Source organism: Arvicanthis niloticus, chromosome 13 (genome assembly GCF_011762505.2).
Source record: "Arvicanthis niloticus isolate mArvNil1 chromosome 13, mArvNil1.pat.X, whole genome shotgun sequence".
NCBI lineage: Eukaryota > Metazoa > Chordata > Mammalia > Rodentia > Muridae > Arvicanthis > Arvicanthis niloticus.
Window position 1 is genome coordinate 67630213 of NC_047670.1, and position 68038 is coordinate 67698250.

The window sequence follows — 68038 nt, forward strand, 5'->3', positions numbered from 1 at the left end:
TTTCAGGAAAGTCTTCCCTTGGACTTAAAAGCTAACTTAGTTTTCATGGTCATATCAGTCTTGGAGAAGGAACAGAAGACTAAAGAACACAATGGGCCACAGGAGGTAGCTCCTGTCAATCAACTGACACAAAGCACTTCCACACACATGGCAACACATCGGATTGTGACATGGGCACTGCACACTCAGAGTCTAGACAGAAAGCTTAAGTGTGTTTGTCAAATTCACATAGCACAGAAGTGGCAGCCATAGATCCTAAATCTAAGGTCTAATTCAAATTCTGTGGATCTAACGCAAAGAGTCACATTATATTCAAGTTAATGTTAAATACAAGTTAAGAGGAAGAGGGAAAGAGAAGGGGGAGGGAAGAGACAGGGTCACGGGCTTCTAAACAGTACCAGCACCATCTCAGAGGCATGCTTCGGTGCAAACACGCCCCTAAACTACCAAACCTTTCAGGGAGGCGGCACGTCCATTCAGCTGGGCTCTGTTCTCAGCTGTTCTCAGAATGGTGGCATCTCACCCATCCAAACAGGAGTGTAAGGCTTACTGACATGCATTTAAGGGCAACACACTCACTAAACACAAAGGGGAACTAGCTCATTTCATGCTCAATGCAAGGAAATGGGTATGTGGTATTGGGGGAAGAGACTTTAGTGAGAGACAATGTCCAGTCCCCACAGGGCACTTTCCTCAGACCTTAATGTGCACACACTGCTGTACACGGCTTAATGTGCCCCCGTCCTCCAGCTCCTCAGGTGGTAAGGCACTTCCATATACCCACATCACCTGATTATGACTGACCACATCTACCTGAGGTAGAAGAGAGCTATCCTCACCCTACTTGTGGAGCAGTCTCAGTCTCTCTCTCTCTCTCTCTCTCTCTCTCTCTCTCTCTCTCTCTCTCACTCTTCTCTCATAGATAGAGAAGAAGGGAATCACAGTGTCCAGTCTCCTTCATATCAGGCCCCCAATCCTAGATTTGCAGGGATGAGCAATGCCTGGACTTGGCTCAGAAGTCGCAGGGCTGCCTTGCCTGCCTCTGAGACACCGACTTGGAAAATGTCAGCATGATCGCCCAAGACAGAGGCTGGACCAGCCTCCCCCACAATAAAGCAATGCTCTCTAACCCCATCCTCCAAGTTCTTACCACCCAAGGGAGACTGATAAGTCTCTTGCTCACTTTTAAAGACCGGTACTCACAGCCACACCTATTTCTCTTGGCTTTACTCAAAATGGATAATTATGAAATCAGCAGATTTATTTTCTGACAGCCAATTTCTTCCCACTCTCTGGATGAGTCGATCTGAAACTGCCAAACATCCAGAAAACCCTTCGAGCTATAAGAAACACACGTGTTTGTGATGAGGCATTATCAGGCAGGTGGGTGGCTAATTTATGGCTCTTCCTTTGCTGTCTCTACAAACCACAGTCACTGAAACTGAGTTTGGGGATCCCCTCCCTTCGCTGACTTACTAGGTTATCTGTAGCACGAGTTCCATCCTCAGACTATGATGTCAAAACAGTTTATGTGGCACGTTAGAAGCCCCTAAAGTACAGGTTGCCAAGGCAATGGTCTGCAAACAGCGTTTTGTGTCCCGATGCCAGCCAGGGTCATCCATCTAAATATAAACTGTGGTTCATTGGAATGGATGAATTCCCTGCCAAACACGGGTCTCCCGATAAACACACCAGCTTACAGGGCCTTCCTGTCTCTGCTGACACAGCCCCTCCTTTGATTACCTTTGATCCAGTACACCTGTGTGGTCAGACGCCCAGGTCAGCTTTCCATGACGCACATACAACCTTGCTAGGTTCAGAGCTGTCTCCACCAAAAGCTCATTCATTGAGGCAACAGGTTCATCTGCTCATGAAACGTTGGTCACTATGAGACACAGAGATCACAGCCGTGAACGGAGCAAAGTAAAGCTTTGCAGAGACCTCACAGTCTAGAGAAGAGACAAACTTGGGCACAATGGGACCTCCATCAAATGCAGAGTGAACAAAGGAAGCAGAGAAGATGGGACTCGTGACTCTGGCAGGAAACCAGGGGGTTGCTTATATGGCCAGGTAACAAGAGTGAGCGGCCAAAACCCACCGGTGACCAGCATGCCAGCGGAACTGACTGGCCTTGGCATTTATAACCAGGACTTGCTTTTTTTGAATAAAACAGATCATAGCCAAATGCGTTCTTATATTTGTCTCCCAGAAGCAGGGGGTTCTTCTACGTCCGCGAAGCTGAATCCATTCTGGCTGGTTTACATCTCTAAGATTCTAGTTGAAAGCATGATCGTACTTAACAGCCATTCTTGCCCCCACCGCAAAAACATGTCTAGTAAATTTCTTTAAAAAGCTGTCTGTGCCTTAACCCACACAAAGCTCTTCATGAAGGGTACCAACACCTGTATGCCCTCAAGAGTGCAATCGGCATGACAGGAGGTAAAAAAAAAAAAAAAAAAACCCTAAACGTACAGAATCGTCTAACGTAACTTGCTCACAAACTTCTAAATTTCCTTTCCTCATCTTCAGCTCTCAGAAGTTGAACGGCCCAGCCTCTTACCAAGGCCCGCAAAAGGGGGGACACAGCGCCGCCTGCTGCCTGTGCGAGGGAAGAGCCGGTCCCTCCGCGGAGCACCACGGGGTTCTCGGGGAATAACTACATTTTCCAAAACAAAAGTCATAAAGGAATATGCAAGATTGACTTGACACTGTATGAATTTTAATACATATTTTCATTTTATTTTTCCTGATAGTTTACGTAAATGTCATCTCATTTCAGGCCAAAGTAAATTTGAAATTTAAGTCCTAGTTTATAATGCTATAATGATTCGTTTCATAGAGCCGTTTTGTCTAATTAGAATTCTCTCCTCTGCATTCCATTCAAGCTCCATAACATTAATACCACTGCCGATGCCGAAACAGTTACAAACATAAAGGAAACTACCAAACGGGGAAAATATGTTCAAGGAATGTTCCAGAAGAAACAGCATCTTAGAACAATTCCAGTAAAAGATAATTTTTTGAAAGTTTATTTTTTCATACAGTACATCCTGATTATGATCCCCCCACACACACACTCCTCCCAGATCCCTTTCCCACTTCAGAAAACACTCAAATCCACCACTGTTCTCTCTCTCTCATTAGGCTATAAGCAGGCATTCACAACAACAATAATAATAAATAAAAACAGAAGGAAAAAAACTAAAGAAAAGACACCATAAACACATATAGACACGGAGACACACACGTTTGCACAACACAGAAATCCCATAAAAACACAAAACCAGAAAACATAATATATAAGCAAAAGGGCCTGGAAGATAATACAAATAAATAAATAAATAAACAAACAAACAAACCCTGACAAAGAATTATGAGACAAAGAACATCCAAAAATGCAACTGAGTTCATTTTGTGTTCGTCATCCATGCCGGGCATGGAGCCTGTCCATAGAAGTGTTTTGTGTACCCACTGAGACTCCCTTGAAGAAACTGACTTTTCACCTGTGAGCAGTTGGCACTTGAAGATAGTTTCTGGGCTAGGGCGTCCACTTCCCCTCTCAGCACTCGGACCCCATCTGGCCCAGACCCGCGCAGTCCCTGTGCATGGTATTTCAGTCTCTGGAGGTCATCTGTGCTGGTCCTGCTGTGTTTAGAAGGCCTTGTTACCCTGCTGTCCTCCATCTCCCCCTGGCTTTACAAGTCTTCCCACCTCCTCTTCTACGGGGTTCCCTGAGCCCTGAGGGGAGGGGTTTGATGCGGACAACCCACTTAGGTCTCTTGCACTTTGCACTTTGCCCAGCTGTGGGGACTGAAAGCAGGCGATGTGTGCGAAGCCTTGCCTTCCTAAACCAGTTTGCCTGTTTGCAGATTTTCCTTCTTAACTAAATCCAATATATTTTAACTCCATTTTAATGAAGTCTGTTCACACAACAAATAGCAAGACGCAAGTACTCTTTGAACTACGAATAAAAAGTACTCTTTAGATTGAACCATCAACCAAAGTGTATACATGGATCGGACCTAGGTCTCCTGCACATATGTAACAGAAGCGCAGCTTGGTCTTCACACGGATCCCAAAAAACCTGGAATGGGGTCTCTCCCTGACTCTGTTGCCTGCTTGTGGATCCTTTTCCCCTAACTGGGCTGCCTTGCCTGGCCTCCATGGGAGAGGATGTGCCTTGTCCTGCAGTGACTTGATGTGCCAGAGTGGGTTGGGACCCGGGGGAAGGCTCCACCTTCTCAGAGGAAAAAGAGAAGAGGTTGCGGGGAGGAATTCTGTGAGACGGACTGGGAGGAGAGGGAGGGACCAGGATGTAAAATAAATAAATAAATAAATAAATAAATAAATAAATAAATAAATAGTGCTCTTTATGTCTATATACTGGGTGTCATCCTGGATGGTGCAGACCTTGTATGTTATGACCAGGGAAAAGGGTAGAAGTCACTTGTCAATGATCGCCCCAGCATGTCTCAGACTGTCTAGGCAACATCGGTCCTCAGATTCGGATCACTATTGTGATAGGGACCTGACCTGTTCAGCAGGTATTTTATTAAATTTTCATTCTTATCATTGGCGATAGGAGAGACAACACGAGGTAATTATGCCTTTTAAAATTACATGTATTTCCAAAATATTCACTGAGAAAAGGATGCTACCAATAAGACCTAAGAAACAGCTACTGCTTAGTTTCTTCCCAAACTGAAACAACTTCATAGATTTCATTCCGATATTTAGGAAACTAAAGGGTAGGTACATTGGTGGGGATGGAGCTAGGGAATGCCTTGTCTTATAAATACAACCTTTAACTGCACAGAAGTGTGTTTATAACGGAGACCATGTTTATGAGTTGTCTTGCTTGTGTTTTGTTGCTGAAAGACACCGAGACCAAGCACATTTATAATAAGAAAGCATTTAATGTGACCTTCAGCATTCCAGAGCCGCAGAGTCCGTGATCATCATGGAGGAACCGCGGCAGCAGGCAGGAAGTCAGGCAAGGCACTAGAGCAGGACCTGAGAGCCTACATACTGACCCACAAGCTACTGGGAGAGCTACTAGGAATGGTGTGGGTTTTTTAAAACCTCAAAGCCCATGCCCAGTGACACAACTCCTCCAACAAGGACAGACATCCTAATCCTTCCTAAGCAGTTTCACCAACTGGGGGCCAAACATTCAAATATATGCAACCTATGGGCACCATTTTGAGAGAGATGGCAAAGGTTCTATTTAGTTAACAAAATGATGGACTGGGTATTAGGTCTATCTTGTACTTTAACAATTACAACATGGTACTACAGTTTGTGTTCGGTTTATATCTGAGAGAAAAGAATCTTTTAATTGGAAAGAAAGGGGGAAACGTTGTGGATAACCCCAGCCTTGTGCTTTGATGGTAGTTCCACTTTCCTGGGAGGGGCTGCGGAGGAGGAGTGAATCTTGCGAACCTTCTGTCCAATTGAATTTGTAAAATAAAGGCTAGAGCCAGTGATTGGGCAGTAGAAAGGGAGGCCGAGAAAAAGGCTTAGGGGAGGAGTCGGAAGGGGAGGAGTCGGAAGAGGGTCAGAAGAGGAGGAGTCGGAAGGGGGGGAGTCGGAAGGGGAGGAGTTGGAAGGGGAGGAGTCGGAAGGGGAGGAGTCGGAAGGGGAGGAGTCGGAAGGGGAAGTTAAAGGGAGAGGGAGGCGACAGAGGAACCGGAGGGGAACGTGGCCTGGAAAAACCGCAAATTGTAAGGGATCTCATAGCTGGGGAATAGAGTAGTGCAATGGTAAATCTGCCCAATCTAGGCTTGCAGTTTATAGCCATAAATATTGAGTCGTGTTTTCCTTGACCGGACTTACTTGGGTCGGAGATTTACCACAACACAACTCCTCCAACAAGGACATACATCCTAATCCTTCCTAAGCGGTTCCACCAACTGGGGGCCAAACATTCAAATATATGCAACCTATGGGCACCATCTTCAGTCAAACGATCACAATGAAGAAGTTTAGTCCAACTTTCATACAGGCTGTGTTTATGAGAACTTCGTTCAGTCTTAGCTGCATGTAATAGAATGCACTGGCCAGGATGATCTTCCACTAGGGGCAGACAGCTCACCGATCTTGCCACTCAGCCCACGTCCCCATCAAAACACCTGAGATCTTCAACTTAGAGGGAGGAGAGGTTAGTCTGGCTTATGGTTTCATAGGTTTCTGTCTAAAGCCACTGGGCCCAACCTTGGTGAGGCCAAGACAGGCAGAACATTCTGGAAGGAGCCCATGGTATATGATGCCTGGTCACTTCGTGGTGATGAGGAGTTGAGATGGAATCACAAAGATAGCCTTCAACAACACACCCCCAAATGACCTATCTTCCTTCCACCTTAGCTCTTAAATTCCCAGAAGCCATCACCTGTCCACAACTCCTCAATCAGCCATGGGGGCTTCGCATTACAAAGCACAGCACCTCAGTCAGTGCAGCCTGTGACAGAGTTCCAAGAAATCTTAATAAAACACCAGCATTATGGGGAGGAAGAGAGAGTTCATATCTTGGTACTAGTAGTAAGTTTACCAACATGGCCCGTGAGAGCTCCCCAGTCATGGGTCTTGATCAGATTCACAGTCCCAGACATGTGCTTCCTTCTGTGTAATGACTTAAATCCTATCAGAAAGCAGTTGGTTGCTCCTCTGGGTATATTTGTCATTAGTATTGCTCACAGAGTTCACAGCTGTGTAGGGCTATTTCTGATCTCCACCTCATCCCAGTGGTCTGCAGACCTTCTAGTGTTCTGAGATCTTGTCAGCTACCTTGTTAGTACAGGCTGGATTTGTGTTGTATGGGTCACATCCATACCAGCTGCAATAAGCAGGCACATAGTCCGCAAAGGCTGGGCGCTAGCTTCGTCAGTACATTCCAATCCAAGAACGTCAACTATAAGTCAAACATGCTCTCTTCAAAACAGCAGTACAGTTAATCAGAATGAAGGGGTTGACTCTGTGAATGAGTCTGTGGATGCTTGCGCGTATCTCCAGAGCCATGACACAGTTTGAGGATGAAGAGACAGACCTAAAGAAAATGTCTCAGGTTGCAGCTCACACTTTAACATCTCCTGGTGAGAGTTAGAGAACACAATGTCAGCAACTGGAAAATAAAACACATGAAAGTGTGTATGGGCCTAGAGAGACGTCTCAAGGATGAGAGCACTAGTTCTTGCTGAAGACCTTAACCAACTCTTAGCACTTACATGGTGGCTCACAACCATCTGTAACTCCAGTTCCCAGGAATCTGATGACCTCTTCTGACCTCTGCAGTCATCGGGCATACACACATGCAGGAAAAACATAAAGTAATAAAATTAAAACCTTTTAACAGAAAATGTGTGTACCGTTGCCGCTAGTCCCATCGGTCCTGTCGTTTGAAGTTGGTACTTATTCTATTTGTACATATCCGTAGGATGCAGTGTGAAATGATACACATTGTACAGTGATCAAATCAAAGCCCTTAATGGTTTCTCTCCTGAAGCACTGTGGGTTTGTTTTGTGTGCGTGTCCTTCTCTGGCCTCCCACAGTACAGTCACACATATGCACTTAGCACCACAAAACACACACACACATATAAATAAAAGCAACCACAAAAGCTTTACCAAAGAAAGAGAAAAGGGAGAGAGAGAGAGAGAGAGAGAGAGAGAGAGAGGAAGGAGAGCATGTGTGTGTGTGTGTGTGTGTGTGTGTGTGAAATTAAAGTGTTTACATCATGAGATTATCAGGAAAAAATTCCACATATAAAACAACAACACAGCAGTCCTGTCTCCTGAGCTGACTTTATCTTTCCCCATAAATAATCAGCTTGGAAGAGGTCCTGAGGGCAATGTCCCATGATGGCATTAGAGCTCATGAATGCTGTGTCAGTGTAGAACACAGCAGGGAGCTAGGGAGGTGCTCCACCAGAAAGGAACTGGCCTACACCTCAATCCTTCCCAGCCTCCACACCTGAAAGAAAAGTAATTTCTGACTGTGAGGCACGCAGCCTTTGACATTTTGTTACAGTCACCTAAACTGTCTTGGTTGGACAGAGCTAGGTTAATCCCACCCCCTAACCGAATTATAAAATCTTCAAGGGACATGTTTTCGTCACTATATTCTCAACCCTTAGCAGCCACTGGACAATCACATATTTGCATTAGCGAGTGAATGAGTGAATGAATGGATGAGTGAATGAATGATTTTCCCAGTCCTTGACTAGAATGTGGCATAGTCTCAGCTAGCCCAGATGCTAGCTGAAAATGATACAGAAACACAGGGATATGTTTGACTTTTCAGCTTCTTTTTAAGATTAAGTAGCTGCACGAATTTAAACTACAAATTGCAAAGTACGAACCACATCTTCTATTATTATCCACAACAGTCACAAAATATAAATATGAACCCCACCTTTCTGCTGCCTCACCCACATGGGCAGATTGCATCTCCCCACCCCGAGCACACCAGCCCTCTCCAAACTGAGGAACCAGCAGTCTCTTGTGCAGACCTCCTGGGTTCCCTTGTGCAGGGCACCTCAGCTCCCAGGAGGGGAACATGCTGGCTTTGGGTAATGATCCAGCTGGTTCTACAAAGAGAGAGCTCAACCCCATTCCTGAAGACTGATGAAAGTATGGGGTTTTTTTTTTCCCCCAAAGCTGTAACTGTAACTATTGCTGACAATGAAGGCTAAATGGGCCAGAGATGAGAAGTAGCTCACAGATCCCGAGTCTGGACTCATCAGAGGCAATTATTCGAACAGAGACCACCTTGGGTCTCTGAGAGAGCCTGCTTCCTTCCAAATAAACACATCGACAGCCCTCCTGTAATTGAGGAGAAGTCTCCTGGATCACAAATCCATCTCGTAATTATCCCAGGATTCCTCTGAGAAAGTGTGGACGTAATTTCCTTCGTATGTGATTTCCAAAAGGACAGGAGTCAGGAGCCAGTGTTCTCTAAATGCTCCCCGTTGATTGTCTCGGTCTACAGTGTGTTGATTTTTCAGCCCAGAGTGTAGAAGGTGAAGGAAACAATAACCAAATATAGAAAATATCGATCTGCAACCATTGATTCAAGGCCTCACGGTGTGAACAGATTAGTTACTTTTAAAAGAAGTACCGAAGGTGACTTTCAACGACTTTTTATTGACTAACACAGACCAGATAAACCTTTCTGTTCAAAGCCAGGCACTCCTCAGAAGCCACTGTGAACATCCATTTCCTCTGTTGAGAGCAACACAGCATTAGGCTTAAAAGTGAATAGTACTTGATTATGTGTCCAACCAACAACCTCGAAGACACTGGGGACGTATTCTCTCTCTGAGCTACACGCACTCTCAGCCCAAAGCCTAGGTAACACAGTATCACGTTCTCAAATATATATAAGCATAATATACATATTATGTTTATATAATATATATATATATTTGATATCATATATATTAAATAATTTGTGGTGTTTTGATTTAATGATACATATATTGCTCATTATGTTCTGGCAAGATACCCAAGGGTGTATTGTGAGTGTGTATGTGTATGTGTGTGTGTGTGTGTGCAGATGCATGTGTCTGTATGTGTGTGTGTAGGTACACATGTACATGCACATATGTATGACCTTAGGTGGCCCTCATTCCTTCCCTGACTCCTGAACATCTTTCAGATATGTATACAGCAAAAGATATCCTGCCTCCCTTCTGAGAATGCTGTCCCATGCCCCTCTGGGGCCTCCCTGTGGTCTGAGGTTACTCAGCAATCAACTGACAATAGTAAATTCAAACCCCACCAAAATCCTATACATGGTGTTAGTATAACCAAAGAGCTTGCTTCAACTCTGCTTTGAGATGTCCAGCCTTTGCTCTGGGTCTGTCTCCCTAGTGCCTCTCTTCCGCCTTGACTCACTTTCATACCTAAGTCTATGTTAAAATGCCTTTATTAAACCTTAACTCTACTTCATAATAATCAGTCCTCAAATTCTTTTCTGCCCTGAAGTCATTAGTCCTGCTTTGACCTCAGTCGAGGTCCCTAAACTCTAGGAGAGCTTTTCAGGTGATTGCCAGTGGCCTCTGCCACCTACAGCTCAGACAAGTCTCCTCATCCACCCTAGAGAGACAGCTTCCTCCTTGTTGCTGGGTTTACTTCCTCAGACCAGACAGAGACTCTGGCAGAACTAGTATTTTTCTCCCAGCCCCATAGAAGAGGTCGAGAATGTGGGGGAACCTCTGGAGCGTTATAAGTCTCTTCTACACATGAATTCCCACAAAGAGAAAGTATTCCTCGCTACAGGTAAATCCACAAGTTTACAAAGTGTTTATGAAAGAATGTCCATGATTGGCCAGTGAGTACTTCTCATGCAGCAACTGAGTATCCCATTTTGACCCCATACTGAGATATTCAGTAGAAGTTTGAGGGTGGTTGGGCATCTAGGAGCATTTAACAGAAGAATGGGGGGAATAGGACCAAAACACACCATATTCGCGTGAGAGTCTCAAAGAATTTTAAAAATACAATATTTAAAAAGCACAAGTTTGCTGATTGAAAGACTAACGGCTCCTAATTCCCTATCAATTAACGGTATCCTTCCTAGAACAATTGCAGCTGCCAGCAAACAAAAGGTAGCTTGCATCTTCTCATCCAGTCTCTTGGCCAGAGTCTCGCCACGCTTTGCTTCTGGTTTGAGGGAAAGCTAATGTTAGAAAGAGGGGCCAGGGGTCAGACGGAACCTCAAGCATCAACCAGACCACGATGCCAGCTTCTGTTTCAAGGCCAATCTGAGCGCCACGAATGGCACCTAGAACACCTCGGCCTCGATCCACATTTGCATTCTGCACAAACATTTTGAATAGGTGAGAGCAAAGCACTCACTGCAGCCCGAGCCCTGGCTAATTAGCAACACCTGCATCGAGGCGCGATTGGCATCTTGTTATTAGGTTACTGTCTGCATTACAGGGTAAGTGATTAGACCTGTCAAGCTATGACAGGACGGGCTTCATAATTTTAGTTTATGTAGAAATTTAAATGTCACCATTTTAATAACCAAAAACATCTTTAGACGTGACAATGGCTATTTTTAAATTTTCGTTACAGACTGCGTGTGTCAGTGACAGGGTTATAGTTCAGTTCCTAAGAAGTGGGATAGTGTATTTCCATGAACAGATAGATAGACCTGTTTCATCTGCACAACAGAGTCCCTTCGTTACTTGGTCTACCTCTCCTCTCAAGGTTCAAGGTTCCAGTGATCAGATACAAATTCTTAAGCTGTTAGCACATGCTGAGTTGTCCTCATACTTCATATGACCCAGCATGCACAGGCGCCCAAGACAGATATGCTGAGCTAACAACATTGACCTTCTGCTCCCACGATGACGATTCTCAAGTCTCCCAGTCGCCGGTCTTCCCCCATTAGCAGCTGAGCTCTTTACTGTTCCAAACACAGGACCCCTCACTTCGAACAATGCTTGTTACATTCCGACTTAGTTATCTAAGTCCGGTACCACACCACAGCTAATATTTTGTGTGATTTTATTTGCCTTCAGATATGTAAAGGACACAAGGGATTGTGTCAAACAGACCCAGCATGAGGAAAGAAGGATGAGTGTGTGTGTGTGTGTGTGTGTGTGTGTGTGTGTGTGTGTGTGTGTGTGCCTGTGTGTCTGTGTATCTGTAAATGTGTGTTTATGTGTGCCAGTGTGTCTTTGTCTGTGTGTGTATGCCTGTATGTCTGTGTGTATGTCTTTGTGTCTGTGTGTCTGTCTGTGTATATGCCTGTGTGTCTGTGTGTATGCCTGTGTGTCTGTGTGTGTATGTCTCTGTGTGTCTGTGTGTATGCCTGTGTGTGTGTGTCTATGTTTCTGTGAATGTGTGTTTATTTGTGCCAGTGTTTATTTGTGTGTGTGTGTGTGGTGTCTGTGGCGTGTGTGTGTCTGCTTGTGTGTATGCCTGTGTGTCTGTCTGTGTGTGTCTGTGTGTATGCCTGTGTGTCTGTATGTGTCTATGTTTCTGTGAATGTGTGTGTGTTTATCTGTGCCATTGTTTATTTGTGTGTGTGTTGTGTGTGTGTGTGTGTGTGTGGTGTCTGTGGTGTGTGTGTGTCTGTGTGTCTGTGTGTGTATATACTTGTGTGTCTGTGTGTGTGTCTATGTTTCTGTGAATGTGTGTGTATTTGTGTCAGTGTGTCTTTGTGTGTGTGTGCCAGTGTGTCTTTGTGTGTGTGTGTCTGTGTGTGTGTGTCTTTGTCTGTGTGTGTGTGTGTGATGTCTGTGGTGTATGTGTGTATGTGTGGTGTGTGTGTATGTGGTGTCTGTGGTGTGTGAGTGCTCTGTGTGGTGTGTGTGTGTGTGTGTGTGTGTGTGTGTGTAGGTCAAAAGACAGTTTGAGGAAGAATTGGTTCTCTTCTCCCACCATCTAGATCCCAGGGATCAAACTCAGGATGTGAGTGTTGGCAGAAAGAGCCTTTACCCACTGAGCCATCTTGCTAGCCCAAGAAGGGAAAAACTTTTAATAGTCTTTGCAACTAGAATGGGAACTCAAAATACACTTCCCAAAATAAATGAATTATCTACTTGTCAGGAACATGACAAAACTTGGCACACAGTGTAATCTATAGGGTTTAGACTTACTACCATGACATGCTGACTCTAAAATTCTTAATTCTGTATAGTCATCTCACAGTATTAAAAGTAAATGTAATTTGAAGTTAATGATGTGAACACTATTAGCATTTAATCAAACCACTTTTACAATGCACCTACTCACCTTGGCTTCTCAGAAACTAATGAAAGAAATGGTGTCCCAAATAATAAGGGATGGACCTTGGTTGCCGACCTGGTCCTTTATCACACATCACTGGTACTTCATAACCTTGGACAAGTCACATCACTTCTCTGCGCCTGGATTTTCAGATGAAGACACGTGCAGTTTTATATACACTGTGTTCATCAATGTAGCAAAAAAATGTATAGAGAGCTTGCTGGAAGTGCAGTTAGTGCTAATTAAATTTAATGGGTCTCTATCTCTCTATCAATCTATCTATCATCTATCTATATACCTCACACACACACAAGCATGTAGACGATAACTAGTTTGGATGAAGGGGGCCAATAATTGTTGGGAGCCGACTTTAGCAGAAAGCGGCTAGATCAACTTTGCAGCCATCTGGAACCATATACCCTGACGAAAGATTTGGTTTTCAATAGCCTACAACAGCTGAAGCACACTCTGATATCCCACATATTTTGTGTTGCTGTTTACTGGCCCCAGCTGCAAGGTGCACGTGGTAGTCACGCCTGCAAGGCATTGCAGTTCACGTGCTGTCCACGTGCTATCTACGCCATACATGCTTATAAGGCGCATGTGCTATCCACGCCTGCAAGGCATTGCGGTGCGCGTGCTGTCCACGCTATAGACGCCTGTAAGGCTTATGTCATATCAACACCTGCAAGGCACGTGGTATCCACACGCCTACAAGGCACGTGGCAAAAGCATATAAATACCTCAGAATTCCCTTCAATAAACAAGACTTGATCAGAATCTCTGTCTTGTCTCCATTCTTCGAGTCTCTTCCCCTTTATCCCCACTCTCTCTCTCTCTCGCTAGACCCTGACCCTCGGACCGGAACGGGCAGTACAGGCTGCAACAAATAAGAAAAGGGGGCCAAAAAAAAAAAGAAATAAGAGAAGGAAACAGGTTGGTAGGAATCAAAATACATTATATGCATGTATGAAATTATGAAAGGATACAATAAATTTCAATTAGAACCAAGATAGTCATAATTCCTGTTCATGAAGTTGAATGTTTGCATATTATGTTGTCTGCTTCACAAAGACCCACAAGGAGGAAAAAGAGAGTTCCATGGGTCCTCTTCAGAGAGGGATCAGTGTTATGGTCCTGATGACAACACAGTAAGATCACAGATACGAAGCACTGGACACAAAAGAGAGTCAGTGAAGCACCCAGCTTATTATTTCATTGTTTCAGAATGAAATGCAGAGGAAACCGTGTGGGAAAGCTAGGTAAGAAAAGAAAGCCAAATGTTTTCCAAATTATTCTATAGGTCCGTAGATAAAAATGAATAAAAAAAAAAAAACAGTAATTCTTCCTAATGCATGGAAAAAGAAAAAGGCACCAACTTCTGTCTTAGTTAGGGTCTGTGTTTTACTGCTGTGAGCAGACACCGTGACCATCACAACTCTTCTAACATTTAATTGGAGCTGGCTTACAGGTTCAGCGGTTCAGTCCATTATCCTCAAGGTGGAAACATGGTGGCATCCAGGCAGGCATGGTGCAGGTAGAGCTGAGAGTTCTACATCTTCATCTGAAGGCTGCAAGCAGAATACTTACAGGATCTTAAAGCCCACACCCACAGTGACAACACTTACTCCAACAAGGCCACACCTACTGCAACAAGGCCACACCTTCTAATAGTGCCACTCCCTGAGTCAAATATATGCAAACCATCACAGAAACATACACCGGCTCCATAGTGAAAAATATGGAAATGATTATACTGGCCATGGAATAGAAACAAACGCATACACACACACACACATCACTGAAAATATAATTTAAACCAAAATAACCTGCAAAGGCAATGGACTTCTGAAATTATTCATTTCTAAACTGGATCTTACAGAATGAGATGCAGGTACTACAAATTTTAGAAATGCTAAGGATTCAAAAGTGAAACTGTTGGAACAGTCTTCTGTAATGAGCTAAAGCATCTTTGCCTTTTAATACAGCAAAACAGGGTGTCCACGGAGCTCTTGGGCCTTCCTTAGAATTACCTGATTAACAATGACACAGTTTTCACCTTACAGTTGCCAGTAAGAATGCCTAGGCATGCACGGGGGCCTAAGGTCTGCTTATGTTTAGACAACATGGCGCCAAGTTGGGTATCCTATAGGAGTCAACTAAATGACCGGCACGGTATCAGGGGACGATGCGTCAGTATGCAATGGTGACATGCAAGGTAAACAGTGATGTAACTCTTATATAGAACCATTCCTAGCCAAATGCCACTTTTATGTGGGTTCTGTATAAATATGGCCTTGGGGCCAGACACCTGAGACTTTGCCATCAGCAGTCTGCTTGTATGTCTGTCTGTAGGTCTGTGTGCTTCCTCTCTGCAACCAGCATGCCAGTTTGCATGTGTGCCTACGCTTGCCTGCGTCTGGTTCTGTGTCCCAGTGTACCTGAGTGCCTGTCCTAGCTACTTTCTCCTGGACTGAGTAAAGAATACCTTATTCACTTCTGGCTCCCCCCAGCCTCCTGTGACCTCCCTTCCCCCACCCCCCTGGCTTGAGAGTATGGACCTCACATACATTCTAGAAAGAGCTTCTGTTACAGAAAAATTAGTGTTAGTCTAATCTCTGTTGTGAACAGCTCAATACCACAGATGAGGCAAGTTGTAAAGAAAAGAGATTAATTTGATTCACAGTTGACTCAGCCTGAGGGAGCCCCATCTGGTAATGGGTATCTTGTTGGCAGAGTCCCAGGCACCGCTGGGGCTCACATGGCAAGTGACAGGGAGTGCAGGAATACGTACACTTGTCTCCTCTCTCAGACCTACTAGGACTCAAGCATATGAGCCTGACTCTTATGTCATTTGACCCCAGTCACCTCCCCAAAATTCCCAGTAAGCATCACCAGTGGATTAGCCAGGTGAAGCTTCTGTTCTCTAGATACAGCACAACAGAGATCAGACTGTAACCTGAGTTTCAGATAGGACAAGCACAGAGAAGGGTACCCTGAGGGAGTCCGTGCTGGCACATGCCAGTCTGTGTAGTATGCCTTTCCTGCATGTGGTGAAGCCTCAGAAAATGCCTGGCTTGCACTGTAACAGCAGCCAGTGAGGTCTGGACCAGGGAACCGGGCAAGAACATGAAGAGGGTAACCTGGAGAATTCCCAGGCAGAAACCTTTGTGCTGAGGATTGCAGAGCCAGGCAGCATGTGCCCTCTGGTGGAGGACTGCATCAGCTTCACTATGGAAAACCAACAAAACCTAAGTCTCACCCAGAGAGGACCAGAGGGCTTGATCTTTTTTTCTCATCTCTTCGGATGTTTGAGAAAGAGGACAGAAGAGAAGCAAGCCCCACTGACACTGAGGAAGAATTTTCATCTGGTATGAGGCTAAAGCTTTTAACTGTCCTAGACTGAACTAATAAGAGAAAATGATGAGACGTGTCCAAGGTATTGTTTGGAGAGCAAGAAATGGGATTTGGAATAGAATTATTAAAAAACAGCTTATGCCAGGCGAGTGGTGGTGGCACACACCTTTAACCCTGGCACTTGGGAGACAGAAGTAGGTGGATTTCTGAGTTCCAGGCCAGTTTGGCCTACAGAGTGAGTTCCAGTACAGCCAGGGCTACATAGAAAAATCCTGTCTCAAAATAAAACAAACACAAAAGCATAAGCAAAAACAAAACGAAGCAACAACAAAAGAAACAAGCTTATGTCCTCAACTTCTTCTGCATCTCTATAATAAAGCTGTGTACTGGTGAACATCAGAACTACAACAAACCCCAGCTTCAACTGGCAGGTTGATTACTAGGTTGGCAATGAAGAACTCTGTTTACAGACTGCAGTGTACAAGCTGCTTCGGAGGTGGAGGAATTCCAGCTGACAGCGGTCATGCACACCACACCACACAGAAAATGAGGAAGTGCAGAGTACACAGCACGGACCATGACTGACCCAGGAAAGCCCTGTGCTGCTGGAAGCTGCTTCCTAGACAACACAAGACCTGCATTCGCTGTGCCCAGATGGATGGACACAGGTACACTGACGGACAGACTGAACTCTGCAAGTGGAAGGGAGAGTGTAAAAAAGGCACAGAGCTGACCACCTGGCATCACGGGGTACCTGGCCAGTGAGGTATTCACGTACAGGAGCAAGGAGCACCTGCTTGTAAGAGTCAAAGGTCAGGCTTCAGAGACTGTGACCTATCAGCCAAAGGAAGCTGGACCACATTGCAGAGGCAATAAGAAAACACTAGGGCTTTTTGCAGTTGCTTTTGAAATGATGGTCAAAGTGAGGCTCAAAGAGAGAAGCATTTAGAAAAGAAATACTCTTTTTCAAGATGTCCTACGTCAAAAGAACCAGCTAAACAAACACATAGAAGGGCCTAAACAGATTACCAACAGATTACCAAGAACCCAGATTACCAAGCTGATGTTCACCTGTCCAGAAAGGAAAGCAGGAGCTTCCTCTCTCCGAGGGAGATGTTCACAAGGGTTGCAGCATACCCTCACAGTGTGGCGATTAGAAGGCAGAACATGGTTTGCAGAAAACAGTTTGAGGTTTACTGCTAGAAGGGCCACCCCAGTCCGAGTGACCTTGTTACTTCTGGTTTCCTCTGGTTGTCATATATGATGTGCTGGGTCATACAGGGGCAGGGTAGGGTGTCTCTTGCTTCTACATGATCAAAACAGGATTGATGCCAATACACTGGACACAAGGGGGTCAGCGTGGGTCAATCGCTCACTCCAAGGCATATCACGCAGCAGCAAGGGTGTCACTCGGAGATGCTATCAGCTCCACCAGCTCTTCTCACAAGCTGAGTTTCTTCTTCTGATAACTGCCAGTTAATTAATTCGACCGTGGGTGTGTTCTGGAGTACAAGACAAATGATACCAGCTTCGTGGCAGGAGCTAGAATTCAATTATTCTTAATTAGACTGTGCTTATCTAGGGAAGGGTACTCCCCCAAGATTCTTGCCACCCCCCTGGGATGCCATTGGCCAAGGGTCTGTCCACGTTCTGAATTCCAAAACATGATGTACTCCTTGTTTACGACTGGGGGGTCTATCCTGGACTTAGAATGTGCAATCGGTACCCCATTATTACATCCTTACTCTGGGCACAGCAAGGAGTGAAGATAGAACTATGCAATGAGGGTCACTCTGCCCCAGCCATCCGAGGCTCCCCGCCATCTCCGCCCTGGCGGCAGCTGCTCCACACTAACAGAAGGAAGCACTTTCAAAACCACGACGGTGTTCGGTCTGTACCCGTTCTTCCACGCTCCTAGAGAATTTCACCTAAGCTGGTTTGATGGCACTTTATTTTTAAAGCACCGTAGGGTGACATGGTGGCAGAAGTGAACCCCCTCCTCCCACTGGATTCTGGGGTGGGAAGTTAAGAGCGAATACACCAAATGTAAATGCTATCATCTCATTCTTTTATTGTCTCTTTTGGCTGTTATGTTGGGCATTTTGAGTCTCACTATACAGTCTACACAGGCTCCATGGTCCCACTGCCCTGCCTTCTAAGGGCTGGAAGGCAGGCATGTGCCACTGTGCTGGGACAGCTGGCTCCATCTTAACCATTGCTAAGTGTAGTTATTAGCCAACACTACCCACACCCATTGGGCAGCTGTTGGGAGCCGACTTTTAGCAGAAAGCGGCTATCAGCTTTGCAGCCATCTTGAGCCATATACCCCGACGTGAGGCTTGTTTTTCAACAGCCTACAACAGCTGAAGCACACTCTGATATCCAACATATTTTGTGTTGCTGTTTACTGCCCCAGCTGCAAGGCGCACGTGGTAGCCACACCTTCAAGGCATGCAGTTCACGTGCTGTCCACGTGCTATCCAGGCCATACATGCCTATAAGGTACACGTGATATCCAAGCCTGTAAGGCTTACGTCATATCAATACCTGCAAGGCGCGTGGTATCCACGTGCCTACAAGGCACATGGCAAAAGCATACAAATACCCCAGATTTCCCTTCAATAAACGAGACTTGAGACTTGATCAGAACCTCTGTCTTGTCTCCATTCTTCGAGTCTCTTCCCCTTTATTCTCTCTCTCTCTCTCTCTCTCTCTCTCTCTCTCTCTCTCTCTCTCTCTCTCTCTCTCTCGCTAGACCCTGACCTGAAGACCGGAACAACAGCTTGGGCCAGGAAACAGTGGCCGCCAAGCGTGGAGTAGAGAGGGCCACAACAGGCAGCACTACCAGCTCTGTCCCCTTCAATGGGCTGGAGAGATGGCTCCGAGGTTATGTACATGCTGCTCTTGCAGAGGACCTGGGTTCAGTTCCTGATGCCCATCATTCTTTTTTCTTTTTTAATATCCACAGTGACCTAACATTCACAATAGAAGCAGCAACCACACACTATGTAGCTCTAGACACACTGTTTTTTATGGCACCTGTGCTGGGTAACTTCCTTGAACCCCTTATCTTGCTATTGTTCAAGTTTCCCAAGGTAAGTGGCTGTGGGTATTCGACAGAAGATGGGGTATCTCTATCACACCCCACACCTAGGCTCATGGAATGCTGCAGAACAGGCAGAGGGGATGTAAGAGCTGGAGTGTAGGGAAGCGTGCTGTGAAATGCCGTCTTCTAAACGTAACATGGATGCTGTGGTCCTGCACAAGACTTCCACAAGATCAAGCCAGTTAAACATTTCCACATGGAGGGGTAAGGGTCCCTAAGGGTCCACCCCTGAGGTGTTGACAGGTGACAGCTGCTGGGGATGACTTGGGCCTAGTAATAACATTACACTCATCAGGGAATTCTAGTAACAGAGGTTTTGACTAAAAAGGAGAGAAACAGAGTAGCTAGAGGAATTGGACTCACTTATCCTAATCACAAATAATCTTCAAAGGGAACAAACAGGCACCATATACACAAAACAAAAGACAGTGTTGGTGTATGCACACTCAAACTCCAAAAGGTTTAGCAGCACCCGACAGACCACTGAGCATTTGACTGATAGCTTAAGAATTCAATGATATAAAACTTCTATCAAATCAGGTAAATATTTCTATTTCTCCTATTAGGTATCTGCTCTTAAAAATCCTTAATAGAGAGGCTGAAGAGGTAGCTTCAGTGGTTAGGAGTGCTTGCAGCTCTGTCGTGAGGGCCAGATCCCAGCACCCACATTGGACAACTCTGCCCAACCCACCTCTGCCCCTCTCTCTCCCTCTTCTTCTTCTCCCTCCCTCCCCACACACGTATTTGTGCATAATTTTATTAGAGATCTGGTTCCTTGAGGCTTTCTCAAACAACCTTGGAGTTGTTTCCTTCTGTCCCACACCCTCCCTTCTCCCAGCAGGAGCTCTCCGTCTTCACTTCACCTGTAATCCTGCTATCCCCTCCCCACCCTCCGGTGCCTTTTTATTTTCCTGGTTTCTGCAGTTCTCCGTGTTATACACTCACACTTGAGGATCTGAAGCTTGGAGCCTCAGATGTGAGAGAACACGTGATGCTTGTCTTTACCCCACTATGATCGTTTCCAGTTCCAGCCATTTACCCACGAATTTCAAGTATTCCACTATGTTGAGGAACACTATCTATCTGCTGACACTTAGGCTGTTTCCTTTCCTGGCTGTGACAAACAGTGAGCATGGCTGAACAAGGATCTAGAGTATGATGTCAAATGCGTGGGCACGTGCTTGGGGGTGGGACAGCCGGGTCACATAGTGACTGGTTCTGAGCTCAGAACTTTGAGGGTTCTCCATGCTGATTTCTCCAGCGGCTGCACACATGTGTATTCTGACCAACAATGGATGAGGGTTCTTCGTCAGGGCCTTGCCAGCATTTGGTGCCTGTTGTTTTGCTAATGTAAGTCATTCTGACTGGGGTGAGATGACATCTCAGTTGTTTTAACTTGCATTTCCTTAATTGCTAAGGATGATGAACACTGTGAGATATTCCTAGGTCCTTTTTATTTGAGAACTGTTTAGATCCTTAGCCCATCTTTTTAAATTGGGTCATTTGTTTTCTCGACTCTTGTTATTTGACTTATTTATATATTCTGGATATTAATCCTATGTCAAACATGCAACTGGCTAAGACCCTCTCTCATTCTGCGGGCTTCACTTGCTTGTTTCCTTAGCTATATGGAGCTTTTTAGTTTTGTGAGGCCCCAGCTGTAAACTGTTGGCCTTAATTCCTGGGCAACTAATGAGGGGCCGGCACGATGGCTCAGGTTATGGCACTTATCACTGTACCTGACAGCCTGAGTTGGAATCCTGAGACCACATGGTAGAAAGAATATGAATTCTTTTTTAAAATTTCAACAGGTATTTTATAGCTTATAAAACAATCAAAATGTGATATTAGTAATATTTTCATCACAAATTGATTTCTAATTTACTTTTTAGATTTTATGTTTGCCTGCATGTCTTGTCTGTGCATCATCACATGAGTGCAATAACCATGAAGGACAGAAGAGAGTGTCAGATCTCAGGAAACCATAGTCACAATCGGTGAGCCCTTGTGTAGGTGCTGGGAATCAAACCCAGGTCCTCTGGAAGAGCAGTCATCTCTCCAGCCCCTTCATTACCAATCTTAAGAAACTTTTAAAGTCTTAACAGAAGCCATCAACTCAGCCTCCCAAGGCTGCTCACACTGTGACACCCCAGAAAAAAAGCTGTATAAAAATATATATAAGGCTGAAAGATTGATTATAATAATAACAGACTCACTAAAACAAAATCAGTCCCTGACACCATCAGGGCACTCTTCTCTAGGCTTGGCATTTAGCATTCCCTTAAAATTATAGCAAATACTCACCAGCCAAATAAAAGATAGTGTATGCCCTCCCCCACCCCCAAACCCCGCAGTTACTCCCCACACCCCAGCCTCCTACTTTAGCAACTTCACCCAGAACTCACATACTGGTTAGTCTGAGTGGCCATTCCTCTTCGAAGGGAAGCCATTTTTAATCTAGGGGCAAACTTCCATGATCTTAAGCCCATCAGTTGTGCTTCACTTTATTCCGTTTTGCAAAGTGTTATTTAAAAAAAAAAAAAAAGATAAAACTTATGGACCAAGTAAAAGCTCCCTCTAATTATCATCTGTCACCTGGAGTCCTGAGAACAAGCCAAGTTCACAAGGCAAGGGAAGGTGCTAAGGTTCGTGATATTTTCAGCTGCTGAATTACCCAATTTGGGACTAACCCTTCAGAGACTTTGTTATCCAACAGCCCAACCTAAAGATTGTTGCTTTCAATTATTTTTCCTTTGGTGCTAGAGACTGGACATCTAGTTTTCTTTATACTATGTGTACATTTGCAAACCAAAAAAAGGTTCATGCCGAGTGCCTTCCTCTGCCACACTACACTGCTTTAAGAGGAGATCTCACTGTGCAGCCCTAGCTGGCTTGAAGTTACATAGACCAGGCTGGCATCAAACTCAGAGAGACCCACTTACCTGTCTCCCGAGTCCTGGAATTAAAGGTGTGCGCCACCACAACCAGGCTTTTAAGACAGTTTCTCTGAACCCAGAGTTCGCCGGCTAGACTAGCTTGCCCACAAGCCCCAAGGTCTAGCTGTAACCCTCAGCAGCACTAGGGTCATGGTGTGCATCGGCATGCCTGGCAGCTCTGACGTGCTAGCATCCATTCAGGGATGGAACGGAGGTTCTCTGCAGGAGCACCAAGTGCTCTTCCCTGCTAAGCCACCTTCACAGCCTATAAATTAGTTTTTCCTGATAAAAAATTAAGACACATGAGGAAATCCAACATTTATTGAGTACATACTTAGTAACAGCAATACAGTTTCTCAAGAAACACCTGAGCTGAACCCTCCAGATCAGAACAAGGCATCTTCCAATACTGGTAAGCTAGACCCCAAGTCTGTATTTTTTTTATACTCTCCATTAGGAATTCTCAAGATACACAAGTAACTTATAGATATTCACATTACTATAAAACCAAAATATTTTAAGGTAAAAGCAGTTTTGAGGCAGTACTGTCTACACAGCATGGTTCCTCATGATGCCTTCCCGCGGCTTCACACAACTGTGCTCCTCAGCACAGTACCAGAGCAGAAGTGAAGACTTGCAGCCTGCTCCAGGTTCTCCTTCCCATCTCACAGACCTTTCCATACAGAGCTCATCAAATTCCTCTGGCTCTCACATATTGGTGGTAATTCATGTAATAAAGGCATGTTCTGATGAACTCAACAGGCACAGTCTAGAACAATGCCACAAGCTATGGATTATTTTATAGCATTTCAGTATTCCCTGAAGAGATTTTATATAAAAGCTGAAAATCACTATTATAGTTTTTTTTTTTTTTTAATTTTTAAAAAGTCCACTTGGAACAGTTCAAACAGAAGTATCCCTATTGTACTACCACAGTGAAACAATTTACTTTTTGAATGGCATATAGGTTGTCAGGATTTCTTAATGAACTTTTAGAAGGAGTGGCCATGGTATGCTGCATGTATAAAGAAGCTCTAATAGTCTGACTGCATATGTAATCTACACAGGTCAAAGGTCCCAACCAGTTCTCAAGTTTGATAGTAAAATATCTGGTGTTCACAGTATTATTGAGTAAATTCCCTACAAAGCTCCTAACTGTTTGAAATTTATAGAATAGGCTAAAATCCCAGGAGATACTTGTAATTATTAGCCAGGATGAGGTGACAAGTTTTTAAAAGTAAACCTGACACTGGTATGTAATCAATTATAGATTGCCCAGGCCAATATGCTATTACACACTATCTCATGATTCTCTAAGTACTACATATTTGGTTAATACACACACACTTTTAGAAGCTTTTCTGGGTTTTTGGGTTTTTGTTTTTTTTGTTTTTTATTTGTTTTTATTTTGCTTTTTTGAGACAAGATCTCAGCAAAGGCCATACTGGCCTTGCATGTACCTCAGTTTCCCAAGTATTGGGTAACAGGTCATGTGCCACCATGCCTAGTTTTGATCTGTCTTAAATCTATATAACTCAGGGTTGGTTTGTTCTTTTTTTTTTAATCTTTATCTTCAATGAATTAAAAAATTACCAAACATTAGAACAAGTTAGGCAGGCTTTAGAAGAAAGAAGGGCTGCTTTGGCAACGTAGAAAAAGATGACGACTGCAAAACCAGTCACCTTGGTCTACCTCCACTGAATACTAAAATGCAGTAAGGCAATTATTACTTTAAGACACTTGAAATTATACTTAATGGATAACTGGCCCCACACCTGACATATTGCACACTCTATTTGTCTTCTCTATTCCAAATAACCAAAAACATTTTTAAAAAGACAGCTCAACCATCTTTCTAAAAAGACATCTCAAAGAGGGTAACGGTGCTTATGCTATCTATTATAGGCAACTGGAAAGGACAGTGTTTTTACTTGTTTTAGGACATATGTCTATGTTGCCTGTGTGTATGTATGTGCACCACACGTGTGTCTGGTGTCCAGAAGTTGGACGAGGGTGTTTGATCCCTTGGAGTTGGAGTTACAGGTAGTTGAGGACCACATGGGTGCTGGAATCAAGTGCTCATAATCACTGAGCCAACTCTCTGTCCTGACAATGAATATTCTTTAAAGTTTTGCTTTTACTGTTTCTACAATCTCCTGCCCTCTGGAGTCCCCTGACAACAGCTCAGTTGATAGTATCCCCACTGAGGAATAAGTAGGTGTAACCACTGTCTCAGCCACCATTCCAGGTAACGCCACAGGCTAAGGATTATTTTATATTTCAGTACTCCCTGAGGTGGTTTTTATACAAAAGTTGGAAATAGCTATTATACTTACAAACAAACAAACAAACAAACAAACGGCCTCTCATTAGCAGCGCTAGGGAAAACTGATAGGAGAGATTTAGACGATACAAAGCAGTTCCCTTCACAGACTTCCCCTAGAGAAGCTAAAGGACATTAAAATGGAGAGTATGTGTGTTTCCACAGGGAAAGAAAAGGACAACTACCACTGAATGACCAACCAGTGAACAAGGTGACCAAGAATTCTACACGCCTGGTATCAATGACTCAAACAAGGCTGGCTCTGCTGTCCCCAGCCATAGGCTCCAGGCAGTGTAAGGCAAGCGCTGACCTAGGCAGGGGACCCCATGTTTCCACCGTTTCCTCCACGTGCACCTATCTCCCCACTATGCTTCCATCTTTCCCTCACTCAGCTTTCCACCATTCTCTTTCCCTCTCTCTTTCCCTCTGTCTTTCCCTCTGTCTTGACTTCATCTGCACCATCCTTTCCTTCTCTACTTTCTGTTCCTTCCACACACCATCAACAAATCTACACTGGAGAAGTCAAAAAGCTCCCAGCCTCAGGAGGCAGCCCATGGCAAAACGACTCCATCAACACTGCTCTGGCTGAGGAGCTACCGGCATTCCTCCAGTCACCCCTTCCAAGCCTCACCTCTCTGGCACTGTGCAGTCAGCACACCTCCAAGCCTTCGAATAAGGGAATCCAGGCCAGGCCCCGTCTGTTCTGGTCATTACACTGACATCTGACATAAGGCAGATGAGAGCCACAAGGAAGCAATGGCTAAGACAAGAGTGGTGTAGGTCATGAGCTCGTCTTCATAAATGAAAACTGCATATTCTTAAAACAGACTTTCTAGAGGTTTTTCAAATTCTTCTCACACAAATGAAGTTTGATGCATTTTAAGATCCTTTCTCTAAACAGCCTCAACCAATCACAGTGGAGCACAGAGGGCTGAGTCTTCAGCTACTGAGAAAACAGCATCTGAAGGAACAAATACGAATACAAATCCCTCTCTTGTCAATAACCCCAACTGCTTCCTCTATCCAAAAATAAAACTTATAATTTAGCAATTGTGCCAATAACTGTGACATCCTAACTTCAACCTTAAAACCAGCATAATAATTTCCAGTGCTTCCTCAACTAGCTGACTTGAAACCTTCTGAAGAATTCATTCAAAGCAGAATCATCGTGTCCCAGGTGTATTTAAGACAAGCAGGGAAATGGGTTTAAGGACTGGTGATGAGATGGAACCCAAGGCCAGCTGCTGCTGTTGCTAGGGATGATGTAGTTGCTGTAGTTACTTGTAAGTACCGAAGCATTCACTGCAGGGACACAGATCGGTGCCTGAGACTTTAGAGTAAAAAAAAAAAATAAATAAATGAAGCAAATGTGGCAAGATCATGACCAGTGACAGACATGACCAGCAGAGCCGCTGCATGAGGCTCTTACCTCCTCCATCTCATCTTCTATTATTTTCTGTACTGCTAGGCCCTGAGCACACGAAGCAAGCACTCTTAATACTGAGGTATAGCCCTACTCTACTTTGATGTAATTTTTAATCTCTTCATTTAAAACCTGTCTTGGTGACTCCTTCCTAGACGCAGTGTATGTAGGACATCTGTTTTTGGCAAGCTCCCTCACATTATCAGCCGAAGGGTAAGGAAAAGGTTCCAGCTCATGTTTCCACCTAGCAAGCTAAACTTGAACACAGCCACAGGAGCTTACTTTATGATGGCATTCTGCCAAGGAATCATGGCTGCTGCTCCCTCAACCTAGCTGAGTACTGAGCTAGTTAACAATTCCTCTCCTGGGCACAGATACTTTTGATGGTATTTCAAACCTTCTCAGTCTGACTCTGGCTGAACTACACAGGTGAACAACTGTACTGATCACCTCTTTAGAATATTCCTACAAAGGATACGGGATCTTTACAACTGATACTGTCCCTTCATAACGTCCCTTTCTCCATGTAAGCAATAAAAATCCAAAAGAAAAGGAAGACAACCCAGGACTCAGGAGCACCTGGTAGGAAGAAACATGTGCCCCAGCATGGCACATGCTACCCACTCAGAATATATTAGGTGTCAAGAAAAGAGAAGCAAGGAACAATGTTTCTCATCTTCCAGATTTTAAAAAGGCAACTGTCTTCAATGGTGTTCAAAATAAGAAATGCACACTTACCCAAATCAAAACAACTTTTTCTACAGCTAGATATAAAAATCTTCTTCCTCCAAACCATCCACCACATCTGTCTAATCTAAAGTAAGGCTCTACATTTGCTTCTTCAAAAGGATCCTGGAAATGCACTTTGAGGTAGAAGGAAAGTCTGAATGGACCACTGTTAATCTCACAGGCTTACGTATTTGGTCCATTGCGTTTTCCACCGTCCTGTTAGTGTTGCGATTAGGTTCTTACTTTATTCTCAGCATAATATATTTTGCTTCCAGAATGCCCAGTAAAGCTGAAATTTTTCACTTAAAGTGATTTTTTAAATGTTCCCAAATATCTTAGCGCTTAGGTTTGGCAAGACAGTTTAATACATACAAAATGAACACGCTTCATTTGTCAACACACACACTCACACACACTCACAAAGAAGCATGTATGTGAGTGTACACACACACACACACACACACACACACACACACACACACACACACACTCACACATACAATCCCTTTAAGTTTTCACCATTTTCTCCTCTCTCATACAGCTAATTTTTAAATGTGCAGCTTCCTTAAAATCTACAAATAATGTCAAACATGATTGTCACCAAGTATTGTAGAGCAGAGATGAAATGTATGCGGGTACAGATTGTCAATGGTTACATTGGTTACATCACATTTTGTAAGAAACAGAACCTTTCTGCTCCTGTAAACTTCTCTCACACTTTAAAGTGAGGTTAGTGCTGACATAAGTTACTGCTACACTCACAGCTTGAATGTCTCCACTATTCGAGGTACATTTTCTCCATCCATCCTCCCAGTCCTTCCTTACGTGATTAAGAGCCAACCCAGCTCCCAGCCCACACTGTCCAATGCTGTCATTAACATTGGAATGACACCAAGTAATGTTACAAAATATCAGAGATCAAACCGTCTTCTTACTGGAGCACAAGAGTGTAACTTATTCTTCATGACATGGATATACTGCTCTTTAGTCTTCCAAAGAGGATTACTCTGGAGACGGGAATGCCTCCCTGAATCCTTCTCCAATCCTATCCTTCACATCTCCTGAGGCGTTGCTGGTCCAGCCATTCACTTCAGTCACGAAGAATCACCTTTCCTTTGGTGGAGTGTCATAACGGTTTCTTATGCTTTTTGTCAACTGCTTGATAAATATTTTGTAAGTTTTCCCACAGTACGTGTGAGCTGTCTTCTGCAATTCCAGTTCTAAAGGTTTTAGTAAGGAACGGATGGAATCATCCTCAAGAGAACACTAGAGAAGAAACATAACAGGCAACAATACATACAAAAGTTTAATTATTTTCCAAATAAGTTCTTCAGTCCATTAAATATTAACAACTTCCATTTGCTATTTCACATGAAGTACACTTACCCAGTGTTATCAGTGAATTAAACATAACTATTAGAGAAGGGGACGATAGCAAATCTCTGAAAACAGGGAGACTTTGGAAAGAAGCAATGCAAGGGTCTCCCAAGCCAAGGGAAGAACACATTCAAGAGCAGAAAAGATGCAGAGAAATGCTGGAGGGAACTGGTGCACGCCTTTAATCCCAACACTCAGGAGGCAGAGGCAGGAGGATCTCTGTGATTCTGAGGACAGCCTGGTCTACATAGAAAGTTTCAAGGCAGCCAGAGCTATACAGAGAAACCCTTTCTCAAACAAACAAACAAACAAACAAATAAGCAAACGGATGCAGAGAAATTGGCATAAAATGGCTAAATCTTGTTACAGGCATCTGGAAGGAACCAGTAAAAGCCAGACTCACTTACAGAAAAGGGCAGGCCGTCTCGCATTCACTCCATCCCATTCCACCCTCTGAATCCATGCAGCAACACTGCTGATGCTGACTTAGACATGAACACCACAGCCAGAGCAGGAAGAGTGAAATGATTCACTTCCCAAAGAAACTCAGAGACATAGTACAGTCTGGCTACGTGCCTCCAGAAGATCCATGTTAGATTGGGCCCTGATCATTCATAGTGATACTGGGAGGTGGTGGTGGATTTAGGAGGGGGAGCTAGTAGAGGAAGTTAAATCACTGGGAACATTCCTTGGAGGGGAAAGGGAACTAGACTACTCCTGTTCCTTCTCCTGCTTCCTCTGCTATCTGTTCTCATCATGATGTAATGTTTTACCATGGGCAATGGGACCAGGTGACTATGGATTAAAATTTCTCAAACTAAGAAAAAGAACAAATCTCCCTACACATAACTGACAAACTCAAGTGTTTAATATAATGGGAAGCTTGTTTCCATACTGCACAAAAGGATCCAAGGATAGACACATATGAAAACTGCTAAGTACTGCAGACTCTTCACAGGGCTGTTATAGCACACGACTGTCTAGAAAGTAAGTAAGCCAGAAAACATCAGTTAAATGCTGATGGTATATTTTTGGCCCCCTTTTATCTATAATGTAAAAACATATAGAAATCTGAGATAAAATGAACTGAGATTATCCCTATGGGTCACAGTACACCAAGAGGAAGAAAAACAAGCTCCAATCAAGTGGGGACTGAACTACAAGCTACCTCCCTGCTGGCTCACTTCAGTGTGGCTGGAAGATGCTATGCAGACTGACAGGAAGAGATCAGTGGGAGCAATTATCAGACTCATAAATGGTTACAGAGCGGAGAAGAAGTGCTGTTGAAGGCTCATCACTAAATGAGGCAGCTCACAGAAAGAGGGTGTGGGACGCCGAGACCCGGACCGCTGTGAACACTGTCCTCCAGCCATGACAGGGCTGCCCCACAGAGTCTCAGCGGCTGATTATCTACATGAGACCAGGCAAGACTGGGCAGAGCACCAGTGTCATGGAGGGATGGATTTAAGAGGTGGCACCCCTCCTTAAGGAGTTAAGAGGCAATTAATGGTGCCTAGATGTAGAAGGTCTCTTTTCTAAAGCTCTACATTTTCCTCAGTAGTGTGCCCACTGGCAAACTGGAAGGAAGAAGGGAGGGAGAGAGGGTGAAATGGTAGGTGGGTGAGATGGAGAGAGAGAAGAGAGGTAAGAGAGAGGAGGAGGAAGGGAGGGAGGGAGGGAAAGGACATGAAGTAGAGAGACTACCTGGGTAGAGGAAGGATCAGAAGGACAACATGAGAGGTGAATGTAGTAAAGTGCATGTGTGGAAATGTCCTCAACCTGTCATGACATATAATATATATATATATCTTATTATACATGTCATATATATGTTCTATATGTGCTAACAAAATACTATGTACAAGAGGTGAGCTAACAGTGACCTGAGCTGAGAAAAGTATGACCAAGACACCTTCTTCTAGTAAGTCATGTAAACAGGAGAAAAAGAAACCAAAGCTCCACCCTCAGACAGTGTAGCAAATCTGAAAAGGAAGGTGTACCTGTGCTTCTAGCTAAATCAGAAACACCTTCAGCATCAACACAACTTGAAGGAAATATAATCATAGAGGGTAAGTACCCCCAAAGTCTATAGTAGTTCTACGTGGGTCCCAGATGTGAACTGTGCGTACAGCATAACAACTCTAAGAGGAAACTACACAACTGTAAGCCAGCAGGAAGCGTTGGTATTTACTAATCAAAGGAGCTTAGAAACACAAAGGAGTCAGATACACCTGAGTTTAATATTGGTCTAACAGTTAATAAATACCATCAGTCTTAATGAAAAAATAATTGCAGTTCTTAGGTATCAAGAAGATAATATATATAATATATATAATTCAGGTTCTTTAAACTATATTTACAAACTCCTCGTGATACTGTAAATTTCAAGTGAAAACTTTGGGGGAGCAAACCTTACATTTCTTAGTGCTTCATACACAGCTCTGAATGCTGGCTGCTTGTCGTCATGGTAAACACCTCTGTTTCCATGAAGAATAAAGACTCCTTCCTCTTCTGCTTCTCGGCAGTTGCTTCCATATATACAATGATCTGGTCGGTAATTCCATTGACACGGAAAAACAAAAAGGCTTTCTACAATGAAGAAAAACCCAACAACAAACAGAAAAGTAATAAAGCACACAATGACTCTACAGAATGTTATCACTTAAAAAAGTATAGATGGTATTTAGATTTCTCCCAACCGAATCAATATTCAGATCTTACTGAAAATATAGACAACCATTAATATAAGCAAAACTCGAACCAACGTGTTTCCTATGGTACAAAGGACTGAACTGAGGACACTGTATCCACTAAGCAAGTACTCGACCACTGAGCCAGCCCAGACCATTGTTTATTGCTTTCTGACTTTTAATCTATGATTGGTTTTACAAATGTAAAGAATTAAAGGGATTTAGATGATTACCTGGATTGTGAAAAAACATGATATTTAACAGATCCTGATCACCCCACGTGATGTTTAGTTTGTATTTTTTAAGCAATGGCATAAGTATGTCTCCCCACTGTAGCCGCGCGGTGGTCATATCGTTCTGTTGATAAAAGCATTGAAAAGTTTTAGCGTTCACGTTCTAGGGGCAGCATGGCAGCTCCCCATTCTTCCCTAAGAACCACTGCAAAGCCCAAAGAGAATGGAAAACCCCCTAGTTACAAAACCATGTGTCCTGTATAGCCCTGCGTGTGAGAGGCTGCTGGTCTAGACGGGAGGCCCCACTGATGGTAAGAAAACCATGTGTCCTGTATAGCCCTGCATGTGAGGAGGCTGCTGGTATAGACAGGAGGCTCCACTGATGGTAAGACAGGACTAAAGCTGATGAAGCAGACAAAAGACCAGCGCAGAGTGGCATGGCAGCTCACCTACATGTCCCTGTTAAGGTAAGAACTACAAAAAGTGGTTTCTTGCTTTGTTTCTTGAGACATGGTTTTACCAGTAGTCTAGGGCTATCCTCAAACTCATGACCTTCCTGTGTCTGTTTCTGGGAAGCAAGATTACAAACTGTACCAGCACAGTCATCTTTGAAAGTTCGTGGCTTGTGGCTTAGTAAGGCTGGGTTGCTTCAGATGGCACTGCAGATGTCCCTGGCCCCCTACCGGGGTAAGCAGAAATTTGTCCACACCATCCCAGGAAAGATCACCGAGCCACCAACCTTCACTCACTGAGACTCCTGTAATGTATTACTCCCAGATTTGGGGGGGGGGGGGCTACGGTACATAAAATTCATCATTTTTTTTATTGTTGTTCCTTATTTCCCACCCTCTACAAACTTATTTTTGTCAAGCTTCTTGCTTTTCTTTTTTCCTTTTTATACACAGTCTTATGTAACCCAGGCTGGCTTTGAACTCGTGGCCTAAGAGCTCTTGCTTCTCTCTGCCTCCCAAACGCTGGGGAAGCATACTGTGTATTAGCATTAAAACTTTAATTGTATGTATTTATTAATTTCCAATAATTTTCTTTAGACTTCCAAAATAACAGTGGTCTTGACAGGAAAAAAGAAAAACAATCACATGCCAGACATTGTTCTGAGCGCTACTGAGCAGTTCAACCCCAACTCTAACACAAACGTGAGTCCATTTGAAGGACACAATCTACATCATAAAATATGTGAGTGAGTGTGTGTGTGTGTGTGTGTGTGTGTGTGTGTGTGCGCGCACGCGCGCACGCGTGCATGTGTGTATGTGTATATATGTGCATGAGTGCACATACATATATGTGCATATATATATAATATATAAAGATGTATATACATACACAAGAATGAGAATCTTAATTCTAATCCCCAGGATCAATGTAAAAAAGCAATGTTCAGGCATGTAACTACAGTGCTGGGCAGGGGCAGCCAACAGGAAGATCACTTAGCTTGCCAGCCAGCCACTGTAGCTAGTTCAGTGAGGGATCCTAACTCAGGGGATAAGGTAGAGAGTGAGCGAGGAGCAGGACCCCTGCTGTCCTAAAGCTGTCCTCTATGCTGGGAGTCTTCCTCTTCCTCAGAGCAGCTATGACTACCTGCATCAGAGCATCAGCCTCCCTCAGAGAAGCAGAAGCAGGGCTTCCCTCTGCTAGCTCCCTCCCCTCTGACCTTTTACATGTAATTCTGTCTTGGCTGCACCCAACCCTGTGGAAGGTTAACTGAAGGTGGAGCTAGGAGGAAGTTGTCACCTATGCTGGAAGGAGGCTTGCTGGTGCTACAACTAATAATAATATAGAAGCCACCCACTCTCTGGTAAAATAAACCCTCTACGCCTATGTTCTATAATCAAGCCGAGTAAGTTCTGGTTCCCCACACTGGACTGGTGGCGCCACTGCTCTACAGATTTCTACGGCTCTGTCATCAGAGTAGATATGCCTCCCCAGAGAAAGTTCCCAAAACAACAAGAGATAAAGCTTGTACCCATTAGGTAGGAAAAAAAACTAATCAAAACACTTTGCACATATTGCACAGTATAGAATACATACAAGAACAGAACTCAGATCCTAATTTAATGTACCTTTTGTTTTTCTAATAAATAAGAAATGTTAAGTAAGCTTTCATAATTTTATAAGAAATAGGAAAGGTCTTAGTATGATCAAGAATACCTGTAATCTCAGTACGTGGGGAGATGAGGCAGGAAGATTAATGGGAGTCTGAAGCCATCCCTGAGCCACATAAGGCCATAAAGAGGCCCTGTCTCAAAAAAGAAAGATGGATGGAGCTGGGTCAGCCATAAAGGTAAGGCTCACAACCAGGACGGAAAAACTGGGAGGTGACTTGGTGAGTAGCATGCTTGCCACACAGTGCAGATGCCAGCCTTTAGGTCCCCAGGAGGCAGGTAAAAGCCAGGCAGGTATGATGGCCTCTTGGAGGCAGAGGACCCCTAGACTGAGCTAGTTGAGCCGTAACTGGTTAAGTCCTTCAATTTATCATGAGACACTACCTCAATAAAGAGTGACTAAGGAAGAAACTCAACATCAACTTTAGGTCTCTGCACGCATGTGCACACAAACATGCAAATATACAATGTGTGTATACCACACACATGTGTACACATGCAAAAAAAAAAAAAAAAACAATGATTCAACATCACAAACATCATCAGGACAGAAAGTACTTGCGTGTATCAACAGTTTAAACAACAGTGCCTGTTTATCAAGCAGTAAGAGACACACAGAACAAAAGAGAACATTCACTGTTTTAGTTTTTTAATGCTACTATAATGTAGCAGATTGGAAATGCACAATCATAACAGCAAGAACAGGGTGTCAGCCATGAAAATAAACAATCATGGTCTTTATTATAAACAGGTTCTCTTTAGGTTTTCATGTAATAACCATGAGGACACATTCGTGGATCTTTAAGGAACAATCTGGAAAGTGACTAGGAGCCAAATGGCTAAAGACCTAAAATTTATAATCTGTGCCCAAAGTTACTGAACAGGGGAAACCAAGGCAATGTTTGCTACAGAGACAGAAAAACTATGAAGAAAAATATACATGAGGAAATGTATTTTAAAAATCAGTAGATGTTACAGAGCCGTCTCAGCAAGCTCTTGTGGAACAATGCTGAAGAATGACATCGTCACAGAGCCACGTCTCCATCTGGCTTAAAACCAGAAAGAAGAAAGGAAAAGCGGGAGGCAGGAACTTCTCAGGAAGCTGAGAATGAACTTCAAGAGCAGTAATGAATTTCAGCTCCGTTGTCCAGTTTTAAAATCAAAGTGTTAGGTTATGTCCACTTTCTTTTGCAATACTACATCCATAATTCTGTGAAGTTCAAATGCAGTCAGTGAGAAGTCAAACCATTCTCAGCAGACAATCTTACAGCACCATCTTCTGGCATGACATCACCAAACACAGTCTAGCAAGCAGAAGAGCAGCCATGTGGATAGGCTGCTTTCACATAAGAAAGCTTTATGGCCCATGAAATGTAACTGCCCAGAATCTAAGAGCAAATGAAACAAAGTCTCCATTGTTCAGCAGGAGCTGATGCCAAGTGTCAACTTGACTTCACCTGGAGTTAACTGACACCCAAAAAAATAACACCTGTGAGGGGGGTTCTTAATTAAGGCGCATGAATTGGGAAGACCCATTCAGTTTGGATCTGGTCACACCTCCTGCTGGCAGCCTATATAAAGGACATGGAAGGAAGCTCTTTGCCCTTTGCCTGCGCGCCCTCATTCTTGATGGCAAGTCCACCTTCACAAGCATTACAGCCAGCCTCTTGAGGATTCCAGCATGAAGACCATCGGACACATCTTCCCGGTGGACTAAACAACTACTGGATTCTTAGACTTTCTGTTGGTTAACTATTGTTAACTATCAGAAGCACATCCTATAAGTCACTGTAATAATTCCTGTATGTATATGTTTATATATGTTCCACATATATTACATATATTTAATGAAACAATTTATTCTATCCATTGTCTTCTTCTAGAGAACACTATAGTACATGAATGATGGAAAGGCTGATATACAGTAGTGACAACAGCAAGCAACACTCTGCCCATACTGAAGACAACACCAGCATAGACAGGGAGGTGCACAGCTTTCACCCCAGCCCTCTGGAGGCAGAGGCAGGCAGCTCTTTGCCTGGTGTGCATAGAAGTTCAGAATAGCCAGGAGCTTTAAAAAACAAACAAACCAACCACAGGGAAGAAAAGAAAGGAAAAAAGAAAACATTCTACATGACATAAAGATATGAAGATTTAAACTGATATATAGAAGGGACAAATAACAACATATACACATATACACATACACACACACACATACACACATACACACACACATATGGGATGGGGGAGGGACAGTGAGATAACATCTCATCTGTGTAGCTCTGGCTGGTAAAGAGATACTGCTCTGCTTCCTGAGCAAGGGGATTAAAGATGTGTACCACCACATCTCAGATATACACACGTGCACACAGAACATATTTATTTTTCTCTTGTTTTGCTTACAAGTAAGTGTACTTAACCTGAGTCCCTGGTGCTCTTTGAGACCAGAAAAGCCATAAGATCCCCTGAAATTGGAGTTACAGTCGTGAGCTGCCTGCCATAGATGCTGGAGACTGAATTTAGGTCCTCTGTGAGAGTAGTGGGTACACTTAGCGACTGAGCCATCTCTCCAGCCCCCTATCTATGTGTGATTTAAAGAACTGCTTCATTTTTATTTATGTGTATGTGTGTTTGTGCCTACAGAAGCCAGACGAGGACCTCAGATCCCCTGGAATAGAAGAACAGGCAGTAGTCAGCTGCCTAATGTGCCAAGAACACAGCACTGTTCACAGTATAAGTTCTTAACCACTGAACATTTCTCCAGCCCCTAGTGTAATTTAGGTTTTAGGAAATCCAACACGTTCAGAAGAAAGGGAACCTCAGTACAGCGCCTGCGCTGTGCACTACCTACCTTGAAGTACTTCCTCCTCATCCGGGTCATGTTCATCAGCATCACTCCAGAGTTCACGCCCGTCCTCCCGTAGTACGGGTGCCGGGCAAAGCGATTATACCATCCGATTCTAGGCTCCTCGTGCTCTGGTGCCATCGCAGCGATTTGTGTGGAATTAAATTTCTTTAGTAATGACCAAATATCATCGACAGGTCGTAAGAAAAGGACATCAGTGTCGACATACAGCAGTGAGTCAACTTCTTTCAGTATTAACTATGAGGACAGATTTGAATAATTAGTTACAGATATATTTAATAAAAGGAGAGTAACAGAAATTACACCTAGGTGATAGCCAATTTAAAATCTTTTAAGGTAACTTTTCTGAAATTTGTCATTTTTAAAGAAATCATACTTTGCTATTTTTTTCATCAATTTTTAGAAATGACAGAAAAACAAGCCCTAATAAAAACCACAACACTTCCAGTGAGAATTTATCACAGGTCAGGAGAAAACTGTCTCCTTGTTAACACTACACTAACTTCTGGTGGGCTCACATGTGGAGCCTTAACACAGAGGCAAGTACAGGCAACAGAAATGAAGGTCTCTCAAACCCATCCCCTCCACTCCCTACTTCAGTGCCCACTATTAAGTGCAAGACATCTTTCCAATGGATTGCTATGTAACTAGCACTTTAGCTGACTGAGAAAAAAGACCCATGCCTCACATTAAATAGCTGTGGCACTACAATAATTCAATGTAAGGCTCATATTAAGCCTGGCATCATGCCTTCAATCCCAGAACTCAGAGGCAAGGTCAAGTAGCTCTCTAAGTTCAAGACTAGCCAGGTCAACATACTGTGCTCCAGATCAACTAGGACTACGAAATGAGACCTTGCCTAAAAAAATTAGGTTTGTATTAAAAAGCTTACAAAGTCCTCATGTGTGTGTCTTAGCACCAGAAAGGAAATTTGACAAAGATCCTAGGATCCAAATTTTTTAAGCATAGCCTCCAAGATCACTGTGAAGCCAACTTGACCATCAGACTCAGAATGTGAAAGCTGGCCTTGTGGCCCAGCACACAGGAGGCTGAGGCAGGATCACCTCAAGTTTGAGGCCAGCCTAAGCTACAGGAGACCCTATCTATCTAAAAACAAACAAAAGACTCAAACAACAGGGCTGGAGATGGCACAATGGTTAAGCACACTTCCTGCTCTCCCAGAGGACCCAGCATCTAGCGCCTATGCATCCACATCTGGCAACTTACACCACTCCAGCTCCAGAGAGTCCCAGATCCTCTCTGAGCTCCAAAGGTTCCCACATGTACATGTATTCATATACATGGGTACACATAATTAAAAACAATGAATGTTAAGGAAATACTCAAACTCTATTCTTAGTTTACTCAGTGCTTTGGCCCTCTTAGGCAGCAACTGAAGATTCTTCCCTATAATTCATATATTTTCCAGGAATTGCGCCTTTGTTTTGTTTGGTGTTTGGTGTTTGTTGAGAGAAGGTCTCTGTTATGTAGCTCTGGCTGTTCTGTATCTCTCTATGTAGACCAGGCTGGCCTTAAACTCCCAAAGATCCTGCCTGCCTCTGTACACCACCACACCTAGCAGAACTTATGCTTCTACCTTGAGCATTTGCATTGCCATAAGCAAATACATTTTTAAATTGAATATACGACAAGAATTTTTAATGTCAGGACTTAGAAAAATAACTGTGGATTTTAATTTTTAAGTCAGATCAACTCAAACTTATGGTATCTTTAGATTGGGGTTTGTTACCCAAAATCATCACCAAAGAGCTCTAGTAAGCAAATGGCTCCTCTGCACTCCCCACCCTGCCCCACAGCTGTAGAGTGGGTTCAGGCATCACTTAGGACATCAGGGATGCAGCGGTCTGACTCCTCTGGCTGTGCGTGCCGCCAAGGGCCTGAGACCTGACCATTTTACTTTCCCTTGGTTAAAGCAGGCCATGTTTCTCGGTGTTGAGGATAAGCTCCACCACTGAGCTAATCCAAAGCCCTAGACTTTTCAGTTTTTATTATCTTTGTTATCACTTGGACTTGTTCTATGGAATTCTTTTCTTGTGTTTGACATGTGTCTGTTTACTTAATGAGGCTTATATGTAATTATTCAGAAAGTCTTCTGTGGTGGTTTAAATAGGAGTAGCTCCCATTGGCATAAAGATTTGAATGCTTGGTCACCAGGGAGTGACACTATTAACAGGTGTGGGGGGCGGGGGGGCAGGGTAGCTTTAAGGTTTCCAGTGCTCAAGGCAAACCCATTGGCTTCTTCTTCCTGGTGCCTGTGGATTTAGCCAAAAGCCAGCCCCAATTAAATGTCTACCACTGTAAGAATTGCTATGCTAATGGTGTCCCTTTACAGCAACAGAAATCATGACTAACACATGTTCTGTGTAAAATTAAGTTTCAAATTTAAACAAGAGAAAGAAACGAAACACTGGGAAGGAAAACGACTCACTGGCAAGAACAGCCTCTGGGAAGCACAGGGCTTAAAGAGCTTCTTCCACTCCATGGCACTGTCGCTTGGGAAGGTGATAGGGTACAGGCTATAGTTAAATCTCTGTAGAAAGGACCAGCTGTCGAGCTAAAAACGTAAAAAGGAACTAACGTTAAAAACATACGTCAATTTAGATTTGTTTTACCTTCAACCTTCTCTGTAATATCATAAACCAATAGCTACAAAACAAAAATGCTAAAACTTAAAACCACATTTATGTTATACAGTTCGAAGATTATTTTCCATTACTTCCTTCATTTTTATTTCAAATCTAAGAATCGTAATGATACATTACAAACACTTCCATCAAGATCTAAGGCACAGTGGCTCTTTTTAAGTCAATGTTCAGGCCACTGAGATTGCTCAGTCCAGAAATGACTGGTTAGAGGGGGAATGTGAGTTCAGATCCCCAGCACAGTGCTCGGGAGGAAATAGGGAAACAACTATGGCCGCTCAGTAGTCAGCCTGTCCAAAAAACAGTGAGTTCCAGGCTAACCAGGAAATCTTAGCTCAAAAACAAAAACCCAAAAAAAGGCTGAGCACACACAGGTGCTTCCTGCTAAGCCCAACATCCCAAATTTCATCTCCCTTCATTTGTTTAGAATGTTCTCAATTATGTGTGATAATATATGTGATAAAAAGTTTATATTACTCATCAGACTAACACAGCACCAGTTGAGTCCACTTTTATGTAAGTTTAAATGTAGACTGGTATTCCTAATACACTATTCTTATAAATACATATCTAGTGCCAATTTTTAAAAACCACTAAGGACCCAATTTAAAAGAAAATCTACAATGAATACTACTCTTTCATGTTCCAAACTCACTTCAAAACACTGCCTTGGTACAGACTCAGTTAAACATAATCTATCATTGTTGCTTCCCAAAGGGCTTATGCTACTGCAGCTGTATAAATTGAGGCATGGACCCTCCATAGGCAAGCCTCAGCCCGAAGCTCCTGCCTCAGCCTGTGATGAAATGAAATGAGGAGCACCTGCCAACAGGGCTAGCTTTAGAATTTCTGGTTCAAATTACCCATATCACACAGAAATGACAGGGGAGGTGGGGGACAGTTGAGAGCAGGCTAATTGATTTGTCTCTTCAGACACTCCTCAAAGCACAAGCACCTTCCTACAGAGCTTAAGAATGCTTCTGCTGTGACACCCTGCTTGGTGCCCCTGTTAATTATTTTAAAAGAATAGCAATTCCTGGCTGGACATATGGCTCAGCAATTAAGAGCACTGACTGCTCTTCCAGAGGTCCTGAGTTCAATTCCCAGCAACCACATGGTGGCTCACAACCATCTGTAATGGGGTCTGGTGCCCTCTTCTGGTGTGTCTGAAGAGAGTAATGGTGGCGTACTCATATGCATAAAATAAATAAGTCTTTACATTAAAAAAAAAAAAAAAGTTCGGTAGTATAGGGGCTTTTCAGGTGTTCAGAGGTCTCTATAAATTGGCTAAGTTTTAGAAGCTATGCTTTGTGCTTCCCACAATTATAGTTAATTCAGTCATTCTGGATTTCTGACGGGGTTGAAAACTTATAGCTATTTACTATAAGAGAAAAGATTTGAGTGGATGGTTGTCAGCTGACATTCATCCTAAAGCCAGGTTCAGAACTAAATGTTTTAGTTAGGATAGATGACAGAGGTGCTGGTTAGTCAACAAAATGATGGACTGGGTATTAGGACTATCTTGTACCTCACTGGTACAAATTGGCATAATTATGCTCTAATTGTATTTTGAGAGAAAAGTTTCATTTTAACAGGAAGGGTGATGTGTAGGAGGAGCTAAGGTAGGAGGAGTAGAAGAGGAGGAGAAGAAGGATAGGAGAAGCTAGGTGATGAAAGAGAGAAAGAGGGGGGAGACAGGGAGGCAGATATTCATGTATCTCCACCAGTCAAAGATAGTTGTTATATCTAGGTCGGTCAGTGGGTTACACCTCTGATTGAACAATTCCAAACTTATAATGCTTATGATTAACATTATTTTAAAAAAATGTATAAATGCAAAAAGGAAAAGGGGGCATGGGATAGGGGTTTTCTAAGGGGGAGGGGGGAATGGGGAAAGGGGATGGCATCTGAAGTGTAAATAAAATATCTAATAAAAAAAAGAAAAAGAAAAAAAAAGAAAAAGAAGAAAAATAAATAAATAAAATAATGAATGATTAAAAAAAAAAGAAGAAGAATAGCAATTCCATTTTCCCTTTCAATTTACAAATCACTTCAAGATCTTTGTAATACTAACTTCAAAATGAAACCTCTGACATTTTTCATTTAATGTTGGAATATTTTGCAATTTGGTCCATCAAATATCTGATATTCTTACATCAAAGTCAAAGACAAACATTTCACTTAAAACTACAGTAGAGAGCGGGGCCTGGAACTAGGTCCTGTGTAATCCCAGCACTCAGGAAACCGGGGCAGGAGGATCAACGGGAGGTTGAGGCTAGCCTGGCTAACACAGTTGAGATCCTGTCTCAAAACAACAACAAAACACAAACAAAAATAAATTATACTCTAAGCCACAACCTAGATTAAGAGAAAAGAATGGGAAACTGGGAAAGGGGCTAACATTTGAAATATAAATAAATAAAATATCCAATAAAAATGTTTTAAAAGGATAATAAAGTATGCATAAAAACAGAGATGACTCAACAACTTTTACAGTGTAAGTAAACCTTTTACTTACCTCTCAGAATTAAGGCTCTTGGTCAGAAACTAAAAGGCTACAAATGGTATTTTCCTTCAACTTGGAAAACAAAGAGTCTTTATAAGTAGTTAAATCAAATACAGAAGAAGTCCCTAGCAGCCTAGACACTAGACATAGCAGAGAGATGGGAGGGGTGAGGTGAGATGGGGGGTTCACATAACAGGCATCACCTCCCCACCCCAGAGCACACAGTCATCTTCCTTTGCATACCAGGCTGTCCCCTAGTTCCTGTATGGCAACTGTTGGTGAGGAGGAGACAGGCTGCCCTACGCGAACAGCCTCATGGACTCCGGCAGCTGCTAGGACCCAATGCCTAAGCTCATATTCAAAGTGGAAGCCTGTCACCCTATGACGCCCTGAAGGTGCCCTGAAGGAAAGAAGCGTCCTTCTGCAGTCTGTCTTCTCCTCATGTTGGATACAATATGGCTGTGATGGCTGGAGCTTGAATGGCTGCCTCTAGCCATGAGTCCGATCATGAAAACAGCCTGCTACAACCACAACAAAACAGAGGAAGACCCAGGATGCGGCATTCTCAGCCCAACACCCTAGACAGAGGAAGTAAATAAACTCTTCACTGTTGGCAGGACGGAGGTGGCCTGCTCCTGTTTACACACCAGTCTTCCTGTACACTGTACCTGACTCCTAGAAAGCACGCTCTAAGAGAGAAGGTTGCCGGAGGACACTTCTACCTGAGCAGACTCATGGCGGTCAGCTCTGCAGTGTTCACTGTGTGCCGAGTACTTACTCTGTCTTTAAAGCTGTTGTGCAGTTGATCTTCAGCAAAAATGTGGACGTGCAGTGGCTGGATGCTGAAGATCAGAGCTGACTTCAACATGGTCACAGTTTCTTCCAGTCTCTCGCCACAGGCAACCACAGCAAGGTGCATTTCCTCATTGGGCCTTGGTTTCAGATTATACCTAGCAACAAAGAAAAGCATTGCCAACAGCTCGGCATGTACTTACTACTAAGCGGCATTCTACTGTGTTTAAAATCAGAAGTTTACAGCTTCTTAGAAATATCAAGCTACAAAATATCACACTGCTAGCTTAACTGCTTGACCGTGCATGTGTCTACTCTGTCCAGTTTCCCTCAGCCAGCATTCCTCCGGGCAGTCCTCCGAGCACATAACTCCACTCCTCACTGCACTATGTCAAGACAGGAAGCCTGCCATTCAAATACCTGAAATCTCCATTTTTTTAAAATTAAAACTTCTAATTCCATTTAAAACCACTCCATATGCCTTCTTCAACCCAAAATTGGATCACTGTAAAGCAAGTCATCTACGATTTCATCCATCAATATTTCAGTATTTCATCTTATCTTAAGCTATGCCAGTTTCAAGGAGTTTGTTCATGTACCTTTGCTCACTGGTACCCATTCGTCTGCACTCACCAAACACTCACCCAGATGTGTAAGCATTTCTCAAAGGACCTTACACCTTCCTTCTTTGGGGAAGGAAGGGTCTCTTCAGCCCCCTTTCCTGCATAGGCAGGAACTTTTGTGTAGCAAAGCAGTAGATTCAGGCTGGGGGGCCCTCCCTTCCCCTGGTGCGGGTTCCCCACAGTGTTCTAGTAAAGGCACTGGACAGAAATGGTGCCTTCTCCCCGTTTCTCCTTTAATACCTTGTCCTCATATCTGCTAAGTCCTTCATTTCCTAACAAGGAAACCACACAGGTACCACTTATGCTATGACAAGGAAACATGAATTTAGTTTATCTCAGAACAGTAGAACCTATGGTCAGAGAAGGTAATCGAGGCACGTAATTCTACAGAATTTTACATCATCTTCCTGCTAACTACTGCTCATGGTGGTTTTAAAATAAAGTCTTCACTAAAACAATAAAGAGCTTGAGGATGGGAAGATGGCTCTGTAGCTGAACACACCTGTGGCTCTTGCAGAGGACCAGTGGATACTGGAGCTGGCCACCTCCATTCCCTGCCCTCTCAAGTACTTAAGAGAAGAAGAGGAAGTCACCAACCAAGATAAGATTTTACTTATTTTGGTATTGTTTAACAGGTCATCCAAGGTTTCTGCTTTCCTACATGCTCTCCACTGTCACTGTCCACAAGGTGGCTCACAGCCATATGTAACGCCAATGCCCAGGATCTGACTTCCCATTCTGACTTCTGCAGGCACCAGACCACACATTTGGTGCACAGACATATATGCAGGAAAAACACTCAAACACAGAAAATAAGTCTGAATAAAAAAAAAATTAAAACATCACACCAGGCAAGGTGCTGTAGGCCTATAGTTTCAGCACTTGGAAGGCAGAGGAAAGAGGATCCAGTCTGGGCTCCAAAACAAGACTGTCTCAGGAAAAACAAACTCAAATTTGAGAATCTCCAATATGTTCAGTTGCTTAACTGGTCCACACATAGTACATCCCAAAGCCAGCACTCAGGAGCAGCTATTAACTAACCCAAAACAGTCACATGGTGCTCTGAACAGAACTCTGCAAAAAATGTTAAGAAACACTATATACCTTAGGAGAAAAGAAAAATATTCCTCAAGGTCTTAAGAAAAAGACACCTGCCGAAAGCAGACTCAGAGCAGCCACGCCTGCAATCCCAGGACTCAGGAGGTCCTGGGTGGAAGCAGACAGAGCAGGAGGCCAGGGTCACTCTGAGCTAGAGAGCAAGTCTGAGATCTGTGATCTATGATCCACAAGATCCTGTCTCAGAGACAACAACAAAGCAAAAATAAAAACAGTTCACTCAATCCTCACGCATGTTACTAAGGATGGCTGAGCTGTGGGTGTCAAACTGTCTGGCAGCATCATGCAGACTCCAGCATACAAACTGACTAGAGGAAGCATGCACTGAAGTCTGTATTCCTCAGCACCAAGAACAGAAACAACTGAAGAAGAATTAAAAGAAATCCGCTAGAAGCTTCCACATTGCAAGAATTGATAGCTAAGGTTTTCTAAGCATTCACAGGGAAGCAGCCATTCTAGCCCAAATGAATGGTAGGATCTTCATCATGCTCTTAAAATGTACTTTATCTTAATTCAAATCCCTGCAGAGATAAATGCTACCCAAAAGGGAATTTTAAAATAAAATCTATTTTCCATATAGCAAGAAGAAATCTCTAGATTATTCAAAGAACACCAGCGGGGTCCATAATCCAGTAAAGCATGATGTAAGCGGAGGCACAGCGCTGGCTGCCTGTGGGTACAGGACACCTCATAGCATGGCAGCAAGTGGGAGCTAGGTACAGTCCTGAGGCCCAGCAGGATCCCGCAGACCACTCAAAGAGTGGCAGCAGCCTGGTCATCCAGAGAGGGGCCCTGGACTACAAAGGTGTTAAATTTTGCTATAGACAACAGGAATCCAGCTCCCTTGGCAGATTCCATCCCTCAAGTACTTCTAGGAAGCTCTCCAACCAATATTTAAACTTACTGTGACCTAAGCTGCTGGCTGGAAATAGTAATGGTTTAGTTTGATTGTCAACTTGACATAATGTACAATGAACAGGGATGGAGGTCTCATGGAAGAAAACCTAACTGTCTAGGTTAGGCTGGCCTGTGGACACCCGTGGGACACTTTCTTCACTGTGGTTAGTGATCTGAGAAGACTCACCCTATATATGAGCATCAACAATTCAGAGGCCCGGGCTCAGTGACAAAGGAAAATGAAGCCCAGCACCAGTGCACATGTATCGTTCACTGCCCTCTGCTGAGTGCGGGTGTAACAGCTCTGGGTCACCCTGACTTCCCACAACCACGAACTGTAACCTGGGATTTGGAAGCCAAATCAACCCTTGCTCCTTTCCATTGTTTGTATAGGGGTATCTTATCATAGCAACAGGAAATGACACTAAGACAGGGGAGCCTCTCAAAGTGTGAGCATGACCTTCACTTAGGCAGTTCCTTCCCTTGCCTAACTCAGTGCAGAAGCCCCTCTATGGGGCTAAGCAGTGCAAGCAGCCATGTCTTTTCTTACCAAGCAGTGTCTCAGGGGCACATGTAAATTCTCACTTCCAGTAACCTCCAGTACACGAGGAACCCGAGGCACACATAGAAAAGGGAGATCTGGATGCACCTCAGTCATGAAGCTCATGCCCAGCTTGCTCTGGGTTCAGTTTCTAATGTCACCAACAACAACCAAAGGTATGACACTAATGACCGGTGTAACTGAGTTAAAAATGTGAGCATGTTTAAGTAAAGGAAAACTCTTCAAAATCTACAACCAACAAATACAGCATGAGAGAATCATCGTAATCAATACTCTGTCAAAAAATAAAGAAAAAGAATACATTTCTCACATATTTCAAAGTGGACACAGAGACAGTTACAGAGCAGACATAGAGTCTGTGACTGTGATAAAACTTAACCAACAATGTTAAGCTTATGAGACTGACACATATGACCTACTGCATTAAGGAGGCACTTCAATGTTAAGCGTATGGTAGATACCAGCTGACTCCTAGTGACAGCATGAGCAAAAGCGTAAAGCAACACCAGCTACTCATCAGGACTCAGGCAAATCTACACTAAAGGTAACGCTGCAACACAACATAAGCATCCATCACAAATGGTGAGGGCCAGCAGAATGGCTCAGTGGGTAAAAATGGTTGAAGGCCAACCTGACAACCTGAGGTCCATCCCTGGAACCCACAGTGGAAAGAGAGAACCTTAACCTTCTACTGTGGAAGCAGAGAGCCTCTTTCAAACAAGGTGGGAGGTGAGGACCAACACCTGAGATCACCTCTGACTTCTACATCACAGCACAGCAGATCCACCTGCATGCAGAATCACAGAACACACACATCACACACACAAACACATGCACAAGAAAAAAAAAAAAAACAACGTTTAAGGTATTTTTCAGAACGATGACACATACTGCAAACTGGTTTACATTTTTGTTCGCACATGGTATAAACAGATACAATTCTACAAGCGGAAAATGTAAAAGAGGAGAATGACTTAAAGTCTCTTATTTACGAGGCTGATGAGGCAGTGGTGGCACATGCCTTTAATCCCAGTACTCAGGAGGCAGGGGCAGGCAGACCAGACTGGTCCTCAGAGTTCATTCCAGGACATCCAGGGCTACAAAGAAAAAAAACCCTCTCTCATAAATACAAACAAGCAAAAAGAGCCTAATGTAGTGGTATACACCTATTTCAGCTACTTGAAAGGCTGAGACATGAAGATTACTTGTGTTTACAAGTCAAACATCAGCCTGGAACAACACAAAGAAATCTATCTGTCTCTGTGTCTGTCTTTCTGTCTGTGTGTGTGTGTCTGTCTCTCTCTCTCTCTCTCTCTCTCTCTCTCTCTCTCACACACACACACACACACACACACACACACACACACTAACCCTTTCCACTTGCTTACAGGATGCATAACTGAGAATCTGAGACTTCATGTGCACCGTTATAAACACTAAGGGTGCAGCTTGAATTGCAGGCAATGCGTAACTGTTGTAAGGGGAAGAACTGAGTCCTCCCTAGGGATGAATCAGTTCTAAAAACGTATGCATATAAGCTACTAAATGGACTCTGCAAGATGAAATTATATATAAAACAATAAGAATTAAAGAAAAAAGGTCTTATATTTGAGAGGCAGGGTTGGGAGGGGAAAGGCAGGGCAGAAAATATAAGTATGTTTTAATTTTTTTTTAATTGAAAAAAAAAAAAAAAAAAAAAAAGACAGAAAACCAACAACTGCAGCTCATGGATAAGGCAGAATGTCAAAAAAGCAGTGACCAGAAAGGAGGCAGAGGGGAGGACCAAAAGGTACAAAGAATCCAGGGTTCACTGCACAGCAAAGTGATCACTGACAGTAAAAAAAGTATCATATATTTCAAAACAGCCGAAGGGTTGGGGAAAGTCTCAGGGGTTAAGAATACTTGCTGCTCGGACCCAGGTTCATTTCCCAGCATCCACATGGCAGCTCACAACCAACTGTAACTCCAGTTCCAGGGGATCTGATGCCCTGGCCTCTATGACCACTACATGCATGTGATGCATTCAGGGAAAACATTCATGCATATGTAACTAAGTAGATCTAAATAGCTAAAGGCTCTCCACGTTCTCTACAGTGGTACTGTGAGAGGTGGGCAGTGTGTACGCTCCACACCACATCCATGTCACACCATCACACATCTGTTCTCTCATCTAAAGCACACGACCTTCAACTATGCTAGTTTCCTGCTCATCAATTCCTGACAGGAAGCCTTCACAAAATGCCAGGTCTTGTCATTCTCTACAGTCAACTAAGTGCACTATTGCAAACATTACAGTGCAAGCTCTGAAGCACAGAATGCCAGCATCCTGACTCGAGAATGTAGTAACCAACATGGTCCTGGCAAATGGTGAGAGTTTAACTTAGCTGTAAAGAAGTGAGCCTCAAATGTTTTGGGCTCTCAAAGGACGTCAGGCCACTCCCAGGTTCTCCACCAGTGTCTCAGGACAGTGCCTGCCTTACCCTCTCCTATAAACACATGATTCTTCCCTGAAGGCAAGAGCAGGATGGGATACAATTCAATATAGCCTTCCTCACACAGTGACTTTAAAGGTTATACTCCTTCAGTAAGGATGTCTCTATCCTCCTCTTCCCCCGAAACCTCCAAGCTAAAGCTAACATAACCTTTCCTTAGCTGTCACATCCCCTCCAAGATGTGTTTTAGTATACTACCTTTTGGGTTTTTTATATTTTATTTATCTGAGGCAGGTATGCACACACAGTACACACATGGAGGTCAAAGGATCACCAGCAGCAGTAAGTCGTCTTCCTCTACTATGTGTCCTGGAGATCCAACTCAGTATTAGGCTTGTCAGCTCAGGTATCTTTATCAAATGAACAATCTCACTAGCCCCAGTATTAAAGACTCTAGCTTTAGATAAATGACAAATCATGTGTACGAGCACACATGTTATCTGTAATATCTAGTGGAAGCCTTTTATCATCTTGTCTACATAAACTGTAAACTTGACACAGCATAAGAGTCAACTGAGAGCAGAACTCCCTAGATCAGAATGCCATGTGGGCACATTTGTGAGAGACTGTCTTAATGACTGATGTCGGAGGGTCCAGCCCACTGTGGGAGGTACCACCCAGAGGCAGGTGGGCCTTGGCTCTATAAGGGAGCTGAGCTAAGCATGCAAGAAAAGCAGCAAGCAGCACTCCTCCATGGTTCCTGCCTTGAGTTCTTCCCCTGACTTCCCTCAGGAATGGACTGTGTGACCTGGAAGGATAAACCAAATAAACCCTTTCCTCCCAAGCAGCATTTAGTCAGAACATTTTATCAAACTAGAACACACCTACATACCAATCTTTCAGTAAAGCTCAATCATAAATTCTTCTAAAATTTATCTTAATAACATTTGGAAAAATTAGAGCATTTGCACATAATATTATTAAAATTAATAATAACTAAAAGATGAGGTAAAGGAAGAGAAAACCCAACCAGAAAGTCAATTTAGTTATATTTAGTTATATGATACTGAAACACAGGAAAAGAAAGACTGTTTTACACAGTGAAAGGTTTGATCATGTACTATCTAATCTTACCTACTCTGATCTACTAATTAAATATTGAGGGCCTACCTAAAAGTGGCTTCCCAAAAGCAGTTCATTCCACAAACATCAGAGGGCAGCATCCAATAGGGATTCCAGTAACACAGAGAGAGCTCTTTACACCTGACAGTGAGAAGAAATAACAGTCCCGGGTGAGCATTCAGATTAGGATCTACCAAGGAACTTACTGAATAACACAGTAACTTTATGTTCAGCTTCACAGCAACAAAAGTGAAAATCCAACTGCTATAGACAAATTGAAACATTTTTAGAAAACTGATGTCTTCTTTACTTAGGGCACATGATTTTAAATAAAACCACTAGGTGAGAATATCTTTATGAGTGGAAATGTTTCTGGTCAGGAACTCTGGAAACATTAAGATCTCCTCCCCTCTGATGAAGACACTGATACATCTAATCTTTTTCTTCCTAGACTATGCATACTATCTTAGAAATTTCATTTCCCCAACATCTTTTGTTTACAAAAATAAAATGTCACAAATGCAGGTATAATGGGAGAGAAGAATCATTAAATACATTCAAAGTAACTGACTGAAACTACTCATATGGCTTTCAAACTGGAAACAAGACACTGCACTGACTTCATTGCTTCATCCCTGCTTTGTTACACTCCAGACGCTGAGATGAGGATGCTTCAGCTTTCTTCGTAGGCCAGAGAAACAGTGGTTTTCACTGTCACTTCCTTCCATCGCAGCTGTGGACACTGACTGCTCTTATGGACAGTCAGGCAAGTCAGGCAAGGACATGTCATCTTAGCAGCATGAAGCTTTGTTTTCTCCATGGATTCAATTAAAAGTTACTATTCTAATAGTAAAAGATCTTTAAAATGTCAGACTTATAAAACTCTTTGGTCTGATGTCCCACAAACCTCCACGATCTATGATCTAAGACAGAAGTCCTCAGCCTGAAGTCATATTACCATCTCTAGGGAAGATGCACACCAGACTAACGATGAAGACTCTGGGACCAGGGTCTGGTGATCTTTTAAATACTGCCTATGAAATCTGTACGCTACTGCATAAAAACTACAGCACTGGAATGTTAAGATCACTAGAAAAAGTTATACTGTTACATATGGTTTTCCTGACAGACACATCAAAGCCCACAAAGTTATATATCTTAATTTTAAAAAGAAGTTAGCCAGGAAAATAAACGTGTACCTAATAATAATGCTTATCCCTCTGCATTTCTTATAGGCAGCAAACTCAGCAGTACCCTAACGAGTACCTATGTTTCAAATTGTGTCAAATTCAAGTGCCTGAGGATCCATTTAATAAGCCTCACAAACTTTTCAGATAAAGACATTATCAGTGTTATTTTAACAGTTTATTTACAATCAATACCTAGTATGTACCTTTGTTCTTGGCCAGAAGTAGGGTGAAGGTGGGAGGGGTGGGCATGGCAGACTGGAACTAACCAGATTAACCTATTCCACTTCTGTCAAACTGCACAACAGGGTAACAAGGGAAGTGAAAACAGAAATCTCATTTTTTCAATAACAATTACTTTGTGAAGCTGGGTGTAGCAATACCATCTTCTGTTGCAGCTCTCACTTGTTTTATACAAGTCATTTGTGCATTGTTTCCTAAATCTGGTCCCAAGGTCACATTAGACATACAGATGCAGGGTCCTATCCTCTGCCTAGTTAATCAAGCAGCAGTAGAACTGAAAACATAACCAAGGTCAGCCCTGAATGAGAAACAGTGTATCAACTGTATCAAGCAACACACAAACCTGTAATTCTGTAACTCGAGGCTGAGACAAGAACTCTCCGGTTATGGCCCCACAGAATTTTTCATCAAAAGTACTGACATTGGCTTGTCTGCTATGCTCAGATATATGGATTGTCGTACCCATTTATCCCCTCAAAAGTCTAATGAGTTTTAATCTTATAAACTTTGAAATACACAAAGGTCTCTGGATTTTGCTATGTCAAACATCGGGATCAAAGTTCAGAAAATTAAGGATGTCCATAAATTCTATTGCACTTTTATCAAGAGGTAGGTAGACTTTTTCTTGCCTCATCTAAAATCTAGGTGCATTCTCACTGTTTTACTGAATATACTGCCCTTATTTTTAAAGCATGGCAGCTTTTAAGCCCTGTTTCTTGAACCTTTGAACCCAAGGATACACACTTTAAGACACCCAAGAGTATGGAGAAATAACACAAGCGAGTGCAAGGCAGCAATCCAAGCAGAAGGCAGCACTAAATGCTAGTTCAATGACAAGCTGACCGTCTGGATACTCTCCCAGTCAGCTTTTGGGCCAACTTCCTCCTGTCAACACCAAGTTCTGCTTTCTCTTCCTGTTTATTCAATACATTACCAACTGAATGATCAGATACACTGGCAAACTCCAGTGAGTAAAAGGCCCAGATCACACGTGTCCAGTGGGAAATGAGAAAATACCATCTTTGATAATGCATATGGGATACCTACCCAACAGTCAGGTTCCGCAATTTTCCAATAGCACTAGCTTGTACCCGTACTCCTCTAAGATAGGAAATCCTGGCTGGACCTGATCATCTTCTGAAGCTGACCCCCACACTGCAGTCTGTCCTCCTCCTCCTGTCAGGTAATCACTTAGGTCACACAGGCCCCCTCAGAGACTCATTTCCCTCCGTCCTTAGTACAGTGCTTACCTTCTTTCTACATTCTCATTCCTCCTCTGTCCTATGACATGTTTCTAGTGAAAGCTCTACAGTGCTTACCTTCTTTCTATATTCTCAACTCCTCCTCTGTCCTGTGACAACACCTTTCTAGTGGAAGCTTGTTAAACCCAAGCCATTTATTCACAGGCTCAGATGAGTACAAAGCAGTAGCATGAGTATACTGCCCCCCACCCGCGCCTCGGGACTCACGCACACTTGCCTGTAGCTGGGCCCTTTGAGGACTGCAGCACTGGAGCATCCACCTGCACTGGATTGTTATGCTTCTCTCAGAGGCCCTAAAGACCACCTTGTATCAACCAGCCCTGCTTCCTTAATCAGAAGCACCTAGTAAACTGTCTTGATGCTCATAATCAATCACCCCACACCCTGAGCTTTGTGAATTGTGTGATCCTACTCACTTCCATTGACTTTCCTACCTCTAAAGGGGACCTGAAGTACATTATTCACCGACTCTGGCCATAAGTTACTTGCTTTGGCCAAAGTAACATAGTGCTAGAGACTGACTAGGGCCTTGAGCATGGTGGGCAAGTGCTCTACCACTGACTTACATCCCTGTCCCTCTCAATCAACCTCTCTACAAGACTGAGAACATTCTATGTAAGGAAGCTTCTGCAGCCTGGGTTTCAGAGTGAGATGTCCAATGCAGAGTCATAGCCACAGTCTTGTAATGTGTAATAGATTGTTATTACTGTTAGCTTATAAACTACTGAAAAGCTTGGAGCTGTTACAAAACCAAGAAGAGTAATATAAGTCATAATTCTCTCTCTCTTTTTTTTTTAAAGATTTATTTATTCATTATGTGTACAGCAGTTTCCTATATGTATGCCCAAACACCAGAAGAGGGCACTAGATTTCATTAAAGATGGTTATGAGCCACCATGTGGTTGCTGGGAATTGAACTCAGGACCTCTGAAAGAGCAGTCAATGCTCTTAACCTCTGAGCCATCCCTCCAGCCCCCATAGTTCTCTTTTAAGGCATTAATTTAGGGACTAGCAAAATGGCTCTGCAGGTAAAGCAGCTCGAAGCTCATGCTGATGATCTGAGAACACTCTCTGGAACCCACACGGTGAAAGGAGAGAACAGACCGCTGCAGGCTGTCCTCCAACCTCCACAGCCACTGGATGCACACACAAAGTAAGTTAAAAAGATGTTACCAGTTTACGCCACAATAGCCCATAATTTCCACTCCTAAACCCGCAACACTAAGATTAGCTATGTTTACAGGAAAGATGTCTATGATCATGTAGTGTTGAGGGAGGAGGACATCACCTCAGGCCAGAGAGTGAGTGTGAGGCTAGCCTTAGCTACAAGAGACCCTGCTCCAAAACAACAACAAAAGTAAAGGCGGACAAGTGTTCACAGCACCATTATCCCTAACAGTCAAACAGTGGAAAACCACCCACATGCCTAGCAGCTAATGAACAGAATGTGTTAGATCCGTTTGATGAAATACTACCAAGTGTAGTAATCCATGCTATGGACGAACCACAAAAGACAAACTAAATGAAAGAGGCCAGACTCAACATCCACTCTTGGAATGATTCATTATGGGAAATGTTCAGGGTAAGCAAATCCGCCAACTACAACAGACTTACGGGATCGAGGGCTGCAGGGCTAAGAAACAGAGTGGGAAGTTACCACTAACAGATACAGGATCCTTGGGGGCAGTCAGTAAACTTTATTAAGAGCTAATGCAGACATATAAAACTTGATAGTTTTAGGGTGTTTCTTGGTTTTAACACCATGTTGGAAGACACTCAGAACATAGACAAGATTTAAAATTTACTATTGGGTGTTGATGAAACTTCACTCAGTAAAGTGAGAAACAAGGATGAGACTGGTCGGGATCCTCAGTGCACATGTAAAAAGCCAAACCTGGCAGCACACCTGGGACCCCAACGCTGCAGGTGAAGACAGGAAGATCCCTGGGCTTGCTGTCCAGCCATGCTAGCTCCATGATCAGTGAGAAACCTGTCTCAGAAAAAAGGTGATTGAGAGAAGATACCAAATGTCAACCTCTGGTCCACATACAAGCTCACACACACACACACACACACACACGTACACACACACATATAAACATACACACACATACACACGTGCACACAAGTGTATACATGAACATATACACATGCATATACTATACACACAGGAAAGATTTACTAGAAATGTAAGAAAACACTTACAAAGAATATACACACCACCTACCATTATGGAAAACACAAAACAAAACCACAAAGGAGACTGTAAGGGTGACTCAACAGTTACAAGCATTTGCTGCTCTTGCAGAGGACCAGAGTTTGATAGTCACATGAACATCAGGGATCTGATACCCTCTTCTGGCCTCCACACACATGCATTCACTTACACACACACACACACACACACACACACAGTTAAATAAACATAAATCCAGAAAAAGAGAAAGTGACGTGGATATTTAAGGGCTCTCTGGAGAGTCAGTTGTGTTGGAAAAGCAGGTGATCTCCCTGAGTTCCAGGACAGCCAGGGTTAAAAACAAAACAAAAATGTCTGGCACCAACTACTTGGGAGGCTGAAACAAGAGGATCTGAGTCTAGGACATGAAGGCTGGTGTGAATACTAGTGAGACCCTGCCAAAGACAAAAACAGACATCACCAACAGAGGCACTTAACTTAGTACTGCTCTCCTTAGTAACACCTCTCAAACTTGAAGCAGACTTAAATCCAAGACCTGGTGTCTTCTGTGAGGATGTGAGGAGGCCCTGAGCAAACGTGTGAAGAGCAGATGAGGTTCTGAGTGAATGTGTCTCACTGGCATGCCAAGGACCTAACCTCAGATCCAGGAGAACCGGAAGGCCTCTCCCCCCTCAAGCCCTACCGCTCCCCCATGAGGCTCAGAGGATGACAAAACCCTCCTCTGGCCCCAGTGTGATTACTGACAGTGTAGCTGAGTAAAACTGGCCAGTGTGTGTTAAAAGTCCCAACCCCACTCTCCTCCTCCCTGAGGTTTACAGCCTGTGAATTCTCCACTACAGACACTGCTGCCCGACAACTCTTTCTTCTGTGCTATGGTACCATGCCAGAGTGTAGGTGCCCACCACCACCACCCCAGCTTTACTGTACATGTGTCTGTCTGTCTGTCTGTCCTTCATTTCCTCACTGCTTCAGTCAGACTTCCAGGACCAAGTCATGTAGGATGCAACAGTCTTCTTTAATTAAACTGAAAAAGGTATTTGTTCTTTGTTTCAAAATGTCCATAATAACCACAAGACTTCTTTAAAACCTGTATACAAGAGAAGATTTCCTTGACTCTTGAGAGTCCAGGAAAATTTCAGGCAAATCCACTGTAAGAATATGGAGGACTGAGTTCAAGGCTATAAGGCTACCTCATACAATGCCTGGCACCTGTGACCATGCAGGAGCCCACGATTCATACATGCACTTTAAAGACTGTTCTCAGAATGGCGCCAAGTTACCAGGATTTATGATCTGCCTGGGCAACTCACTTCAAACTGCTTCGTGTCTACACCACTTAATTTCTAGCTCTAAATCAGATCTTCCCCTTTCCAGATCTCTAATGTCCTGAAACTCAGGAAGTGAGGGAAGGCAGTTACACAAGCAGATGGGACTGAAACCATCTCGCCACTTCATGAAGTGAGCACAGAACACACTCTTCCCCTGACAAAAAGTAAATCTAGGTTATAGATACAAATGTTTTTGTTTTTTTTTAAATGTGTAAGAGGAGGAACTCTGGAAGAAAGTTCTTAAAGATTAAGAACAATTAAGAAAAAACAGCCGATCTGAAAACAAAAAAATTTATCATCCACTGCAAGATACAGTTTCCAAACAAAAACTATGCAGGGAGAAGAATTTCAATAGAAATGAATATTCATACTTTAAAATAAGTGGCCTACGCCTTTAATCCCAGCACTTGGGAAGCAGAGGCAGGCAAATTTCTGAATTCAAGGCCAGCCTGGTCTTGAATTGAGTGAGTTCCAGGACAGCCAGGGCTATACAGAGAAACCCTGTCTCGAAAAACCAAAAATAAATAAGTAAATAAATAAAAATAAAAAAATAAGATCTCTAAGCCAAGAGTACACTGTTTAGTGAAATGAGTATCTCGAAAATCTCATAATATTAATTACTAGCTTTAATTAAATATTATGAATCAAGATTATGCTAAGTATTTGGACTGTTTTTGTATGCCTCCCTCACCAGAAAATTCTTATCTCCCATGTGATGGCGGACGTCAGGGATGGATGGAGCCTTCAGTATGTGATTAGACCATAAGGGTCAGTGCCCCAAGATCGAGATTATGAGGACCAGCTCTAGACCTGCCTGGCCATGTGAGCACACACACACAAAGGTGTAAGAAATAATGTACTGCTGTTGGTTCCAATCTGCGCAGGCAGAAGTTTTCCTACAGCAGCCCAAATAGCACTCAACATAAAGATGTGAAGTAGAAGCCACTGTATCGTTCAATAAGCTAAAGCACAGGTGTGGCACTCGTGAGACAGGCCTCATTTAATGACACGGAGTAAGGGCCTTCCCTCCCTAGGTATTCCTACTTTCTCCAGTGTTCACTGCCCCATTCACCTCTGCTTCAAAAACAGATGCAAGGAAGGGGAAACAGCAGTGCAGAGGAATAATGGTCAAATCTCTCCCTCACCTGTCAGGTTCTCACTGTCTATCTGCATCTTGGCAACAGCTCACGGTTAAAACACAGATGACTAGCATTCTAGTTTACCAGGTTTCTTACTAGGTCCCAAAGAAGAGATGCTTCCCTCCAATGACAGACAGACAGAGAGAGAGAGAGAGAGAGAGAGAGAGAGAGAGAGAGAGAATGAATGAATATAAATATGAATATGGATGCTTACACCTGAAAATTAGACAATCACCACATGAGCTACTTTTACCGTACGGTACTAAGCAATCTATGCAACTATGTCACTTCAGTCCTCACAACTGTTCCACATCTAATGAGGAAGTCAACACGCCCAGTACATGGCAAAGGTAAAGCTGGTGACTCAAAAGCCCTCTCAGCCTTTCATCTTTAAATTCTCAGTATATCCTATCAATGCTGACAGGACTCAGCAGACATGAACTGGAGGCCTAGCCAGTCTGAAAAGGAGGAAGGGAAATGACAATCATTTCAGAATGTGCACCAAAACATCAAGTTGTTAGTATTAAATATATGTGACTCTTGTCAATTATATTTCAGTGTAGCTAAAGATTCATTATCTACACTTACAATAATAATAAACTAGTACAAAGAGCAGTAACCATGTGATCAAGGGATCCTACAAAAGTAAGTAGGTGAGGGCACAGGTTTGTCCGACTCTACTACTCTCTCTAACTCCCAGGAGGGGTTGAACTCAGCACCTGACAAGGTGGTTTATGGCTGGGATACAAACTCAGCCCTTGGTCTGTTGAACTTGGTTCTCATTATGTAGCCCAGGCTGGTCTGGAACTCCCAATGAAAACCAGACAGGTACTGAATTTTCCATCTTCCGGCATTACCTCCTGAACTCTGAGAATAGAGATGTAGGCCACTAAACCTAGTTTGAAATAATCATTTCAAATAGGATATACTAGTGGAAAAAAGATTTCTCTCAAACACTGTTCTTACCATTTAAAAAATGTTTGTCTTTATGGAGTTGGATTTTTTTTCCCCAAGTACTTCTTGTTATGTAATTCTGGGCAGTTAATACTATTTTTTGTTTTGTTTTTTGAAAAAGGGTTCCTCCATATAGCCCCGGCTATTCTGAACATTACTCTGTGGACCCAGCTGGCCTCAAACTCAAAGATCTGCCTATTGCTTCCCGACCGTTGAAATTAAAGGCATGCATCACCACAGCCAGTCTTTTAAATGTGTATCCCAGGTCGGCCTGGGATACTCATGATCCCCTGCCTCTGCTCTCCTCAGCAAATCCTACTGGGGACCTGGGGGCGTTAGGATGTAGGCAATGGAACCTGAGAACACGCCTAGACTCCACATTTCTCAGACTACAATCAAACCATAAACCAACAACTCACTATTCCATGCTTGCTTCTCTTTTACACCCGCTTCCCTCTGGAAGGGAAGATGGATGCTACTCTTTTTACTATTCCTCTGCCTTCCATTCTCCAATTAGTTGGTCTCAGAATTGCCCAAATGCAGGTATCCACCAAGGCAGTGTGAAACGCTCAGATTGTTTAAGTAAACTGCCCAAATGATTTTCCATTTAAATTTCACAATTTTAACGGTGGCAGTGACTTATGTAAACCCACCAAATCATGCTGTGTTATTTCTTTTTAAGAAAAAAAGTGATCACCTTCATTCCTCACTCCTCCAATAGATAAGTATAGTATCTATCACTCATGTTTCTGAACTTCCTTTACGTTTCCGAAAAAAAAAAAAAAGTATTTTCAAAACAAAAATTCTCAGCTCGCTTTATGCCTCGTCCAGATTTCTTTGGCCAAGGCTACTGATAAAATGCTAAGATTTAGGATGAAAATTTAGACACCTCGGAGGAGGGGACTCACCAAGGGCGCCAGCCTGATTCTCAAATAACTCAGCTTCGACTCCATGGAAACAGGAGGGAATTCCACTAGCCGCAGTGTAATTAGGATTTTGTGGGACACCACTTACTTCCAACGAACCTTTCAGAAAGTTGCAAAGTAATTCAATTTCTAACTCGTCTAACACTGAGTCTGAAGCCAAACAGACAGTGCTCGCTGGTGGGAGCCGCACGTCCGGCCCTCCCAGACCCCCGCGCCCGGCAATGCGGCCCGTACCTGCCCGTCTGGCCGGGGCCCGCGCTGCCCGCGCCTCTCCCGGTGCCGCGTCCGCCGTCCGCCAGCCAGGAAACCACCGCGGCCTGCGGCCTGCGGCCTCCGGCAGCTCCTTCCTCCAAGGACACTGCGAGCTGGCTGAAGGCGTACAGCAGCGAGCAGAAGCCGCAGGCCAGGCACAGCCCTACGACCCGGAGGTAGCGCCGCATCCCGGCCCGCGCTGCCGCCACCACCGCTGCCGCCGTCACAGTCGCCACCGCCGCGCCCGCCCGGGCAAACTACGAAGAGCCTCAACGCGCAGCCGCAGCGTGACCAGCCCGGTTCCCGCCCCTCCTCGCCCCGCCCCTCCGCCTGAATCCCCGCCAGGTCCCACTCTGTCCGGTCCCGCCCAAGCCCAGCACACCCCCACACCACGCCCCTAGCCCTGCCATGCCCCGCCCCGCGCACCAGCCCCGCCCACATCCGGCGCCAGCCCCACCTCTGTTTCAAACCACCGCCCCTGCCTTGTATTGTCCCGCCTCTGTGCCACGCCCCAACGCCGGGCCAAGGCTCCGCCCCCGCAGCGCTCCCGGAAGCGGAGCTGAGCACTGGCGCACTCCCGGCCTCGGCTCAGAACCGTGAGATGGACGCTGGATCCTCTTTAGAGATTGCCCGGTTCTGAGCTGTGGACCCGTGTAGCGAAAGAAGCGGAGCTGTAGGCCCTTGCCCTGAATCTACGATTTTCCCATTGCGCAGTTTGTGGTGCTGGGCAACTTGAATTCTGAGACATCGCTGTGTTGACTAAAAAGAAAACGTGGTTACCGCTCTTGCTGACTCTTCCTCGACCCATCCTGCTCCTCACGGACCTCAGCGTCGGGTCTAAAACGTCTGTCCTTCGTGGGGTGTTTTAAGGCGGCGGCAATGCCATGGTGCTGTGCTTGCCCATCCACATAAGGCTGGGAGGCCACGGTCCTTCCTACCTTTTACGATGTTAGACGTTGCTGACAACGCATTTTCATGCCCAAAGCAAAACTGATACTCTCCAAACCCAGCCCATCTTCCTTCCCGCCGCGCATTCACCCGCCACACTCCACTCCTTGAACTAGGCTCGTGAAGAATCCTCCAAGGAACCCGGGTAGGGGGAGGGGCGTAGATACTGGAAAAGTGCAGCTCGAGGATTTTGGCTGGTGCCGGAGACCTGTGTTGATGATTTTACAAAGCAGAACGACTATAGCTTAAATTTCATGATTATTTTTAGACACCATTACTTCGTGAATAGGCTTTGTTGACCAGGGGTGCCAGATCTAACATACTTTTGACTAAAAACCTTTGAAGCAACCTCATTCAATTAATGGTTTCCACCAGTCTGAAAGCTAAGAATGTCATTACATAAACCAGGCAGTGGTGGCACTTGCCTTTAATCCCAGCACTTGGGAGGCAGAGGCAGGTGGATTTCTGAGTTAGAGGCCAGCCTGGTCTAAGAGTGAGTTCCAGGACAGCCAGGGCTACACAGAGAAACCCTGTCTCGAAAAACCAAAAAAGAAAAAAAAAAAAAATTCATTAGATAAGATTTGAAACCTGTCAGTTTTTCTTTCCTGTTTGCTATAATCAATCTGATGATCCACCTGGTGTCTGGAAAATCCTTAACTTCTGACTTTCTTTTATTCTGTGTTGGAACCTGTTATTCCACCCAACCGGATCCCATGTTCCCAGGCATGGGTCACTCATATTTGGTTCAAAATCTCGTATTCCCTTTCAAAGAGGTCTGATGTACATAGACAGAATAGCCATCTGTAAGGCGGTGGACATGCCCCAAAGCACAGTTGCTTTATCTTCCAGTATAGCAGAGTATATTCCTGAGAGAGTGTGGCCCTCTTGGAAACTCTTAGAAGTTTGATCTTGATCTGCTTGAAGGTTTTTTGAGGAAGGAAGAAAGATAATCTCATTTGCATTTTAGAGAGCAGAATCTGGCTGGAGTGAAGGCTGGGACAGAGATGAGAGATTGGAGTGAGTCTAGAGCCGAAACTGAGGCTTAAACATTTAAAAGTCCACTTAACATGCACACAAAATATACCTGAACACACTTAACATGCATATACGCTTATACATTTAAACAGTTAAATGCTTTAAATGCATGCTTAAAACATATATTTTAAAAAGGCACGCTTGAAACAAAACCATTGAAAAATACAAGTAAAATGCACATATTTAAAAATGTACAGGCACAACCACACTTAAAAGCATACACTTAACAGCACTCTTAAAAGTGCATACACACTTCATGAGAAAAAAAACACGCTACTGAATTGTTCAAGTTGCATCTGTGTTACTGAGAAATTTGTCCATGAAGGACAATGTGAGGGAAAGTACAGGCCAATCCCTGGCTCTATGACCATGACAAAGTCACCTGATGAACTATGGGCTGTTTCAATCCCATGAGGATTAAATTCTGTGCTTTACACCCCTCCCCCCCCCAAATTCCAATGAACAACAAAGATGTATAAAGAGAAAGAAAACATACATTTGTTCATTCAATAAATATTTATTGAATATTTTCTACATGCCAGACAAGAGGCTCGGATGCACAGTATTCAGGAATAAAGGAGGGTTCTGCCCTCAAAAGGGAGACAGGCCATTAAAAAGCAAAGAGAATAGTACATCTTTCTAATACACCTTACAATTCTTAGAGAAATAAAGATAAAAAGAGTACAGAAAATTACAAGAGCACTAACAAGAAATGGAGAGTTGGAGGGTGTGGTACCAGCTAAAGAGCAAAACAGGACCCAGGCAAAACAGCCCATTTAAAAGATGCTGAGGAAAGCTGGCTTGATGACTGACACCTATAATTCCTGCGCTCTGGAGGCTAAGGCAGGGTTACCAACACAGGCTCAAGGCCAGCCTAGTCAACATAGTAAGTTCCACATCAAGCTGGGTAACAGAGTGTGACCCCATTTCTAAAAGGGGAGTGGGGTGGGGAGAAGATTGCTAATAATTTTTTTCCCCAAGAAGAAACTACAGGTAAAAATGATGAAGAGTAATCTCTCAGCTCACAGATCATAAAACCATGTTATAGCATAAAGGGAAGCCAGCCAACAAAGTATACAAAGAACACACATAATAATCATGTTCTTGACAGGGGGGTTCAAGACCATATCATCTTCTACAATCCTTTTAATGCTATAATTGCAAAAGAAGTTGTTGCAAAAAAAAAAAAAAAAAAAAAAAAAAGGCACTCTAAAAATGGAAGTGTTTGGGGGCTGGAGAGATGGCTCAGTGGTTAAAAGTGCCAACTGCTCTTCTAGAGGTCCCGACTTCAATTCCCAGCAACCACATGGAGGCTTACAACCATCTGTAATGGGATCTGATGCCCTCTTCTGGTATGTCTGAAGACATCTACAGTGTACTCATACATAAAATAAATAAATCTTAAAAAAAAAAAAAAGAAGAAGAAGAAGAAGAAAAGGTTTATGCTACCTACACACCAAGCCCTGGATATCTCTACAAAGCTGAGGGGTCTCTCCATGTTGCTGTCAGGCCAGGATTCACACGCTTCCTTTTTATTTTCCTAAATTGACTTTTGTTACTTAAAACAACTCTACCTATTTCAACATCGAGTGGGTATTCCTTTCATTTGTTTCACGTATGTATTACAAGTCCATATCTAGAACCACAATCTTTAACTCGCCAGTGACAGGCTAAGTAAATCCAAATTCTCAACTCAAAAGAACAAATGTGAATGAAAGAAATGGAGTATATGTCAGGCATTTTCAAGGCGATGACAAGGACAGGAAATGAAGTTTGAAATTAATATGTGAAACTTTTTTCTAAAATTACACATAAGATCTCTAGGAGATAGAAAGCTGACTCAGGACTTAAATCAAATAGTAAGAATCTCTGTTTTAGAAGGTACGGGGTTAGAAGAAAGTTTGCGTGCATACTTCTCTTGCAGAAGACCAGAGTTATGTTCCAGTACCCATCCTGGGCAGCTCACAACCACCTGCAACTTCCAGGGACTTCACATGCACAGACACACAGACACAGACACACAAACATTTTAAATGTTGGTGCTCTCCTCATTCTTTCCATCCATTCCTCTGTTAGGCCACTAAAATATGTAGAGTTCTGTCCAGTATTTCCTTCCAATTACTACATTTCAGTTTACTAAAGAAAAAAGAAGCCGGGCAGTGGTGGTGCATGCCTTGGGAGGCAGAGGCAGGTGGATTTCTGAGTTCGAGGCCAGCCTGGTCTACAGAGTGAGTTCCAGGACAGCCAGGGCTATACAGAGAAACCCTGTCTTAAAAAGAAGGAGGAGGAGGAGGAGGAGGAGGAGGAGGAGGAGGAGGAGGAGGAGGAGGAGGAGGAGGAGGAGGAGGAGGAGGAGGAGGAGGAGGAGGAGGAGGAAAGAAGGAGGAGGAGGAGGAAGAGGAGGAGGAGGAGGAGGAGGAGGAGGAGGAGGAGGAGGAGGAGGAGGAGGAGGAGGAGGAGGAGGAGGAGGAGGAGGAGAAAGTAATCCATCCTTTGGACAAATGATCTTAGCCAGGTGTCTCGGGTGCTGGAATTACAGGTGTACATCATGTCCTGTCTCCCCCATATTTCTATGTAGACATACTAGTGTTTTCATAAAGAGAAACTAATTTTTAGGTAACTGAGGGCATGCACACCTCTATTAGGATTGGAGAAGCTGAAATGGGAGGATTCCAGGGTCTGGGCCAGCCTGGGTGATATAACAAGACCCTGTCTCCAAAGAAAATCCAAAATAAAAAATGAAAGTTTGGCTGGATGTGGTGGAGCATGACCTTAGTGGCAGCCATCCGAAGGCAGAGGCATGTGGCTATCTGTCCAATCAATGCTAGCCTTGTCTACTCAGCAAGGAGAGCTACATAGAAAGACCCTGTCTCAAAAGGTGAAGTGTCCTCCGACTATCTTGTTCTGTGCAAGACACACAGTCCTCTAGATTGTGTCTCAGCCTCTCTTGGGCCTGACTTGCCCTGTGCTTTGACTCTGAAACCTCAACCTGCTCTGTGAAGACTTGCTTCCATTTGTTCTGCCTAGGCTTCTCTGCTCTCAAGCTAGTGTCTTAGTGTCCAGTTCTCCCCCACTTTTGCTTCCCTCCCCCACCTGCAAGTAGGCACAGGTCCATTTCACTGCTGCTATAGTTGTTTAAGTTAAAAGGGGATCATGAAGACAGCACACACGAGAAGCCAAAATTATTAGACCTCGGTCTTCAGTTTACTTCTGGACTTTCCTATGAAACTCTACAGAGAAGTGGTGAGCAGATGGCAGCTTTCTTCTGAGTCATCAGATGAAAACTAAGATTCAACCTCAAGATCTAGGAGCGAGCAACACCTCAGAACTCAGGGAAGGCGGCAGTGGTACAGCGTTCTTACCGTAAATTTACCCTTGGCTTATCAAATAAAACCTTTTTTTTTTTTTAAAGTATTAGTATTAAGGGAGAGAAGAGATGGCTCAGTGATGGAGAGGGCTTGTGGCTCTGGCAGAGACCTGGCTCGGTTCAGATTCCAGCACCCATGTGATGCGTCACAACCCTCTAACTGCAGTTCAGTTCTGGCCTCCAGACACCAGGAACACACATGCTTCCCAGATACACATACAAGCAAAACACACAAAATGAAAATGTTTATAATTAGTAATTTTAAGTCTTATTTATCCAAGAGAATTGAAGCAGTTTGTAAGAACAAAAAGACCCATAAAGTCAAAATTGTTTATATATATATATATATATATATATATACACACACACACACACACACATATAAGTGTATGCACACACACACACACACACACACACACATATAAGTGTATGTGTGTATATTTGTATGTGTGTATATATGTGTATATATATATACATATATGTGTGTATACATATAAAATAGTAAGTTAGAATAAGGACAGCCATTGAGTTCTACATAAATTATTAAAAACAGCCAATTTGGGGGCTGGAGAGATGACTCAGTGCTTAAGAGCACTGGCTGCTCTTCCAAAGGTCCTGAGTTCAATTCTTAGCAACCACATGGTGGCTCACAACCATCTGGAATGGGATCTGACGCCCTCTTCTGGTGTGTCTGAAGACAGCGACAGCATACTCATAAATAAATGTTGGGGGTGGGGGAGCCAATTTTAATTGAAATTTCTTATAACTACAGCGAAAGTTGAAATCGATCTAAATTGTCTTATGAGAATGCCAAATTAATTTCTCAGATGAAGTAAACTTTTGTAGAACCTGTCTGAATAAAATTTCTAATTTGGACAGTAATGCAGAATCTTCTGTTAGCACCTTCACAAAGAAGAAATGTGAAACTCTACGGTTTTGACTTTTCAGAGTTGGGGGGTGGGGCACTCAATGGTTAAGAGCAGTTGTTGCTCTTGCAGAGGGCCTGGGTTTGGTTTTCAGCACCCACAGAATGGCTCACAGCATCAGTAACTCCAGTTCCAGGGAGTCCAACACCCTTTCCTTGCTTCCTCAGGCACTGCACATATGTGGTGCATTTATACATGGAGGCAAAACACTTATACACATTAAAAATAAGTGTATCAAATAAATGAGAAAAAAATGACTCATCTCAAATGACAATGCTTAAAAAGGTAAAGTTTTGACAGTATAAGCTGGAGTGATAGATCACATTTGATTAGCAGCTGCAAATGCCCAAGTGAGGTCCCAATATTCTAGTGCAGCCTTCCAGTGCATGGTTAAGGCCTCCGTGAATTTCCTAAGAAAAAGGTCCCAGGCACTCCCCCCTCTGCTACTTCTGTGTCTCATATGTATTTTTACTGTTGTAGGGAAGTCCCTGTATTTATAGATCTCTGACTGTGTACTCCACATCGTTGGTATCTTTGTAACCAACCCTTGAAACAGTAACTAAAAACCAAAGTATACTCAATAAAGATCCTGAAGTAAACAAAAAATTACATCAGGAAAATACTGAATGGTCTGTGAAAAGATGCAGAAAGTGAGCCTGGGGTTAACTGCCTGTGCTGATAGCGCCAATGGGGATTGTTTGATTCTCCAGAACCTACAGGTAAAACGCAAGCAAGCAAGCAAGCAAGCAAGCAAGCAAGCAAAGATTCAGTGCTCCATCCTTATAACGATGGGCTGGGGCAGTGGAGACAAGCAGGTCCCTTGGGCTCACTAGTCGGTCACCCTAGCCTGCTTGATAAGCTGTGAAAAACCCTGAAATCAAAAAACAAGAGAGAAAGTTAGATCAGTGTTTAAGAGCTGATCTTGTTGCTCCTGCAGAGCACCCAGGTTTGACTTTCAGGACCTAAATGGTGGCTGACAACTGTCATAACTCCAGTCCAAGATGACCTGACACTATAGCACAGAAGCACACATGCAGCAAACACTCATAAAATAAAAACCAAACAGGCACACACCTATAATCGAGCACTTAGGAGACAGAATCAGGCCGATTCCTTTGCTCTGTGAGTTCGAGGACAGTCTGACACACACAGTGGGTTCCTGAATAGCCAGGAGACATAGAGACCCTGTTTTAAAACCAAACATGTTTTATTAAAAAACAAAAACAAGAAAAATGGTGAGCAAGTCTTGAGGAATAAAACAGGCAACAACACCCATATAGACATACCTTAGACACATGTAACACGAAGAGGAAATATGTCCCCTCTGAACTCTTCCAGAACTCTACTTGATTTTTTTCATTGAAGCATCTGGTCTTTTCACAGTATTTCAAGTGGCCAAGAATTGGCCCATTCCATAAAGACAGGATGATCTATACGGACTAAGAAGAGCCTAAGTCATAGCATTTAAATGACCTGGGATAGAAGGTGTGTGTTATGCAGCAGACAGTTATTCATTCATACATACATACATATATATATATATACATATATATATATATCTTGTCTATGGTAGCTTACTGTGAACTGGCTTGATGAAAAACTAAACTATTACACATACTGCTGCCCTACTTAACATGTGCTAAGGGAATGGCTTATGACTAACTACAAAGATGACTTCTCCACTGTATGTCACTGACATGTCCCCAGAGACTTGTAGACTATAAGCTGCAATCCCCTCCCTGGTGGTCTCCTGTTGGAAGCCTGGCCACCCTGACACTGCTCCTTCTTCCTTCCTTCCTTTCCTTCCTTCCTCACTCTCTCCACTGCCTACTCTCCCTCACCTCTGCCGTTAGTGGGAAATGTTTCCCATCACTCTTAATGGTGAGCCTTCCTCACTTTCTGCTTTTGAAGACCACAAAATGTCCTTGTTTGCTGTACCCTTCACTGCTTCCCTTGGGCTATTTTTGTCACTGATTTTTCTGTACTTCAACTTTTCTACATTCTTTGTATTCTGGGCTTTTTTTGGTTTTTCGAGACAGGGTTTCTCTGTGTAGTCCTGGCTGTCCTGGAACTCACTCTGTAGACCAGGCTGGCCTCGAACTCAGAACTCCGCCTGCCTCTGCCTCCCAGGTGCTGGGATTACAGGCGTGCGCCACCACTGCCCGGGTGTTCCGGGCTTCTATACATGCCTGCAGTGGCCCAGAGAGAACAGTAATGAAATCAATGCTTTATTTTTGTTTGTTTGTTTTAGAGTTTCTCTTTGCAGCCCTGGCTGTTCTGGAACTGGCTCTGCAGACTAGACTGGCCTTGAACTCACAGAGATCTACCTGCCTTTGCCATCCTAGTACTAAGATTAAAGGTGTGTGCCACCAGTATCCCACAACACATTATTATTTTCCTGCTATCCTATACACACACACACACACACACACCCTCCCCCCATTCAAACCACACAGTAAAGATTCATTTCTATGACTAGTTCCTACATCCGATCTTTACAAAGATTCCAGAAAAGAGGTAAGTTGCTAAGACAGTATAATAAGAATTCAAGCTAATAACCATTAATGTACATGATAAGCCAAAAGTATATTCTTTTAGGCACCAAGGATTCATAACTAAATGAAACTTGACATGCCATCAATTCAGTTGATTTTCTTCCTTCAACTAATGTACCTCATCTTGTCTATTATCACAATAATTTTAGGAAAGCATTTAATGAAACTTTTAATTAAACTTTAATTAAAACCTTTAAGTCATCCATCCCTGCTGTGTAATACAAAAGATTTTAAGAGTGTATATTCTTATGTGCCTCAAAGTACACCTTCATTTTTACTTGTCTTTATTTTTATTCTGAAAAACATCCAAAGTCTTTTAGTGTGGAGTCTGGTTTGAAGAACCAACTGCTGATGGGGCTGGAGAGATGGCTCAGTGGTTAAGGGCACCTGCTGTTCCTGCCGAGGACCAGAGTTTGATTGGCAGCATCCACATAGGAGCACACAGTCATCTGTAACTCTCTGCAGGTACCAGGTGCACACACAGCACACACACATTCATTCAAGCAAAATGCTCATACACATAAAATAAAAAAACTAAAAAAGATCCCACCACTAAAACTATATTAGAAATTTACACGACAGCTGCAGATATGCCCTAAGCCCTGGCTCTGAGGCGTCTTGCATATTTTAGCATTAAGCACATGTACTAATAGTGGAATGTGCGTGTCTTCCTGATATGAACATCCATTTGAGGTAGAGTGAATAAAGGAAGATGAATGAAAAAACAAAACCCTACACTAGGTGGCATCATTCCTTTCTGCAATCTCACAGTGTAGAGGGTGAGGTTCTCCATAGAAAGGAGGTCTCTCTGGGACCAAAGCAAACTAAGAAAACACTGTTTTCTTAGGTTACTTAAGAAGCATTAAAATAACTTGGTTACAAAAATGTATTTTTAAAGATGTTTTACCTATAATGATAAAAGTAAAGGCTCCCAGTTACTGAGCAACCGGACATTGAGGATCTTATATGGGTTAATCTTTAATCCTCCCCAGAACCATCGTTACCCCTGCTTTGGGATTTACTCCAGTTTGTGTTCTGCAGCGGAGACCTGTGCAGTAGGCATAGCACACTGCATAAATGCGTGTGCACTCTGCATCTCCTGCAT

At 43.4% G+C, this 68038-nt stretch overlaps 1 protein-coding gene across 3 annotated transcripts; it reads right to left on the reverse strand.

Moving 5' to 3' along the window:
* Window positions 1-22440: 22440 nt before the first annotated feature.
* Window positions 22441-58568, reverse strand: Gxylt1 (glucoside xylosyltransferase 1). 3 transcript variants are annotated; one of them, XM_034517119.2, is made up of 8 exons: window positions 58085-58568; window positions 48663-48755; window positions 41849-42020; window positions 38351-38476; window positions 35887-36138; window positions 30913-31036; window positions 30406-30578; window positions 22441-27878 (listed from the first exon to the last, which is right to left on the reverse strand). In XM_034517119.2, exons 1-8 carry the CDS (start codon window positions 58288-58290, stop codon window positions 27717-27719), a joined length of 1308 nt encoding a protein of 435 aa, XP_034373010.1. In that variant the 5' UTR covers window positions 58291-58568; the 3' UTR covers window positions 22441-27716. The 3 variants fall into 3 exon arrangements, with proteins under 3 accessions (XP_034373010.1, XP_034373011.1, XP_076768048.1); XM_076911933.1 differs by lacking the exons at window positions 22441-27878; window positions 48663-48755 and adding exons at window positions 28287-28474; window positions 30143-30149 and having other exon boundaries at window positions 30401-30578; window positions 58085-58371; XM_034517120.2 differs by lacking the exon at window positions 48663-48755 and having other exon boundaries at window positions 58085-58370.
* Between the last annotated feature and the right edge of the window lie 9470 nt (window positions 58569-68038).

Coding starts and splice junctions, on each gene's coding strand:
- Gxylt1 (XM_034517119.2), bottom strand. CDS start 58,290: ATGCGGCGCTACCTCCGGGTCGTAGGGCTGTGCCTGGCCTGCGGCTTC. Junction 38,477..41,848: donor ACAACAGCTTTAAAGACAGA/GTAAGTACTCGG, acceptor TTACGTTTTTAG/CTCGACAGCTGGTCCTTTCT. Junction 36,139..38,350: donor CCCAGAGGCTGTTCTTGCCA/GTGAGTCGTTTT, acceptor CTGTCCTCATAG/TTAATACTGAAAGAAGTTGA.